The sequence below is a fragment of the Amblyraja radiata genome, chromosome 2 (genome assembly GCF_010909765.2).
Source record: "Amblyraja radiata isolate CabotCenter1 chromosome 2, sAmbRad1.1.pri, whole genome shotgun sequence".
Lineage (NCBI taxonomy): Eukaryota > Metazoa > Chordata > Chondrichthyes > Rajiformes > Rajidae > Amblyraja > Amblyraja radiata.
In genome coordinates, this window is record NC_045957.1 from 143606027 (window position 1) to 143678115 (window position 72089).

Below are 72089 nucleotides of genomic sequence, written 5' to 3' on the forward strand. Positions count from 1 at the left end.
GGCCTCCTCCATTGTCAGGGTGAAGCCACATGCAAACTGGAGGAACACACTTCATACTCCGCTTGGATAGCTCACAACTTCATGATATGAATATTGACTTTTCCAACGTTAGGTAACTAACCTACAAGCAACCCACCTCCCCCCCCCCCCCTCTTTTCACACTCTCTTCCCTGTGCTCACCTGGATTTGCACCCATTTCTCCTCTTTCTCCTCCCCCTGTCCACTTCCTCTGGATTCACAATTTGCATCCCTGCAATTCTGAATAGTTTAGATATTAACCAATTAATATTGGTTAGTTGAAACTTAGACATAAGATCAATTAAAATCATGTACATATATATATTTTACTGTTCCATTATTCTATGTTCGCTCTTCTGGGTGAGATGCTAACTGTATTTCGTTGTCTGTGTACTTGTACTCTGCACAATGACAATAAAGATTGAATCTGAATCTGAATCTGAATCTTAATCTGAATCAATTTATCTCACACTTTTTGTCATTTTATCTACGGCCTTTGTCCAGCCATCTGCTAATCAACTCCCTCTGCCCCCACACCCCCCCCCCCCCCACCTCCCCCACACCCCCACACCCCCCCCCCCCATCCCTGCAACAGTGAGACTCTTGGCCAAAACACAACAAAATGAACTGATGTCCTGATATAGGGTTTGTGCAAGTTACAATGCTCTATGTGTCTTCTGTGTGTCTTTTTAAATTTTAAATTTTTTTAATTTTTAATTTTAATTTTTAACTTAACTTGACTCTCTGAATAGCCGCACAAGAGTTCCTATGTGTGTAAGCACAAATGGCAAATAAAGTTTTTGACCTTTGACCATTGACCCCAACCCCAACCTGTATCACTTGCCAGACTTTGTTCTGCCTCCACGATAATCAGTGTGAAAATAGGTACCAACCGGATACTACCTATCCATAATGTCCTGAGATGCTGCCTGACCCCTGAGGTACTCCAACGCATTGTACCTTTTTTTTTGTGTAAACTAGCATCTGCAGTTCCTAGTGTCACCATCTTGTATTGGTTATTTCTTACAAGAATTGGTTGTCATGACCGTCTGCAGAAGTTGCTCATTCCTGTTAATATCTCAGTAGGTAAGCACGTTCAGGTAATTGCAGTTATTATTGACAATCGAAAGAGAACATGATGGAAATAATAATGGATGGGACTTATATAGCGCCTTTCTAATACTCAAGGCGCTTTACATCGCATTATTCATTCACTCCTCAGACACACTCGGTGGTGGTAAGCTACTTCTGTAGCCACAGCTGCCCTGGGGCAGACTGACGGAAGCGTGGCTGCCAATCTGCGCCTACGGCCCCTCCGACCACCACCAATCACTCACACACATTCACACACAGGCAAAGGTGGGTGAAGTGTCTTGCCCAAGGACACAACGACAGTATGCACTCCAAGCGGGATTCGAACCGGCTACCTTCCGGTCGCCAGCCGAACACTTAGCCCATTGTGCCATCTGTCGTCCTGACAGATATACTCAGATACTCAGCAGGTCTGTGAAAAAATAAATAGTTAACAATTTTGGATTTAAGGCGTTCGTCTAAAATTAGCGCAGTTAATATTTCAGTTTATTCACCACTAGAAAAGTCACCATCATTGACTTGAAAAGTTAACTGTGGTGAAGGCCCAGGGAACGGAAAGAGTCTGTTCAGCCCATCATATTCATATTGTCACTCAACAGCGAAATCCCATCGTTTCTATTCCCACTCACTTTACTTGGCTGTAGACCTGCAACTTTCTCTCTCATGCCATTCATCTTGCCTTTGATTCTTTTTATAAACTAACCCCTGCATTTGGGGGTTGGGAGAGCGACTCCATGCGGCAAGCGCGACCTAACGTGGTCGCTTGAGCCGTACGGCCTCGCGGGGCCGATCTCACTTCGATCGCCGGAGCCGTATGGAGTTGTGCGGAGCTGGTCCCGATATCGCGCGGGGCTCCGAAAAACTGACCGTGTTCAAAAATTCCGCGCGCCGGCCCACAGCCACCTCGACTCCGTACGCACCGCCCTGACGGGTATACGCAGCGTCTTGACGCCGTACGTCACACGCGAACTTCCCGTGGACTTCACTCGAACTTCACGTCACTCACTGGTTGCGCTCGCCGCATGCAGGCGCATGCTGGTGGGACCGGCCCTGTACGGGGATCACTCAACCTCCGCGCGGCCCCCACTTCCGGTTTGGTAGCGCTTGCCGCATGCAGGTCGCATGCTCGTGGGACAGGCCCTTTACAACGCCAGAGACCCGGGTTCTAACCTGACTACGGGTGCTTGTCTGTACAGAGTTTGTACGTTCTCCGCGTGACCTGTGTGGGTTTTCTCCGAAATCTTTGGTTTCCGCCCACACTCCAAAGATCTCCTGTGTGTGTGGGATAGTGGCAGTGTGTGGCGATCGCTGGTCAGTGCAGACTCGTTGGGCCGAAGGACCCGTTTCTGCGCTGTATCTCAAACCTAAACTAAACTAAACTAAACCCTACCAGGGGAACTTTGGTATATGGGAGGAAACTTCTTCTTCTTCGTGCGAATGACGTGCCAAGCCTAAAGTTGTAAGACAACTTGTTCTGTTTGATCTGTTTGTGCACGCCAGGTTGATTGTGTTCATCGAAACAGGGTGGACCACGTGAAGGGTGCAATCTCCCACCCCGGGGGGAACTGAAGCCCCAGCAGTAACATTTGTGCCCGGAGAGAAAATGTAAACTTCACACCAGGAGAACCCAAAGTCAGGGGGTGAATCTAGGTCCCTGGAGCAGTTAGCCAATAGCATTAATCATAGCATCGCCATGTTACTGCTGTACCTTTCATTAAATCTGCTGACATATCGGCTGCATTTATTGTTTATATTTCAAATCTCCTGCCTCTGCAGTACTTTGCTTTTGAGAGCTGCTGTAGGTCAGCATGCAGTGATGTAGCAACTGACAGGTATGAGGCATCAGCAGAGTTCTGCCTGTATTCCATAAGACCATAAGACTATCAGACATAGGAGCAGAATCAGGCAATTCGGCCCATTGAGTCTATTCTGCAAGGGCCAGGAAGCGAGCGGGTAAGATCATCTCTGACCCCTCTCACCCTGGCCACAAACTCTTTGGATCACTTCCCTCTGGAAGGCGACTCCGGACTGTCAAAGCTGCCACAGCCAGACATAAAAACAGTTTTTATCCACGAGTAGTTGCTCTACTCAAATCTGTAGCCACCCTTTGATCTGGTATTTTGTTGGTTCACATGCTTGATCAATGGTGTTTTATCATTAATGTTTTATTATTATTAATGTTTAGTATTTTCTGAGTCATTCGTAACTGTCACTGTATGTCATGTTGTTACTTGTGGGCGGAGCACCAAGGCAAATTCCTTGTATGTGAATACTTGGCCAATAAACTTAATTACTTACTTCTGCCATTCGATCATGGCTGATCTATTTTTCCCTGTCAACCCCATTCTTCCTTCTCCCCATAACCTTTGACACCCTTACTAATCAAAAACCTATCTCCACTTTAATAATACCCAACAAAAGCTTTTCACTGTACCTTGGTACACGGGACAATAAACTAAACTAAACTAAATTAAACTTAAACTAAACTAAACTTAAAACAATGACTTGGGCTCCATGGCTTCTTCTTATCGAGCCCACACACAAGATTAGAAGATGTTCAGCCAGAGCTGAACACACCTCTCGACATCTGCACAATGGCATCTGTGTTGTCGCTTCTTGTGCTTCTTGTCCGCGCTGGTGCAAAGATTGGTGGAAACAGGGCTGCGACGTGAACGCTCTTTCCTTGACCCCGGGCTCCCTAGCTGCCTGTGACAATGAATTCCACAGATTCTGGTTAAAGAAATTCCTCCTCATCTCCATTCTAAAGGTGCATCCTTTTATTCTGAGACAGTGCCCTCTAGTTCCAGGCACCTCAACCACAGGAGACAACCTTTCCACGTACACTCTGTCCAGGCCTCTCATTATTCAAGCTTACCGAAGGTAGTTGAGGCCAGTTCATTGGCTATATTTAAGAGGGAGTTAGATGTGGCCCTTGTTGCTAAGGGGATCAGGGGGTATGGAGAGAAGGCAGGTACAGGATACTGAGTTGGATGATTAGCCATGATCATATTGAATGGCGGTGCAGGCTCGAAGGGCCGAATGGCCTACTCCTGCACCTATTTTCTATGTTTCTATGTTTCTATGTTTCTATGCACAAGTTCTCTTCCCTTCCTCCTTTAGCAAAGCAGGCCAACCTTGCCCAGCGCCTCCTGACAAAGGTCTCAGACCTGAAACATTAGCTGTTACTCTTCATGTGGATGCTGCTTGAACTGCTGAGGGTTTCCAGATTCATTTATTTTTTACCTTACCTATACATTGAGTTACATTGAGTTAACCGCCTGTGGGCCAACATTCTAGTCTATTGTGTACTGCCTTTCATGTGCTGTTCATTTGACTGATTTGTTGCTTTTTTTAAGCTTGTGCAAACCCGAATAAAAAGCCAAGTCAGTTCTGTTTGCCCTTCTGATTTTCACTGAGCTATGTGCTCCGTATTAAATTAATTGTAAAATTGCTTATGGTGCCTTATTTTTGGCAATTTCATACAAACTAAAGATGGGTGGTTAACTTAAAAAAGCCAGACGATCGTTTCAATGCCATGTGTTAGTTGTTATAATGTAATATATCCAAAATATAATCGCGAGTTTTGATTCAAATCAGATGGAAGTATGAAGCAACAATTGCAAGGAAGGTATTTCTTTACTTTTGAATGCTTTAGCATAAATGTCCCATTTAGAATAATTATTCATGCTGTCATTGTAATTTTCTTGTTTTCTTTGAAAGAGGAATAACTGTAAAAGGCACTTTTCCAGACCTTTGGAACCTCCAGGGCACTAAAGGCTACAGACCCGTCACTTGATATTCAATGAATAATGAAAGGATACAGCACAGGAGAAGACCATGCAGCTTATTAGGCTTTTGCCAGGACTTTGAAGGGTATATTTCACTAGTCACATTTTCCCCCCTTATCTCCACAAGACTTCCTCTTTGAGTATTTATCCAATTTGCTTTTGAAATTTCCTATTCAAACTGCTTCCACCATCCCATCAACCAATGTATTCAGGATTATGTGGAAAACTAGTGCTTATCTTGCCCCTTGGACAAGAGTCAATTATCTTTAAAAAGCTGTGTCTGGCAGCATTCGTGGAGAGGGAGAAACAGAATTAACATTTCTAAATATTTTTTGAAAGAGTAGAAAAGGCCTTCAGACAGCATGGGTTGTCCAGCTGTCCAGACCAATCTTAAAAACATAGAAAATAGGTGCAGGAGTAGGCCATTCGGCCCTTCGAGCCAACACCGCCATTCAATATGATCATGGCTGATCATGCAAAATCAGTACCCCGTTCCTCCTTTCTCCCCATATCCCTTGATTCTGTTAACCCCAAGAGCTATATCTAACTCTCTCTTGAAAATATCCAGTGAATTGGCCTCCACTGCCTTTTGTGGCAGAGAATTCCACAGATTCACAACTCTCTTAGTGATCTTGCAGTATGATTGGACCACCAAGGCCACAAGAATGTTCGGAGCCCCTGGTCGCTATCCTATAACCCACAATCATCTGATGAGAGACAAACTCGTCACCACCAGGATTAACATAATCCTTCCCAATAATACACCTGTGATCTAACCAATAAGTATTTTTTTTCATGACTTAATCAGTGTCTGTACACTAGTTATCACCAATCCAACAGCCATCAGTGGACCATTGTGGGGACTATCTTTCCTTGATTATCATTGCTTTTTATATATTCTCCATTCATTTGTCCTATATAGAAACATAGAAACATAGAAAATAGGTGCAGGAGGAGGCCATTCGGCCCTTCGAGCCAGCACCGCCATTCATTGTGATCATGGCTGATCGGCCCCTCTCAATAACCAGTGCCTGCCTTCTCCCCATATCCCTTGACTCCACTAGCCCCGAGAGCTCTATCTAATTCTCTCTTAAATCCATCCAGTGAATTGGCCTCCACTGCCCTCTGTGGCAGGGAATTCCATAAATTCACAACTCTCTGGGTGAAAAAGATTTTTCTCGCTTCAGTCTTAAATGACCTCCCCTTTATTCTAAAACTGTGGCCCCTGGTTCTGGACTCGCCCAACATAGGGAACATGTTTCCTGCATCTACTTGTCCAGTCCTTTTATAATTTTATATGTTTCTATAAGATCTCCCCTCATCCTTCTAAACTCTAGTGAATACAAGCCTATCTCTCATCTCTTTTCCCCTGAGTCTGAAGAAGAGCCTTGACCCGAAACGTTACCTATTCCTTTTCTCCAGAGATGCTGCCTGACTCGCAGAGCTACTCCAGCTTTTTGTGTTTGGCCGGTTTAAATCAGCATCTGCAGCTCCTCCCTACACATACCATGACTTAATGCTCCTTGAGTCCTCCTACTTTCATGCGTGGGGAGGTTGGATTACGATACAATACGATAAACTTTATTCATCCATGGAGGGAAATTGTCACAACACACAAGGTACACTAAAACTTGAAATTAAAAGTGAAAACAAAAAGAAAATGACAAGCAACTGTTAGCTGGCTGCCATGTTAGACTATATTATTAATAATAATAATAATAATAAATACTTTATTGATCCCCTCAGGGAAATTCAGATGTCCAGAAGCTCCCAACCAACAAACCCACAGATTCAAAACAAACGCAGACAGAAAATACATAGAATACAATGTGGACACTACCTGAGAGCAATAAATACTTAAAAAGACCAATAATTAACAGTTAAAAATTAATAATTGCAAAATGCATCCCCCTACAGCCTAGCGGTCCGAATTATAAAATCTAATGGCTGCAGGGGTGAAGGATCTCCAGAACCGCACCGTTCTGCAGGGCAGGGAGAGGAGCCGGTTGTTGTTCCGAGTGCTCTTTTGACTCTCCAGAATTATATGGAGGGGATGCCCGGGGTTTTTCCGGATGACCTGCACCTTGTGCCTCATACGCCTCTCAAGCACCTCCATATTGCACTATATTTGTTATTTATTGAACTCTTTCCTTTTGTTCTCTTTCCCCATTATGTACTGAGTTTCCCCCATTATGTACTATATGTACATATTCTGTTGCTGCAGCAAGTAGGAATTTCATTATCCCATCCGGGACATATGACAATAAAACATTCTTGACTCTTGTGCACAGCACCTTCACCGGAACTAATGAACAAACAAACACACGCACAAACACAGCCTTATCCCCTGGGCAGAGGAAACTAGAGTGCCCCCCCTCCTCCCCCACGCCGGATCTCCCTTTGTTCTCCCACCGTCCCTCATGGCGATCCCCCCATGCTGGGTCCTCCATTGTTCTACACAGCGTCCCTCCATGCGGGGTCGCCATTGTTCTTCATCGCGGTTCCCCCCAAGCTGGGTCTCTATTTTCTTCCCCTCCCCCTCACACTCATTGACCGCGAGGCCCCACCGCCACCGCGGTTCCCTCCGTTCCCGAGGCCCACGTTGCTGCCGAGGCTCCCACTACCGCCGAGTCTCCCGCAGCTGCCACCGAGGCTCCCATCGCCGCCACCGCTGAGGCTCCTTCGGCCCAGATAGGCCTCACCGCCTGGCTTCACCGCTGTCCCCAAGGTGGCCTGTGGGGCGAGTCGGGCCTGCCGGGCGTGTTCTGGTCTACAGTCGTCGTCCTGGTCGTCTGCGGCGCGGTTGTTCGGCGGGTGGATCGGGCCCGCGCGCGACACTCCCGTCACGCGTACGGCTCCCCGGGACACTCCCGCCAATAGGACTCTTAGAATAATTTTGCCAAAAGTAAAAATAAGTACCAGAGGGCGTAAGGTTAAGGTGAGAGGGGCCAAGTTAAAGTAGATGTGTGGCACACTTTTTGTAGACAATAGACAATAGACAATAGGTGCAGGAGTAGGCCATTCGGCCCTTCGAGCCAGCACCGCCATTCAATGTGATCATGGCTGATCATCCCCAATCAGTACCCCGTTCCTGCCTTCTCCCCATATCCCCTGACTCCGCTATCTTTAAAAGCCCTATCTCGTTCTCTCTTTTTGAAACACAGAGGGTAGTGATTACATGGAACGCACTACCGGGGATGATGGTGGAGGCAGATACGAAAGTGGCATTTAGGAGACTTTTGGAAATGCATATGGAAATGTAGGAAATAGAGAGATATGGATAATGGGCAGGCAGATAAGGGTTGGTTTTAGCATCATATTAGGCACGGACATTGTGCTGTACTGTTCTATGTTCTAAGTTCTAAAGAATATTATTATATTATATTCCCAATGTTTCGAAACATTGACTGTAAATGAATCCAACTCTACAAGGCTGCATTTTTTTATTCCTTGTTTAAAAATGTCATATTTAACCTGAAAAATAAAGACAAATGCTCTTGCTTTATTCCCTTTATGTGTTGATTTAAAAAAAAAAGTTTATTTCTAACACATTTGTGCAATAAACAATTCAAATAGGCAATACTTAAGGCCATTGTGCATGTATCTCAAAGTTATCTTTCTTATGTACAATGCAGCAGTGACTAAAATCTTGGCCAAAAACATGGATTTTAAGGGATATCTTCAAGGTGAAACAATTAGTGTTTTGGGGAAGCAATTCCAGTTCTTAGAATTCAGGTAGCAGAAGCACAGCTGCCACTGAAAGGAAGTCTGGGCTGCTCAAGGAGAAGATATAACAGATCAGTCAAATTATTAGGAAATATGAGTGCCAAGCATATAGGAATCCAGGCCACACTATGACTTGCCTATCTCTCATCTCTTTTCCCCTGAGTCTGAAGAAGAGCCTTGACCCGAAACGTCACCTATTCCTTTTCTCCAGAGATGCTGCCTGACTCGCAGAGCTACTCCACACTATGACTTGCTCCTTGTTCCAACCAAACATGTGTGAGGTGCCGGAGAGAGTCACCTGTCCTAAAATCACATTTCTTTAACTTGGTTTAACATTTTGGCTGAAATTGTTCCTGTATTGAGCCTTGAGGTATTTTGCTCTGTTAGAAACACCATGTGCAAATATTCAAAATGATTTCAACTAGCATGGACATACTAAGGTTGCCACTTCTTATTGTTTAGGCAGGGGAGGATTCAGACATGACAGAGGGGTATGTAGAGAAGGAAGGGGAGTTACGCTGTTTAGTAGATAGAATGTAATGAGCGTAAGAGACGATATCCTGGATGGGATCATCCAATGAGGCCACTTGGGTAGAATTTCAGATTAAGAAAGTGGTGATCACTTTGCTGGGGCTTATGATAGGTCTCCCAATAATGGCCAGTGAAGTAAATCCTGAATTTAATGCTGCTTTTTAGTGAGCATTTGCAAATTGCCCACCGACTCCTCATGATGTCCATATTTGGAGCATAATTTTGCTGCAATTTGCCAACATTTCACTGAGGAATCTGCCTTCAGAACTTGTGCAAGATAAGATTTGGCACAGGAATAGATCCACTTCAATGGTGAGTTAAAAATACTTCTAGAGTTAAAAAAAATAATTATAGTTGGTAAAATGGTTTCATTGATTTGCTGTTAATATCTTTTGAACATTTCTGGAACCTGGATTACCTGCAGTGTTTCAAGGCACTAGAAACATACCTCTAATGCTGTCTGTAAAATCAGCCCAATTCACTGGAAGCCTCATGTTGCCTTCATCGATCGGGGCGTTGAGTATATGAGTCAAGCAGTCATGTTGCAGATTTGTAGCACTCTGGTTAAACAACGTTTTGAATATTGTGTGCAGTTCCAGTCGCCTCATTACAGAAAGGATGTGGATTCTTTGGAGAGGGCGCAGAATAGGTTTATCGGAATATTGCCTGTTTTGAGAGATGGGGGACATCCCCCCCAAGTTTTTGTAATCTCCGCTTTCCGCGAGACAGTGGGGGTGGGAATGATGATCGAGGGCGCCGATTGGACGAGAGAGACGTCGGTCAGCAGGCAATGGGGGCGGGACTTGATGATTCAGCGCGATGATTGGAGGAGGGAGGTGTGGGGGGGGGGCGAGGGTGGGACTGAGGATAGAGTGCGGTGATTGGAGGAGGGAGACGTGGAACAGACCTGCGCCTCATCCGCAACCAAGATCGATCCCGGCCGGGTCTCTGGTGCTGTCCCGTCCCCACCCGAGTGCCCCCCCTCCCCCTCACGGGTGGCCAGAGAGGACGGGAGTCAGACGGGAGCGGTACCCCCAGGCCCACAGCCAACGCAGAGAAGCAGCGCTAAACCCAGCTCAACTCTGCCTGTCCCGCCAGGTTAACCTGCCTGGGCTTACAGGAAATATGGCCAGCGCGGAGAAGCAGCGCTGGTGTCCCGGCAGTCCAGTCAGGGCTGTAGGTTAACCCGGCGAGACAGGCAGAGTTGAGCTGCATTTAGAGCTGGATTGAGCCTCCGAAGCCTCGAGCGTGTGTGTGTGTGTGTGTGCGCATGCGCGCGCGACCGCCAAAAAATTGTGTCCCCCCTGTCCCCTCCATATTTTGAGAGCGAGTTCCGTGCCTGGCCTGGACTAGGTGGTATCAGCAATAAGGAAAGTTTGGACAAACTTCTATTGTTTTCTCTCGAATATCGAAGGCTGAGGGGAGACCTGGTAGAAGTATATAAAATTCTGAGAAGCATAGAGTAGATAGTCAGAACTTTTAGCCTAGAGTGGAAATGTCAAAGACTAGCGGACATAAATTTAAGTTGAGAGGAGCAAAGTTTAAAGGAGAAGTTTTTTGACACAGAAAGTGGCTGCCTGGAATATGCTGCCAATGGTGTTGCTGGAGGCAGATATGATAGTGTCATTTTAGATGCTATTGGATTGGCAGACGGATCACATGCAAGCAAAGGCAATTAGTTCAACTTGGCTTCAGGTTCAGCGCAGACATTATTAGCTAAAGTGTCTGTTCCTATGTTCTATGAGGGATAAATGAACCTAAATCAATGTCCTCTCCCAGGCCAACATCTCTAGCATTAAGACCACAGTTACTATAAAAGGGGATATGAACATGCCATGTCTTTGTATTCCCAGCACCAGACTCCCAAAATAAATACAGCATTCCAATTCTGTTATGAGGGGAAATTGCCAGCTGGACAGATTTAAAAAAAAATCAAGGCTTCACTTACATCTTCCTTGAAATGCCACACTCCTGGGAACCTTTGGTCCATGGCCCCTCATAGTGGAGAAGGAGCATTTGGCATCGTATCCGTGAGGCATGCATTGGCAGTAAACAGACACACTGGGTAAGCAGGCCATCTAATAGAAGATAGACACAAAAAGCTGGAGTAACTCAGCGGGTCAGACAGAATCTTCAGAGGAAAGGAATAGGTGATGTTATAGGAGTAGAATTAGGCCATTCGGCCCATCGCGTCTACTCCACCAGTCAATCATCGTTGATCTCTGCCACCTAATCCCATTTTCCTGCCTTCTCCCCATAACCCTCAACACCCGTTCTAATCAAGAACTTGTCCATCTCTGTCTTAAAAATATCCACTGACTTGGCCTCCACATCCCTCTGTGGCAATGAGTTCCACAGATTAACTGCCCTCTGGCTAAAGAAGTTCCTCCTCACCTCCTTTTTAAAAAAGCGCTCTTTAATTCTGAGGCTGTGACCTCTGGTCCTAGACTCTCCCACCAGTGGAAACATCCTTTCCACATCCACTCTTTCTATGCTTTCATTATTCTGTAAGTTTCAATGAGGCCTTCCCTCTACTCCAGATAGTAGAAGCCCAGTGCTGTCAAACGCTCATCATCTGCTTACCCACTCATTCCTGGATCATTCGTGACATTTCGGTTTGAGACCCTTCTTCAGACTGTGCTGATTCTCCAGCTTCTTGTATCTATCTTCGGTTTAAGCCGGCATCTGCAGTTCCTTCCTACACATCTACTAAACTACCTACCTTTTATTTACACTGGTCATGAAAATTGCGATACATTGTATTTATGCAGAAATAGGAAGAACAATTGTACTGTTAAGTTAGAATCAATATTCTGTCGGACAGTGCAGAATTCATGTTTCTAAAATGTCCGATTTGTCTGAAGCATCGACGTAACTTGATTTTGTCTTGACAACAGCAGTAGGCAGAGGAAATGAACATGGAAGACCGAAACTGGGGAATAATATAGAAAATCTATATTACTAAAAGTCTGATCTTGACCGCTTTTGGCTCGCTGTGGTGTGATTTCCGAGAGAACGCCGCCACCTATGCCGTCATTTTTGGACACCTCGCTCAGAGCCCCCCTCCGCCCTCCGGGACCGGAGGATTTTTCCCATCGATGAAAAATCAGAGATATATTAATGTTTTTAAAATATTTGCCATTCTCTCTGCTGCCCCTGCTGGTGGGAGGGGGGAGGGACTATAAAACCCGGAAGTGGTGTGCCTCACTCAGTCTCTGCAAGATGGAGGAAGCCAGAGGGTCACGTCTCTCTGAGCTCTGAATAACACTAAACACATGTCTACTCAACTGTGAGTCCCCTTAATGTGGTTTGAAAATGAAAATATGGTTGGTTTGAAGTAACAAGGCACTGCCTGCAAATGGTTGTTTGGGTGCTTTGGGTTGAAGTTAAAAGGCACTACTGCAAATGGTGATTTGTGTGCTTTGGCTTGAAGTTAAAAGGCACTACTGCAAATGGTGGTTTGGGTGCTTTGGGTAACTTCCTGTTTGCACTGTATATTGATTTTAGATAAAATGCTACCACTTACGGATGTGATTTTTGGCCATCTTACTCAGTCCCCCTCCGCTCAGCAGGTGCAGAGGATTCTTCCCATCAATGAAAAATAAAAGTGTTATTAATGTTTAAAAAATGTTGAGAATCTCTCTCCTGTCAATCACGCAATGAAAGCCACACCTTTTCCGGTGGGAGGGGGAGGGGTTATAAAACCCGGAAGTGTGGGTGTGGCTCAGTTCTCTTCATGATGGGGGAGGGAGAGGTCACGACTCTGTCTGAGCTGTGAATCAACTGAACACACTGAATGTCTATTGAACTGTGAGTTTGGTCTTTTGTGTGGATTTATGGTGGTTTTATGGTGGTTTCACCGTGCATGAAATGGTATGAAGCTGCATTTGAATTTGGTGGCCTTGCACCCTGCTTGAAGTGGAATTAAACTGCACTTGAATTTGGTGGCCTTGCACCCTGCTTGAAATGGTAGGAAAATGGATTTGAATTTGGTGGCCTTGCACCCTGCTTGAAGTGGAATTAAACTGCACTTGAATTTGGTGGCCTTGCATCCTGCTTGAAGTGGTATGAAACTGCACTGAATTTGGTAGCCTTGCACCCTGCTGAAAGTGGTATGAAACTGCACTTGAATTTGGTGGCCTTGGATCCAGCTTGAAGTGGTATGAAACTGCACTTGAATTTGGTGGCCTTGCACCCTGCTTGAAATGGTAGGAAAATGGATTTGAATTTGGTGGCCTTGCACCCTGCTTGAAATGGAATTTCAAGGAATAGCCATGAGTTAGCTGCCAGCCCACCAGCCATGAGTGAGCTGCCAGCACATCAGGCCTGAGGGACTGAGCTGCCACCTCAAGAACCCATACCAGTGCTCCAGAAAGCCCCCCCACTGGCCACCAATATTGGAATTGGTGGAGAGGTGGAATATTGCGTCGGGGGACCAGCCCTCCCATGTGAGCATGGGACCCAACGGGTCCCACTTAGTCTAGTAAATTATATTTGTAATAAATACTTTAAATTAATATGTTAATTAATAAGAAAACTTTTATTCAGCAATGTGTTAGTCGGAGTCTTTTTATGGGACCGTGTGGGTGATGCAATTTAAAGATCTGGCAATACAGCTGGCTTTCATCTCACATTGCTCAGGCTCCCTGCCTTTAATAAAGTTAGGTTTTAATATGGCCAGCCTGGTTTTAATTTGTACATTCAGAAGGAACTCCAAAGTGGCTTTGTACCAAAAGGTTAGGTGTTTGAACTAATGAACTGAGAAACTGATTGCCAGTACTGTGAAGATAAGTAGATCACCAAGATGGACACGATAGAATTAAGATTCATACATCATCTGAAAGATCTTTAATATTCAGATTGAATTTGCTCCACCAAATGTCGCAGTCATTGCATTGGCCAGTTTATTGTAAGTATTCGAAAACAGCAACAATTTCAACATTGACTCAGTTCCCACCCCATGCAGGCTCCGTTTCTAATAGCTCCAAAATGAAGTGGTTTAGAGTCAACCAAATTGCATGGAATAATGCCAGATTAGGACATTAAAGGAGCAAATTCTTTTTTTTGGATTTTTCACCCCGAGAGTTGTAAATGTGTGGAATTCTCTGCCACAGAAGGCAGTGGAGGCCAATTCACTGGATGTTTTCAAGAGAGAGTTATGGCCCTGTCCCACTGTACGAGTTCATTCAAGTGCTCTCCCGAGTTAAAAAAAAAAATCAAACTCGTGGTAAGCAAGTAGAATGAACGTAGCGGGTACGTCGGAGCTCGGGGACGTCTCTTAGCAGCTTGTAACGCTAACGGCAGGTACTCGGGAAGACTCGCTAATGGCAGGTAAGCTCGGGAAGACTTGTGAAGATTTTTCAACATGTTTAAAAATGTCCACGAGAGCCCTGAATACTTATGAGCGGCCATTACCGTAAATCTCCGAGTTCGAATCAGGGCAAACTCGGGGAGAACTCTTGAATGAACTCGTACAGTGGGACAGGGCTTTTAGATTTAGCTCTTAGGGCTAAAGGAATCAAGGGATATGGGGGAAAAGCAGGAACGGGGTACTGATTTTAGATGATCAGCCATGAGCCTTTGCTGGCTCAAAGGGCTGAATGGCCTACTCCTGCACCTATTTTTCTATGTTTCTATGTTTTTACGATGCACCATCTCTGGATGAGTTCAATGCTTTTAATGCACTCTTGAAACAAAGAACATTGGCACACTTACAAGAGCTACCAATAGCCCTGTGATCACAGATTCTAAGGCCAATGTCAGAGTATCTTCCAAGAGGGTGAACCTATGCAAACCGTTCAGCCCAGGCAGCTTACCTGCCAAGTGCTAAAGACTGTATAGCCCAACTGGAGTATTCAAGGACATCTTCAGCCTTCTGTGGTCTGAGGTCATCACATGCTTTAAAAGGGCATCTATTGTATGGCTGCCCAAAATCAGTCTTGACTGCTTTCCAGTAGCACTTACATCCACCATAATGAAGTGCTTTGGAGGTTATTAACATATCAGATGATTTCAGGGTCCAATAATGAGTAAAGGTTGTGATATAAATTGTGGAACTGGTTCCAATGATTGAACATCTATTTTTATTCATGATCACCCATAGAATTGTAAAGACTGCAGAAAGATAGTTGCTGGGTAAGATTTAATTAGCCTGGCATCATCACATTGAAATGTTAGATTAGATTAGATTAGATTATTTAATGACCACACAGTCAAATTGGTGGAATTCAGGTTCAGTACAGGATGTTACAAGGTAGGCTGATTCCCGTCAAACATAACATAAAACACAACATCATACAATATACAGTACATGCATGGGGAGGATATGTGCTGCTATCATAGTGTGTTCAGAATTCGGATTGCGTGTGGGTAAGAACTGTTTTTAAATCGAGATGTCTTGGCGGGCGTTATCAGCAATAATGAATAATACCTCGATTTCAATCTATCCAGATGTGCTTTAGATGTTTTTTTACATTCCAGATCTAATTTATGCTTTACATCAGAAGAGATTTTGTTTGTGGGCTCATGTTTATCTACTGATTTTGAACCAAAAGAAAACTTCATACATTGGGGTGAAGTTCACATCTCTCGATATGATTTTCTAACCACAATTTAAAACAGTAAGAAATCCATTTATAGCTTACGTTTGGTAGGGATTGATCTTTGATGGGAAATGAATTCAATTAAAGCTGTAACCTTTATTTAACCCTGAATCAGTAAATCATGCCCCAGGATGGGTGACATCAACCTCATACAGTTTGGATTAAGGAGCAAGGAGTTCAATTCTACAACATCACCCACAGTGAGGCAGTATCATCGCATTTATTTTTGTGTGGACGTGTGAACGTTTTAAAACTTTTGTTGTCTAAACTAAAAAGATAAACATTTACGATTCCTGATATCTGTCCTGGGCCTCCTCCACAGCCAGAGTGAGGAACACCGGAAATTGGAGGAACAGCACCTCGTATTCCGCTTGGGGAGTCTGCATCCTGGGGGCATGAACATTGAATTCTCACAATTCTGTTAACCCTTGCAGGCTCCTCCCCTTCCTACCTCAGCCCTCGGGTTCCTCCTCCTCCTTTTTCCTTTCTTCTCCCCGCCCCCCCCCCCCCCCCATCAGTCTGAAGAAGGGTTTTGGCCCGAAACGTTGCCTATTTCCTTCGCTCCATAGATGCTGCTGCACCCGCTGAGTTTCTCCAGCACTTTTGTGTACCTACGATTCCTGATATATGTTCAAACAAAATCAAAGGGGGAAAATAAAATATTGTTTGTTATCCTAACCAGGAAATGATTCAGAGGTTCTTTTGAATGAGAAGGAATGACACAAACAAGTCTTCCGCATGAACACAATACAGAATAGTGGAAGCAGAAGGTGTATGAGAATTCCAGACACAAGAAATTCTCAAAGGATGCCCAATAGAATAGTAGAACATTCATGCCGCAAGCTCACCTTGATCTACAACAGACAACATGGGAGGATAAAATGCAGATTGGAGTAAACTGTGAAAAATACTGCAATATTTGCAAGTATATAAATATTATGGTTACCCATTACATCAAATGTCTGAAGAAGGGTTTTGGCCCGAAACGTTGCCTATCTCCTTTGCTCCATAGATGCTGCTGCACCCGCTGAGTTTCTCCAGCATTTTCCAGCATCTGCAGTTCCTTCTTAAACATCAAATGACAACACTACTTTTGCACTCATATTGGGGTTTTTAATTGTTTTTTTTTGTTTCTTATTTTATCCATGAATATCATGTTTTACAGGCCCTTTATGCTGCTGCAATGGCCTGTTCCCACATTGTATGACTGTATGACTCTAAGTAAACATAGAAAAATAGAAAATAGGTGCAGGAGTAGCCAGCACCGCCATTCAATATGATCATGGCTGATCATCCAAAATCAGTACCTTGTTCCTGCTTTCTCCCCATATCCCTTGATTCCGTTAGCCCCAAGAGTTATATCTTACTCTCTCTTTGTAGATTGGTTACTTCATACTAACCAATTGTAGTGCTCTATTAGTAGAAGCTCCGCCTACTACGCGGTTTATATTATCATAATTCAGTTCATACAGTTAGTCTGAGTAGCTGCTACGCTTGCTTTAACACCATGCTGAAGTATACTGTTAGTAGATTTTAATAAACATGTTGTAGCATGTTGTGCATGTGGCTGACGTTATTGCGCTCTTGAAAACATCCAGTGAATTAACCTCCACTGCCTTCTGTGGCAGAGAATTCCACAGGTTCACAACTCTCTGGGTGAAAATGTTTTTCCTCATCTAAGTCCTAAATGGCCTACCCCTTATTCTTAATCTGTTATCCCTGGTTCTGGACTCCCCAATATCGGGAACATTTTACCTGCATCTAGTCTGTCCAATCACTTTAGAATTTTATATGTTTCTATAAGAGCCCTCTCATCCTTCTAAATTCCAGCGAATATAAGCCCAGTTAATTCATTCAAGTAAGAATATTATTGGTTTGTTTACAATACCAATTAAACAATCTTGACTCTGACTCTAATTGCTCCATCTCATACTTCAGCTACTGGTCGCATGATTTGCCAGCATCATGACTCTTGATGAAAAGAGATGCTTCCGTGCCCTTTTTAGATGATTCTTGTTTGTCATTGAAAGTGATATTTTCTGCTTGCACCCGTGATATTTCTTCAAGGATACTGCAGGTGTTTCTGACAGAGAATGTTATGTTCACAGCAGTTTGACAATTGTCCCTGATGCTACTTGACATTTCAGGGATTCATAATTAGTCTGAAGTTAGAAACATGCAAATAAAGATTCATAGAATTAGGCCTTTGACCCACAGTGTCTATAGTGTCAGTGTCAATTAGTCAGTGTATAATTTAAACATAGAAACGTAGAAACATAGAAACATAGAAAATAGGTGCAGGAGGAGGCCATTCGGCCCTTCGAGCCAGCACCGCCATTCATTGTGATCATGGCTGATCGTCCCCTATCAATAACCCGTGCCTGCCTTCTCCCCATATCCCTTGAATCCATTAGCCCTTAGAGCTCTATCTTAAATCCATCCAGTGATTTGGCCTCCACTGCCCTCTGTGGCAGGGAATTCCATAAATTTACAACTCTCTGGGAGAAAAAGTTTTTTCACACCTCAGTCTTAAATGACCTCCCCTTTATTCTAAGACTGTGGCCCCTGGTTCTGGACTCGCCCAGCATAGGGAACATTTTTCCTGTATCTAGCTTATCCAATCCATTTATAATTTTATATGTTTCTATAAGATCCCTCCTCATCCTTCTAAACTCCAGTGAATACAAGCCTAGTCTTTTCAATCTTTCCTCATATGACAGTTCCGCCATCCCAGTGATCAATCTCGTGAACCTACGCTGCACTGCCTCAATCACAAGGATGTCCTTCCTCAAAACCTTTGTGAGGACCTTTTTGAACCTTTTCCCTCTCACGTTATGTTTTAGATAACCCTACCATGGAAACTGACTCTGGCTGTCTACCCTATCTATCCCTGTCATAATTTTTATATAGCTCTCCATGTTACCTCTTAGCCTCTTTTGCTCCAGGGAAAACAGACTGAGTCTACCTGATATTGACCAGCCTGAACAAGTCGATCAATATCACCTGATAACTCAAGTCCATAAATCCAAGCAATGTCCTTGAACTGGATACCATACTGCAAGCGCGGCATAGCCAACATTTTTGAAAAACTGTTACGTGATGTCCCAACTCTTGTACTCAATACCTTGGCCCATGAACCCGAGCACTCCATATGTCTTCTTCATCACATGTGGAGCAGTTTTCAGAAAACTATGCACTTGTACCTCAAAGTCTCCTTGTTCAACAACATTCCCCAGGGCACTGCCGTTCATGGTGGGGGTATGTTTTGCCCCGGTTTAACTTCCCCAAATGCTTCACTTTGCACTTGTTAAACTGTATCTGCCAATCTAATTCACAAAGAAAGCCCATCTACTTCTTTCGATGATTGAGGAGATTCCTCATGTCGATGAATACTCTCTTTGGCGGCAGCTTGGCATAGTTGGTAGAACTGCTGCCTCACACAGCCAGAGACCTGGGTTCAATCCTGACCTTCAGTGGTCAATAGCCATAAAGATGGTGATGGTGTTGTACTTGGCCACATAATCTTAGGTGTATAGGGAGTAGAGCAAGGGGCTGACCACACAGCGCTGAGGAGCACCAGTGCTGAGGGTCAGTGTGGAGGAAATGTTACGACTAATTCTAACTGACTGAGGTCCGTTAGTTAAGAAGTCCAGAAGCCAGTTGCAGATGTTGGCCCTAAATATATCTTTCAAGCAACAAGGGTCCCTGTGACCACAGGCCTCCAATTTGAAACACAATCCTCGATTATCACCCTCTGGTTCCTACCAACCCGATTTTGTATCCATTTGGCTAAACCACCCTGGATCCCATGTGTTCTAACCTTCAAGACCAGCCTGAAATTGAGACCATGATTAAACGTAGAAACATAGACAATAAGTGCAGGAGTAGGCCATTCGGCCCTTCGAGCCAGCACCGTCATTCAATGTGATCATGGCTGATCATCCAAAATCAGTACCCCATTCCTGCTTTTTCCCCATATATCTTGATTCCGTTAGCCCTAAGAGCTAAGTTCATGTAGGCAATATTTACAGCCTTGTCCTCATTAATCCCCCACCTCCATCACCTCTTCAAAAAACGAAATCAAGTTACAAACGCATAATTTTCCCTGCACAAAGCCATGCTGATTATCCCTGATCCGATATCTCTCATTTCCCTTTCCCCTGACTAGTCTGAAGAAGGGTCTCGACCCAAATTGTCACCCATTCCTTCTCTCCAGAGATGCTGCCTGTCCCGCTGAGTTACTCCAGCATTTTGTGTCTATCTTCGATTTAAACCAGCTCCTGCACATCCCCAACCAGTCCTTGCCTTTCCGAATGCAAATAAATCCCGTCCCTCAGAATCCCTTCCAATAACTCTTCCATTACTGATGTTAGGCTCACTGGCCTGTCATCTCCTGGTTTCTTAATTTAGTAAGTCTATTTGCAGCCTAAGTATGAGAACCAAGATGATTTAAGTAGATTGGGGAACCAGAATATGAAATTTCCATTTTTGAAAAAAAAAGGCAAACATTTATAGAACTGTTGTGTACTTATCAACAAATCTAAATTCCATTGAGAAATAACTCTCCATGAGAAAGATGATTCATCTATGGTGAATGGGAATAGTGTAGGAACAGTATAAATGGGTGTTTGGTTATCAGTGTGGCTTGGTGTTCCGAAGGGACTATTTCAGTGCTCTCTGACTCTATTGCAAAAACAGAAAAATATTATGATACCTAAAGAAATAAAAAGGCTGAGGATTGGGAGAATTTTGGAAATCAGCAGAGAATAACCAAAAATGTAATACTGAGAGAGAAAAAATGAATACTGGAACATTAGCAAGAAATATGCTATTTCTTGTGGTGAATCTGTGGAATTCAATGGATTGGAGATTAACGGACTCTTGATTAATAAGGGTGTCAGGGGTTGTGTGGCGAAGGCACGAGAATGGGTTTGAGATGGAAAGATAGATCAGCCATGATTGAATGGCGGAGTAGAATTGGCGAGCCGATTGGCCTAATTCTGCTCCTGGAACTTATGAACTTATGGATCTATGAATATGAAAATGACTTCGCATACATAGAAAAAGGAAGGAAACAGTGAAAGAAAATATGGATTCCTTAGAAGTTGAAACAGGAGAAAATATCAATGGAACTATGGAAAAACATGGCTAAGAGTTTGAATGATTATTATTCATGGTCGGAGATTCAAATAGCGTACTACCATTTTAAACATTGAATAGTACAGCTTAGGAATAGGCATTACAGGCCTATATATCTGTGCCAAATTAAACTCATACCTCCTGCATGTATGGATTGCATAACCCTCCATTCTGAACATACCCATATGCCAATCTAAAAGCCTCTTGATGCCACTCGTATTTTTGCTTCCACCAGGCACCAGCCTCTTGCTGTAAAAAACTTGCCCACACAACTCATTTAAACTTAGATTTTTCCACTCGGACCATCTACCCTATCTATGCCTCATTATCTTATAAATTGCTATCAGGTCTTATCTCAGCTTCCAGAAAAAAACAGAGAAAAAAGTTTGTCCAATCTCTCTGTATAAATTATATGTCTAATGTAGGCAGCATCTTGTTAAACCTCTACTGCAACCTCTCCAAATCCTCCACATCCTTCCTGTAATGGGGTGACCAGAACTGCACTCAATACTCCAAATGTGGCCTAACCAAAATCCTGTACAGTTGCAACATGACCTCCTGACTCTTATACTCAATGACCTGACCAATAAGAGAATGCAGGGTGACTTGGACAGGTTGGGGAGTGGGCAGATGCATGGCAGATGAAGTTTAATGTGGATAAATGTGAGGTTAATCACTTTGGTATAAAAAACAGGAAGGCAGATTACTACCTAAATGGCGTCAAGTTGGGAAAAGGGGAAGTACAATGGGATCTGGAGGTCCTTGTTCATCAGTCTATAAAAGTAAGCATGCAGGTACAGCAGGCAGTGAAGAAAGCGAATGGCATGTTGGCATTTATAACACGAGTAGTTGAGTATAGGAGCAAAGAGGTCCTTCTGCAGTTGTACAGGGCCTTAGTGAGACCACACCTGGAGTATTGTGTGCCGCTTTGGTCCCCTTGAGGAAGGACATTCTTGCTATTGAGGGAGTGTAGCGTAGGTTTACAATGTTAATTCCCGGGTTGGCGGGACTGTCAAATGCTGGGAGAATGGAGCGGCTGGGCTTGTACACTCAGGAGTTTAGAAGGATGAGAGGGTATCTTATTGAAACATAAGATTGTTAAGGGTTTGGACACGCTAGAGGCAGGAAACATGTTCCTGATGTTGGGGGAGTCCAGAACCAGGGGCCACAGTTTAAGAATAAGGAGTAAGCCATTTAGAACGGAGATGAGGAAACACTTTTTTTCACAGAGAATTGTGAGTCTGTGGAATTCTCTGCCTCAGAGGGCGGTGGAGGCCGGTTCTCTGGATACTTTCAAGAGAGAGCTAGATAGGGTTCTTAAAGATAGCTGAGTCAGGGGATATGGGGAGAAGGCAGGAACGGGGTACTGATTGGGGATGATCAACCATGATCACATTGAATGGCGGTGCTGGCTCGAAGGGCCGAATGGCCTACTCCTGCACCTGTCTATTGTATATAAAAGGCAAGCATACCATGTCGTCTTTTCCACTTTAATATTACCAATATTAATTGTTGCTATTTTCAAGGAGTTGAGATAAGTCAGTTGTGCCAGTTGATTATGGAGGCAAAGACAGAGTATGAGCGGATGCTTAGCAGACTGATTCAGTGCAGTTGTAGAGTTGTAGCTCTCGGGAAAAAGCTATTTCTCAGTCTGGAGGTGCGGGCGTAAATGGCCTTTTAATGTCTGCCAGATGGAAGAAGTTCAGACAGACGGTGGCATGGGTGTGTGGAGTCTTTACACATGCTGATGGCTTTTCTACAATTTCTACAAGACACACAAACAATTCAATTCACACAAACATCCATCACAGTGAATCTCCTCCTCACTGTGCTGGAAGGCAAAGTCTTTTCTCTCCCCTGTGTTCCATTTTTCTCCCGGTTAAAGCCCCAGGAGATGGTAAGTCCCGCGGCTGTTAAGGCCACGCCGGGCGATGTACGGCCCCGCACCAGGTCTTAATGTCTCAATTTGGTGTGCAGTGTGTATACATTATTCCATCCTATGGTAAGGTTATTGAAGAAGTGGGGAAGTGCAGAAACAAGATTAAAACTATGTTCCTAGAATCACAAAGAGATTATCAGGAAAGATTTCACATTTTAGGGATGTTTTTTTTGTAAAAAGAGAAAGATCGCGGTTTTTAATATTATGACAGAGCTGGATAATGAGGTTGTGGAATAAGGAGTTTTCACATCAATATTAAAATAGGCACCATGTAAATTTATGGGAATTGTTAGAGAATTTTTACAGAGAACGCTATGAATGTGAAATTTATACTACCCAGAGTGGTTAAAGTAAGTAAGTAAGTACGTAATTTTTTATTTATATAGCACTTTAAAGCAGATGACAATGAAGCATTTAAGAGGGGGTTATGCATAAAGGGAAAGATGAGAGGGATAGACAGGAAGGTGTCAAGAGTAATAGAGAGTAATAGAGAGTAATTTTTCACACAGAGTGGTGAATCTCTGGAATTCTCTGCAACAGAAGGTAGTTGAGGCCAGTTCATTGGCTATATTTAAGAGGGAGTTAGATGTGGCCCTTGTGGCTAAAGGGATCAGGGGGTATGGAGAGAAGGCAGGTACAGGATACTGAGTTGGATGATCAGCCATGATCATATTGAATGGCGGTGCAGGCTCGAAGGGCCAAATGGCCTACTTCTGCACCTATTTTCTATGTTTCTATGTCTCTATGTAATAACACTGGGAGAGAACCCATCATGATTGCACCTGTATTTTCCAGTTGGGATGTAGATTTTGAAGGAACAGAATCCATCACAGTAAACACCCAAACTCCAGCTCAGCTGTGGGGATAAATGTTTGTGCATTGCTTGTTCAATGGACCTTAGTTAACCGTGGAATCTCAAATCTGTTCTCATCTACATTATGGAAGTTCATCTCAAACTTTTTTCCCATTTGTTTACTAATTGATGGATTCATGTCACCCAGATTACATACAAACTGGGTGAGTGGAGTGGTGGAAGTGCATGGAAGTGGATACACTGTACGGGTGCTGCTGAAACTTAATTCAGTGCAAAGACTCAAATGTATCCTTTTCTAGTCATTGAACCGTTTCCTTATTATATGTAGATATGGTGCATGATTCCATTTGCACCATCTAACACCTCAAGCCACAGATTCATTGTCACAGCAGCAAAATTCTCCTTGCCAATGCTGTCAAAATAGGATTTCCTTGCTTATCTTCATCAATTGTATTTCAAGGAATGCCTCATTGAACTGGAATGAAACACTTGCCCTTTTTGGTTCCATCAGTAATTTTTTTTTGCCTTTCTGCAATGTATCTAATTCCTCCAACTCTCTCTTTGCTTTGATCTTCTGGATGCCAGTTAGCTCCATTAATAATGACCCTGCGATATTTGGCCTTTGGAGGAGATGGTGAAGGGTATGGGAAAGATAACGCGCTTCTCCTCACCACAGGTAGTTGACTGTGGATTAAACACAATATTCTTGGCGCATCCACCCTTTGTGTATGCAACCACATTCTTGCGAGTGAGTGATCCCAAAGCTATTAGGAAGTTGAAATGTGTCAGTAAAATGAAGCCAAAACTCCAGCAAAAGTTATGTCTCAAAAAGCAATTAGCGCAAATAATCTTTCTTTTTCCCCAAGGCTTACTGCACCCCTGTTGATCTTGATGATTAACTCACAGTGTTCCTTTTATCTCGGCTCTGGAAGGATGCGCTGGTGACGTAGGGATCAGTTCTCAAACAGAGCCATTATTTGAAGGTCTGAACAGCAGTCTTTGTGTAGAAGTTCGCTGGTTAACATGAAAGGCATCGGAGTTTGGCTGAGGTCAACAGCAATCACCTGCACTTGGATTGGAATAATGATGGTCTTTGTTTCAGGGATAATTGGCAGAGAATGGAAGGGACCTGACTGGTCAGGAAGAAACTTCATGCTGATATATCTGTTCAGGTCAACATTTAGCTGGAAAATTACATGTACATCTCAGTGAAAGGATTAGAAAATACAAACAGAGTATAGTAGCAGAAAACTCTTGCTAGTTTGAATACCAGAGATGGCAGGTATCTGATAGCTGTGCTATTCACCTCAAGGGTTCAAGTGAGTTTATTGTCATGTGTCCCTGATAGGACAATGAAATTCTTGCTTTGCTTCAGCACAACAGAACATAGTAGGCATTGACTACAAAACAGATCAGTGTGTCCATATACCATTATATAAATATATACACACATGAATAAATGCAAATAGCAGATATTGGGCTATTAATGTTCAGAGTTTTGTCCGAGCCAAGTTTAATAGCCTGATGGCTGTGGGGAAGTAGCTATTCCTGAACCTGGTCGTTGCAGCCTTCAGGCTCCTGCACCTGCGGGAATGAATTGAATCTGTCTGCATGAGACAACATTGGAACAAGATTCAGCCTCTTGAGCCTGTTCTGCAACTCAGTCAGATCATGACTGATCCATTTAACTACAATAATATTCCAAATCCATCACTGACTTTATATTAAAAACAACTGTATGTAGGGCTCGGTATAAAATGAGCATCCAGATGTAGATATGATGTATTCCATAAACAAAAATAATTTAGAAACTTTAGGTACTGTAATAATGGAAATTACAGTTCAGTTCTGTCACCAATTTTAAAATATCAACACTGCTCTGAATAGTCTCCCACCATTTCTGAATTCACCTCAAACAAAATTCAGCTGCCCATACTCAATCAAACACTGGGCACCAGCTTGTAGAACTATCTCCCCTTAAATCCCTTCACTCCCTATAACCCTAATCTTCTCCAGCCCTTCATGACTCAATAATAGCTGGCCCAACTCTCCATTCACCACAAACTGACCTTCTGTGCATCTCTCATGTCCCACCACTGCAACCAGCATCATACACATGCAAGATAGATACAATTTGCTGGAGTAGCTCAGCGGGGCAGGCAGCAACACCGGAGAGAAGGTACGGGTGATATTTTGGGTCGAGACCCTTCTTCAGATTTGGGAAGGAACTGCAGATGCTGGTTTACACCAAAGATAGACACAAATTGCCAGAGTAACTCAGCGGGACAGGCAGCATCTCTGGAGAGAAGGAATGGGTGAAGTTTCAGGTCGAGACCCTTCTTCAGACTAAAAGGAAGGAAGTGCAGATTTACACTGAAGATAGACACAAACCATTGCTGTAACTCCTTCAGTCTTTTGTGTAGGAAGGAAGGGTCTTGACCCGAAACATCACCCATTCCTTCTCTTCAGAGATTTTGCTGAGTTACTCCAGCATTTTCTATTTTCGGTGTAAAACATAGAAACATAGAAACATAGAAAATAGGTGCAGGAGTAGGCCATTCGGCACTTCGAGCCTGCACCGCCATTCAATATGATCATGGCTGATCATCCAACTCAGTATCCTGTACCTGCCTTCTCTCCATACCCCCCGATCCCTTTAGCCACAAGGGCCACATCTAACTCCCTCTTAAAATATAGCCAATGAACTGGCCTCAACTACCTTCTGTGGCAGAGAATTCCACAGATTCACCACTCTCTGTGTAAAAAATGATTTTCTCATCTCGGTCCTAAAAGACTTCCCTCTTATCCTTAAACTGTGACCCCTAGTTCTGGACTTCCCCAACATCGGGAATAATCTTCCTGCATCTAGCCTGTCCAACCCCTTAAGAATTTTGTAAGTTTCTATAAGATCCCCCCTCAATCTTCTAAATTCTAGCGTGTACAAGCCGAATCTATCCAGTCTTTCTTCATATGAAAGTCCTGCCATCCCAGGAATCAGTCTGGCGAACCTTCTCTGTACTCCCTCTATGGCAAGAATGTCTTTCCTCAGATTAGGAGACCAAAACTGTACGCAATACTCCAAGTGTGGTCTCACCAAGACCCTGTACAACTGCAGTAGAACCTCCCTGCTCTTATACTCAAATCCTTTTGCTATGAATGCTAACATACCATTTGCTTTCTTCACTGCCTGCTGCACCAGCATTCCTACTTTCAATGACTAGTGTACCATGACACCCAGGTCTCGTTGCATCTCCCCTTTTCCTAATCGGCCACCATTCAGATAATAGTCTACTTTCCTGTTTTTGCCACCAAAGTGGATAACCTCACATTTATCCAAATTATACTGCATCTGCCATGCATTTGCCCACTCACCCAACCTATCCAAGTCACCTTGCAGTCTCCTAGCATCCTCCTCACAGCTAACACTGCCCCCCAGCTTCGTGTCATCCGCAAACTTGGAGATGTTGCATTCAATTCCCTCATCCAGATAATTAATATATTGTAAATAGCTGGGGTCCCAGCACTGAGCCTTGCGGTACCCCACTAGTCACTGCCTGTCATTGTGAAAAGGACCCGTTTACTCCTACTCTTTGCTTCCTGTCTGCCAGCCAGTTCTCTATCCACATCAATACTGAACCCCCAATACCGTGTGCTTTAAGATTGTATACTAATCTCTTATGCGACAAGGTCCCACATATTGATCTGACTTCATGAGGCGACCGCCTCTTCTCCCCTCTGCCATCAGGCAAAAGATATAGAAGTGTGACACGCACACCTCCAGATTCAGGGACAGTTTCTTCCCAGCTGTTATCAGGCAACTGAATCATGCTACCATGACCAGAGAGCAGTGCTGAAATACTATCTGCCTCTTTGGCGACCCTCAGACTATCCTTTGCTGGGCTTTGCTGGGCTTTGCTGGCTTTGCCTTGCACTAAATTGTATTCCCTTATCATGTATTCAAAAGGGAACTGCAGATGCTGGAATATCGAAGGTACACAAAATTGCTGGAGGAACTCAGCGGGTGCAGCAGCATCTATGGAGCGAAGGAAATAGGCGACGTTTCGGGCCGAAACCCTTCTTCAGACTGATGGGGGGTGGGGAAAGAAAGAAGGAAAAAGGGAGGAGGAGGAGCCCGAGGGCGGGCGGATGGGAGGGTGGGAGGAGACAGCTAGAGGGTGAAGGAAGGGGAGGGGACAGCACAGGCTAGCCAAATTGGGGGAATTCAATGTTGATGCCATAAGGGCGCAAGGACCCCAGACGGAATATGAGGTGCTTTTCCTCCAATTTCCGCTGTTGCTCACTCTGGCAATGGAGGAGACCCAGGACAGAGAGGTCGGATTGGGAATGGGAGGGGGAGTTGAAGTGCTGAGCCACCGGGAGGTCATGTAGGTTAAGGCGGACTGAGCGGAGGTGTTCGGCGAAACGGTCGCCCAACCTACGCTTGGTCTCACCGATGTAAATTAGCTGACATCTAGAGCAGCGGATGCAGTAGATGAGGTTGGAGGAGATACAGGTGAACCTTTGTCGCACCTGGAACGACTGCTTGGGACCTTGAATGGAGTCGAGGGGGGAGGTGAAGGGACAGGTGTTGCATTTCTTGCGGTTGCAATGGAAAGTGCCCGGGGAGGGGGTGGTGCGGGAGGGAAGGGAAGAATTGACGAGGGAGTTGCGGAGGGAGCGGTCTTTGCGGAAGGCAGACATGGGGGGAGATGGGAAGATGTGGCGAGTGGTGGGGTCACGTTGGAGGTGGCGGAAATGGCGGAGGATTATGTGTTGTATTTGCCGGCTGGTGGGGTGAAAGGTGAGGACCAGAGGGACTCTGCCCTTGTTGCGTGTGCGGGGATGGGGAGAGAGAGCAGTGTTGCGGGGTATGGATGAGACCCTGGTGTGAGCCTCATCTATGGTGGCGGAGGGGAATCCCCGTTCCCTGAAGAACGAGGACATTTCCGATGCCCTGGTATGAAATGTCTCATCCTGTGAGAGTGAGCAACAGCGGAAATTGGAGGAACAGCACCTCATATTCCGTCTGGGGTCCTTGCGCCCTTATGGCATCAACATTGAATTCCCCCAATTTGGCTAGCCTGTGCTGTCCCCTCCCCTTCCTTCACCCTCTAGCTGTCTCCTCCCACCCTCCCATCCGCCCGCCCTCGGGCTCCTCCTCCTCCCTTTTTCCTTCTTTCTTTCCCCACCCCCCATCAGTCTGAAGAAGGGTTTCGGCCCGAAACGTCGCCTATTTCCTTCGCTCCATAGATGCTGCTGCACCCGCTGAGTTCCTCCAGCAATTTTGTGTACCTCCCTTATCATGTACCTATACACTGAATATGGCACGATTGTAATCATGTATTGTCTTTCTGATGACCAGATAGCCTGAACAAAAGCTTTTTACTGTACCTCTGTACACGTGACAATAAACTAAACTGAACTGAGAGCAAACTTGAGAGAAAATTGGAGCCACAATGAACTGCAGACGATGAAATCTAGAGCAAAACACAAAGTGCTGGAGGAACTCAACAGGTCTGGCAGCATCTGTGCAGGGAGTGGACATTGACATTTTGGGTAAGGACCCTTCTTCACAACATTCTGAGGAGCATTTAAAAAACATTTGTTTCACCTCTCTTTTGACTGATTTTTGTTTTTAGTTAAACATTAGCAATTGGCGGGGCGGGGTGGGGGGGGGGGGGTTAAAGGCTATTTAACTTGGCAAGCAGACCATACTTTGTGCATTAAAAAACAGAAAATGGTAAAAACACTCAGCAGGTCAGGCTTCATCTGCAGAAAAAGAAATATGGTTAATATTTTAGGTCAAAGCCCTTTTGTCAGAATTTTGTTTCTCTTCCCACAGATGTTGCCTGACCTGCTGAGTGTTTACAGTTTCTTGAGATCTTTTGATTGTGTTTAAAATGCTTTGCGGGTCAGTGTTTCAAACATTGTTCAGAGGATCCACATTATCCTGTTTACCTTTGCAGACCTCAAATTGTCATTGTTCATGCAATCTGCATCTTACTAGCAACAGGCAGTTGTTACTGATTAAGAAAAACTAAAATAATACTTTGTCTTGAAATTCGTGGGACCGGGACTCCAGGTCTTCCAGTTTTTGCCTCAATTTCTCCAGTTACCTCTGTATCACAGCTAAATAATAATAATAATAATAATAATAATAATAATAATAATAATAATAATAATAATAATAATAATAATAATAATAATAATAATAATAATAATAATAATAATAATAATAATAATAAACTTTATTACGGACTCGAGGTCCAGACAAGGGGCAACATTACATAAAAAATGCATTGCATATTAAATATCATAAAGTACATATAAAATCTTAGTATATCACATAAAAGCATCATAAATTATATTTAAAAAAAACACAATACATAAGTTAAAAATCCAGATTAAAAGAATGATCAATGTCCTGTATGAAATGTAATTCAGTGTTTGAACTTTTCAGAGATGATTTTACTTCGGAGTCACGTGAGTGACTGCGTGAAGAACCCGCTCAGTGCGCAGGCGCGGCATTACGCCAGCAGTGCAACAGCGGCTGCCACGGGAATTAGGCACTCCCGTTACAGGATGAACCGGACCGTCAGGTGAGTACCCTGAGGTCGGGTTTTCTTTTACAGGTGAGCCTTTTTCTGCTTGTGTTTTTTACAGGCAGAGAAAAAGGCTCTGGAACAAAACTGTCCCCCGTTTTCCCGTTGGGGAGGGGGGCAGCAACAGGCGGTAGGAGCGTTACCCGGTGTTCCGTAATTCCCCGACACCGTGCCGAGGCCAGCCCGCTAGTACCTGAAGCAGCGGGCTGGACGCATAGCCACTCGAGAGGCATCCGGCAGGTGTTCCCGATGTCGGACGGGACGTCTCTCCACCCGCACGGGGGGAGAGAGAGCCGCCTGAGCCGCTGGAGCGGCTCACGGAGCAGGTGCCTGCGAGACGCGCTGCTGGAGGGGCGCTCTCGCTACTACAAGGCACACAAGCTCCAGAAGAACCTGTCCCCCGCTCGACTCCAGCGGAGGAGCGTTCCATTGCAGGGGGGGCATCAACAGGCGGTAGGAACAATTACCGGTCGCTCTTCTATCCCCATCACCGCGCCGAGCCCAGTCCCACTAGTGCCTGAACTGCGGGCTGGATGTCTAGCCATCCGAACAGGCATCCGGCCGGTGGCGTCCGATTCGTCGGACGGGGACATGTCTCCACCTAAATGGAGGAGAGACAGCCGCCTGAGCTGCATCCAACAGCAATTGGAGCAGCTCCAGCAAGATGCGCAGAAAGAGCGCTCTCGCGAGGGAGGTCAGGCATCCCCTCCACAGTGCTTCATGCACTGCCCTCTGCTCCCTCATTACTGGAGGCTAGCATTGGTGACCAGGGCAGGGCTGGTCTGGAACAAGGGCAGGCGGACGAATTCGGGAGTATGCCAGGGGTGCAGGAACATGAAGAGCTGTTGGGTGTGATGGACCGCTTGTAGCAACCCCACGGGCTGGAGCACCGCTGGAACCAAGAATGGCGGCCAGCATCAACCATTACTGGAAAAGGTGCTCGCTGAGGTGCTGAAACAACACAGCACCAGAAAACGGTGAGGCCCTCAAAGTAAAAAGTGTCAACAGCCAAATCTGGGGGCATGTGGGTCACACATCCAGACCCAAGAACTCAAGCTACAGCGGATCCTAAGGCTCCTGACGTCAGCCATCACAGCCTTTGCTCGTTCCGTGGAGACCACGGAGATGGATACCTGCCAGCAGGATGTGCTGGCATTAATGTGTACCACACAATTTGAGATCAACAATCTCCGGAGGGAAACATAAGACCTGCCCTCAATCCCAAATTTGCTGGCTTGTGTAAAGCCCCAGATGCGGAGACGGACGCGCTGCTATTTGGGAAAGATTTCAATAAAAAACTGAAGGAGATGCAGGAAGCATAAAAAACCTTCGGCCTAATGAGGGCAAGCCCCGGGACGAGCAAACCAAGACCTCCGATACCCAAGCGGCAGCACCCCACAGCATCCACCAGTCGATGTCCGCAATATGGGACTGGTGAACGCTTGGGGTCCGCACATTATCCCCAAAGATCTTTTAGATCAGGGCCCGCAGCGGACCCTCTGGAAAATGCACCTCCCCCCAACATCGCCAGCACGTCAGAACAAAATCTTCAGGAAAATGAAGAAACAGAATCGCCAAGAACCATGGAGGTAGGTGGGTCTGGTCCCTACCAGCATATAGAGAATAAGGGTGCTTTATTAACAGGGGGGAGATTACACTTGTTTAAAGAAGCATGAGGTATGGTCACGAGTGACAAGTATATAGTCAACAACATTACAGGATATAAAATACAATTCATGTCAGAAAAAACGCCGCCAGTTCAACAATGGCCCCAAAGGGTATTTCTCCCTCCGTCAAAGAGAAACGTGAGGGACAAGCTGAACTGGCGAGACTTATCACAAAGGGGGTCATCGAAAAGACCAAACATGAACCTTTGGAATTTGTATCGAATATATTCACTAAAACCAAAAAAGATGGTGTCTGTCGCATCATCATTGACTTAACATCATTAAACACATTTGTTAAGTATATACATTTCAAAATGGAGACATATGTTACTGCCAAACAACTGAATTCCAAAGGACACTTCATGGCAAGCATTTATCTTAAATATGCTTACTATCTAGTACCCATATACAAGGATCATCGCAGATACCTAAAATTTATCTGGATGGTACAAAGCATTGCCCTATGGGCGAACTTCAGCCCAAGATTATTCACCAAAATATTGAACCCAGCCATGGCAATACTAAGAAAACAAAAACATATTGTCATGGCATATCTGGAGGATATTCTGATAGTAGGGAAAACGATGGAATTGGCTGTGGCAGCAGTATCAGCTACAAAACAGCTCCTCGAAACTCTGGGGTTCGTCCTACATCCAGATAAATCTAAGTTGAAGCCATCCACTATCATGGACTACCTGGGCTTCACAATTAACTCAGTCCATATGACTGTTACCTTGCCAAAGGCAAAAATGGTTGAATTAGCACAATCATGCAACAAATTAATGGTCAACGAGCGACCAACTATTCGACAAGTAGCAAGAGTAATTGGGGAAATGGTAGCAGCATTTCCGGCTACACAATTCGGACCTTTGCACTATCAAAAAATTTACAGAGAGCAAAGGTACGGGCAATAAAACGACATACAGGTCACTATGATCGTGTCATGAAATTACCCACTGAAGCAATATCAGAGCTACAGTGGTGGGCAGAAAACGTTTGGCATAGTTTCAGCCCCATCTTTATCACTAACCCTACTTTAGTTATTCAAACAGATGCCAGTGCTCAAGGCTGGGGAGCGACTAACTCCATATCCAGCACAAGTGGTAGATGGACTAAACTAGAGTCATCATTACTACTTACACTGGGCATTAACTATCTAGAGATGTTGGGCGCCTTTTATGGTTTAAAAGCATATGTATCTAATATGCAGCACTTGCATGTTCGGTTACAAATTGATAAATACTACGGTGATGGCTTATATTAACCATATGGGTGGCATAAAATCATTATCATGCGACAAATTGGTCAACATGATTTGGCAATAGTATGTCGAAAGACATATTTGAATATCAGCTACTTACCTACCAGGTAAGCTAAACATCCATGCCATGAGAAAATTAAACGCCTGGGTTGCAAGTTTGAACAGACCTTACCTGGAACTGGGCCAGGGGAGCAACTTAATTCTTTGTTGTTATTGTTTAAAAAATACCATTGTGTTTTTCTACAAATAGACTCATTGGTTCATTACGATAACACTTCCTCCCTCAAGAACTTCGGCAGTGAGTGAAATGAAACTGTTACACGGTTTGAAATCACAGAGCTTTGAAATCTTCACGTAGTCACTCACGTGACTCCGAATTAAAATAGTAAGATTAAACGAGAACTTACCAGTTTGAAGTTTGATCTGTATTTTATGAGGAGTTACGATGAGGGGTTACGTGCCCTCCGCTCCCACCCTCATTATATGGATCAAACTAATAAATTGATGTCTCCTTATCTTTACTATGTTTACTTCAAAATAACTGTGTCTATCTGTGATTCCACACCGCTGCTTGGAAGTATGCCACGCCTGCGCACTGAGCGGGTTCTTCACGTAACCCCTCATCGTAACTCCTCATAAAATACAGATCAAACTTCAAACTGGTAAGTTCTCGTTTAATCTTACTATTTTATTTTATTAGAAGTAACTGCAATAATGTGGTACCTTGTAGATACCTAACATACATTGACATGTTACATTTTATGTACAGCTTCTTATTTTTTTTTTAGCAGTAAAAGAAAGAAAAGAAAGCGAATAGTAGGAAAATAGAGAAGTGCGTGATACCGAACAGTGAGAAGAAGGAAAGGAGAAAAGAGAGAGAATAGAGAGATGGAGAAAGGAGAGATAGAAAACAGGGGATTGAAGAAGAAATAGCTATTTATTATTCTTGACCACCCTTCACCCGATCCTGAAACGGTTAATTTCTACGGATATGTTGCACCATATGCTTATAAGAAGTATGTTTGAACTTTTCAGAAACATTAAGTAAAAATATCCAAGATTTAGCCTGAGAAACAGACATGGGCCATTTGGCCTCGGTCAGTGCTAATACTTCTCACAAATTTACGGTTCAGTTAAGTTTAGTTTATTGTCACGTGTACCGAGGTACAGTGAAAAGCTTTTGTTGCGTGCTAACCTGTCAGCGGAAAGACAATACACAATTACAATGAAGACATTGGACAGATCTGAGAGGAGTTTAAGAAGATCATAGTTAAAGTATGAAATGTTGCTCTAGGAGTAGAGGTTTAAAAGTGTGGAACGATTGTAATATGTGATGGTAGATCTGCTTCCATGGCTGGAATGCAAATAGTTGCCTAGGTTGGGTGCCATTTTGGAAGCTTGGAGAACATGCCTCCCGTTTTCCTCCATGTAACTCTTTCGGCATTTCCTTCCAGTCATTTATCTTGAATCATTCTGGAAATCTGCTGGATTGTTAATGAAATCTAACTGATGTGTTTATGTCCCTAGTGAAAGAATTACAGTGGATTAAAAAGAAACCCCATCGGGGGTCTCTTCAGGGTAAATAGGTGTGCACAATAAACTGGCAATGATGCCCGTATCCAGAAAATGAATTAAAACCAGCTCAGACATGAATAACAGTTACACAGGCAAAGAAACAGATCTTGAGAATATCTCTATAAAATTGTAACAAAAAAAAATGCATTCAACAGAAGAAAAGATAAGTTACAAGGAAAGAGTTATCAATTCTGGTCCCTCAGCAAATTAAATTTCTCTATTTGACTGAACAAGTTGATAAACTGGTTTATAATTTTGAGTCAGAGGAATTATATTTGGCAAAACCCATGATTTCTTGAAACAAATAGTTAATACTTTAATTCCAAAACTGCAATAAATATAAAACAGATTCAAAAATATATGTTCTGTGTATGTTAGGAAACAAAAGTCTGTCTTTAGGAAATTTGGCTCAGTATTTGTAAGAATAGCCCAATACATTAGCATAGGACAATTATAATTAGGAAAGTGGGAGCACTTTTCTATAGCACATGTTATGGAAAATTAAATGAAAACTAGTAACAGCCTCAGGACATTTCCATTGCTCTAAAATCTAATTGCCTGTATAACCCATTCCAACTTTCTAACAATGAACAGCACGTAACATTTCCAGCATTCAGAACACAACAGCACCTTTTGTGTCTCCAATTTGAACACAAAGTCAAACTATTCAAATCCCTCAACTTCTTATTACTAAACATGTTAAGACCAAAAGATACCGACGTCTTTGTTTGTCATCTTACTGCTTCCTCTTCCAAGAGACTTGCACAAGCTGATTCTTTGAAGATCTTTACCATTTGAAAAGCTATGCAGTATTCATAAAAGAGTTCTTTATGAACGGAGTTTGAATGGTCAATGAAGGAAGGGAACAGTAATCACGAAGGAGGCAATAATTTTCCAGCAGCATTGCACATCCTCTGTGGAACAGAATCAAGTCCATTCAGCCCTTTGAGGATTTTGTACTATTCAATCAAATTACGGCCACTGATTCAAACCCCATAATAACTTTTACAAGCTAAAATTAATCAACTTCAGTTTTGCAAAAGAGTCCCAGATTTCCATTAATCATTGTGAAATAATTCCATTTGTAACCGAGGAAGAAAAGTGAGTGGATGATAAGAAACTGAACTTCCAACAATATATCCTTACCTAAAAACAGTAGAGCAGTGTCAAAGGTAGGTTGCACGATATGACATTAACCACAAACATAAAAAGCTGGAGTAACTTTTTGGTTACGACACCACTACTGAAAACTCAAACCCAAGGCCTTGTGCACTTCAGCATAGGTGAGGAAAATGCACGTTGGGACCAAGGCCAGTTTTGGAATGAGAGGACCCCCGTAGTCAAAGGGAGAGTTGAGTCAGCCGTCACTGATTAAGTTTGGGAGAGATGGGCATGAGCAGGTTTAGTCACCCATCAGAACAGAGGCGGTAATGGAGTGGTATTGGGATGTAGAAACCAGGAGATCAGGATCTCAATCAAGTGATTGTTTGACCAGAAACAATGGACCATGAGCAAATCTGGATATCAGAAGTGGGTTGATTGACGTCAGGAATGGGTGAATTAGCAACAGTAAGATCGATGTGGGCAAAAGAGTGGCTTGAAAAATAAGAGATAATTATGCAACTTCAAATTGTTGGATATTAGTCCAACACTGTGCTAAAAACACCATTGTCCCCACATAGACTTTACCGCTGCTAATTCATCCATTCCTGACTTCCTGCATTCTCAACCCCCTCCCGGCATCTACTGTAGATTTGCCAAATGATCAGTTTCTAGCTAAATGATCACATGATTGAGATTGGGATAAAGCGATCCACTTTCATCAGCAATATTCCTTAAAGAACTTTGCAAGGTGAGTGACATCACCTCGTGCAGAAATTGTATCTGCAGAATGTGCTTGATTCATGCAGTGAATCTTCACAACAAGGGAAAGATAGTGGTCTTTATCACATTTCATTCCATTCACTCACATCGTACTAAATTTTATTTAAAAAAGCATAATGTAGTAAGGAACTGCAGATGAAGGTTTAAACCAAATATAGCTACAAAATGCTGGGAGTGAAATAGTAACTGAAGAAGGGTCTCGACCTGAAACGTCACCCATTCCTTCTCTCTAGAGATGCTGCCTGTCCCGCTGAGTTACTCCAGCATTTTGTGTCTGTCTTAAAAAAAAGCATTATGTCATTGAATTTAGAAACATAGAAACATAGAAATTAGGTGCAGGAGTAGGCCATTCGGCCCTTCGAGCCTGCACCGCCATTCAATATGATCATGGCTGATCATCCAACTCAGTATCCCGTACCTGCCTTCTCTCCATACCCTCTGATCCCCTTAGCCACAAGGGCCACATCTAACTCCCTCTTAAATATAGCCAATGAACTGGCCTCGACTACTCTCTGTGGCAGGGAGTTCCAGAGATTCACCACTCTCTGTGTGAAAAAAGTTCTTCTCATCTCGGTTTTAAAGGATTTCCCCCTTATCCTTAAGCTGTGACCCCTTGTCCTGGACTTCCCCAACATCGGGAGCAATCTTCCTGCATCTAGCCTGTCCAACCCCTTAAGAATTTTGTAAGTTTCTATAAGATCCCCTCTCAATCTCCTAAATTCTAGAGAGTATAAACCAAGTCTATCCAGTCTTTCTTCATAAGACAGTCCTGACATCCCAGGAATCAGTCTGGTGAACCTTCTCTGCACTCCCTCTATGGCAATAATGTCCTTCCTCAGATTTGGAGACCAAAACTGTACGCAATACTCCAGGTGTGGTCTCACCAAGACCCTGTACAACTGCAGTAGAACCTCCCTGCTCCTATACTCAAATCCTTTTGCTATGAAAGCTAACATACCATTCGCTTTCTTCACTGCCAGCTGCACCTGCATGCCCACTTTCAATGACTGGTGTACCATGACACCCAGGTCTCGCTGCATCTCCCCTTTTCCTAGTCGGCCACCATTTAGATAATAGTCTGCTTTCCTGTTTTTGCCACTAAAATGGATAACCTCACATTTATCCACATTATACTGCATCTGCCAAACATTTGCCCACTCACCCAGCCTATCCAAGTCACCTTGCAGTCTCCTAGCATCCTCCTCACAGCTAACACTGCCCCCCAGCTTAGTGTCATCCGCAAACTTGGAGATATTGCCTTCAATTCCCTCATCCAGATCATTAATATATATTGTAAATAGCTGGGGTCCCAGCACTGAGCCTTGCGGTACCCCACTAGTCACTGCCTGCCATTGTGAAAAGGACCCGTTTACTCCTACTCTTTGCTTCCTGTTTGCCAGCCAGTTCTCTATCCACATCAATACTGAACCCCCAATGCCATGTGCTTTACGTTTGTAAACTAATCTCTTATGTGGGACCTTGTCGAAAGCCTTCTGGAAGTCCAGATACACCACATCCACTGGTTCTCCCCTATCCACACTACTAGTTACATCCTCGAAAAATTCTATAAGATTCGTCAGACATGATTTACCTTTTGTAAATCCATGCTGACTTTGTCCAATGATTTCACCACTTTCCAAATGTGCTGCTATCCCATCTTTAATAACTGACTCTAGCAGTTTCCCCACTACCGATGTTAGACTAACTGGTCTGTAATTCCCCGTTTTCTCTCTCCCTCCCTTCTTAAAAAGTGGGGTTACGTTTGCTACCCGCCAATCCTCAGGAACTACTCCAGAATCTAAAGAGTTTTGAAAGATTATTACTAATGCATCCACTATTTCTGGAGCTACTTCCTTAAGTACTCTGGGATGCAGCCTATCTGGCCCTGGGGATTTATCGGCCTTTAATCCATTTAATTTACCCAACACCACTTCCCGGCTAACCTGGATTTCACTCAATTCCTCCAACTCCTTTGACCCGCGGTCCCCTGCTATTTCCGGCAGATTATTTATGTCTTCCTTAGTGGGTGCACAAGTTTAAAACTTTACCAGTTGCATGTTAAAGATGAAAATCAGGAGAATAAAAGATGGCACTACACTAGCATAGCCTCAAAATGTCAAGTGTGTAGAATAATAATAATAATAATAATAATAATAATAATAATAATACATTTTATTTATGGGCGCCTTTCAAGAGTCTCAAGGACACCTTACAAAAATTTAGCAGGTAGAGGAAAAACATGTAAGGGGAATGAAATAAATAGTAGAGACATGACTAGTACACAAATTAAAGACAGAATTCAATTCAAAACACAATATGAGACAATTCATGCACAGATGAAAAGGGAGGGGGACGTGAGGCTAAGGATAGGCAGAGGTGAAGAGATGGGTCTTGAGGCGGGACTGGAAGATGGTTAGGGACACGGAATTGCGGATCAGTTGGGGGAGGGAGTTCCAGAGCCTGGGAGCTGCCCTGGAGAAGGCTCTGTCCCCAAAACTGCGGAGGTTGGACTTGTGGATGGAGAGGAGACCGGCTGATGTGGATCTGAGGGACCGTGAGGGTTGGTAGGGGGAGAGGAGGTCAGTGAGATATGGGGGGGGCCAGATGGTGGAGGGCTTTGTAGGTGAGGACCAGGATTTTGTAGGTGATCCGGTGGGTGATGGGAAGCCAGTGAAGTTGTTTGAGGACTGGAGTGATGTGATGCCAGGATTTGGTGGGGGTGATGAGTCGGGCGGCTGCGTTCTGGACCAGTTGGAGTCGGTTGATGTAGGTGGAGCTGATGCCAAGGAGAAGTGAGTTGCAATAGTCCAGTCGGGAGGAGATGAAGGCATGGATGAGTCTTTCAGCAGCGGGAGGTGTGAGAGAGGGTCTGAGAATAATCCCAAATGGTGAATGTACAGCACATGTTTTGATTTTGCAGTCCATTTTTACTCTCATGCAGAGGCATGATTTGAGTAATGTCTTTTGCTGGTAGTTTATTGAACATACAGTACAGAGTCAAAGACTCCCCATAACCCTCAGACAGACTTGAGCAATGAATACCAAGAAACCAACCCAACCAGATGCAACTACCTTATTCATATAAACTTAATGTCAGTAATGTAAGCGTGAACACGTTATTATCAGTAAATCGGGTTCTCCCTCCATGCATTATGGTATGGTATAGTGCATTATTTGTCACATATACCAAGGTACAGTGAAATTCTATTTTGTATACAGTTCAGTACAAGTAACACTATACATAAGTACTTAGATACATATTAAATAAGTATCTCAGATACAGTGCAAGTATATAGCAGTATTACACTGAGACAGAGTTGTCAGTTTGGAGCCATTTTCAAGTCCCAGTTGTTGTTTCAGCAGGTTGCCCTATTGGCTAAAATTACTTTTGAGACCCGATCTACACATTTGGAATAGAATCTCCAGGCTATGGCAGAACATGTGATGTTTCGGGTTGGGACTCGAGTAGAAGGGTCCCGACCAGAAACGCTACTTATCTACTGTATGTTCTCTAGAGATACTGCTTGATCCGTTGAGTTGCTCCAGAACTCAGTGTCCTTTTTTGTGTAAACCAGCATCTGCAGTTCCTTATTTCTAAATTGTGGCAGACATTGCCTGCTTAAAGAATAACCAGTGGGAAGGCAATGTAATAATTGGGGTTTAGTTATTGCAGCCATTGTAACCATTCAGAAAGAGAGAAAAAGAAAGCAAATAACAATTAAACAATCAAAGCAAGACTTCCCTTTTTTGGAATGTTCACAGCTCAGAGCTTTGATCAATATGACCCTGGTCAGTAATTGCCAGGCTTGGATACACTATTCGAAAAAGCTACCCTCTAGTAGCAATCTCTATAAGCTGTTGTTCATTGACTACAGCTCAGTATTCAACACCATAACCCCTTCAAATGTTATCAACAAACTCAGAGAACTGAGTCTCCACTCATCCCTTTGCAATTGGATCCTCGACTTCCTCATTGGCAGACCACAATCAGTATGATTTGTCATCAACGCTTCCTCCTTGATAGCCATCAACACAGGAGCTCTACCCTCTGTATATCCATGACAGTATAGCCAGATACAGCTCCAACACCATCCTTAAGTTTGCAGACGATACGATAAGTGTTGAACGAATAACTGGCAACAATGAGTTAACTAACGGGAGATCAATAATCTAATTGAATGATGCCAGAACAATAATCTTGCTCTCAACGTTAGCAAGGCCAAGGAGATGATTGTTGACTTCAGTACGAGAAAGCCATGGTCCTTGAACCTGTCTTCATCTACAAGATTGCGAAGGAGAGAGTCAATAGTTTTGTTTCCGGGCATCTATATCTCTGAAAATCTGTCCTGGACGCAGCACATTGATGCAATCACAAGCTTATCAACAATTCTACTTACTTGGAAGATTGAGAAGATTTGGTAAGTCACTGAATGCTCTATCCAACTTCTACAGTGTAGTTGGGAGCATTCTAACTGGTTGCATCATGGCCTTGTTTGGTAACTCGAATGCCCAGGAATAAAGGAGTCTTTAGCGAGTGATAGACATTGCATGGTCTATCTGGGTACTGACCTCCCCAATGTTGAAGGGATTTACTGGGGGTGCTTCCTCAAAAAGGCAGCTAATATCACCAAAGATCCACACCACCCTGGATACACTCTATCACCAACAGAAAGAAAGTCCAGGAGCTTGAAAACCGTGAACACCAGGTTCCTGAACAGATCTTTTCGCAGCAACTGTCAGGCTGTTGAACATTGCACAACACCAACCATAACCCTACCTCAGCAATGACCTACCATAGATTTTATTTGATTGCACTACGTTTTGTACTATTATGGTCTGATGACCCAGTATTACTGATTTTAATTTATTGCATTATTGATTATTGATATTTATTTCTGTGTTTTGCCTTAATGGGCCTGTAAAACTACAACAAGCAGAAACGATGAAAATGGATTTACGACAATTAACCACTCTTGACTGGTGATTCTGTAGTTCAATTTTAATCAAATTTCCATTTGGGAAGAATTATTTTCCCTGTTTCCAAACTGAATATCACAGGTTGCTAAATTGTCAAACAGGTTTATTTGGAGGAGAAGTTTGAGCCACAAATGCAGTTTTAGGACAATGAATGCCTTTTGTACTGTTTCCACTCTTCAGTTATAAAATTTTAGTTTGAAGTGATTGACGGGGATTTTCCAGTGGGCGTGGGATTCATATAAACACAAAACATTCACGGTCTCCACCACAGCTATCTTCGTCTGGCTGTGGTAAACCCATAACTTCAAAGAGTGTCTCTTTATTTTATGAGAGGGAATGCCAAATGCCAAGAGGAAGATTGCAGTCTAGATATCCACTGGAAGCTTTGCAAATCCACATCCAAAGATGTCTTTAGAAATTATAACTTTGGTTCTATTGGAAAGAAAGGAATGCTGCTCGATGTGCATCGGAAAATTGCTTTTGAAATAAAGTCATTGCTGTAAAACAGAAATCATATGTGCACAGTAAGGTATTTCAAAATAATGGTAAGCCATTTGGCCCCTCAAGTTGATTACTGCAATCAATGGCTGATCCACATCAACTCCATGAACTAGTGTACAGGAGAGAGATAGGACACCTGGATGAGTGATGCCTCAACAACAACCTCTCGTTCAATGCCAACAAAACCAAGGAACTAATAGTTGACTTCAGAAAGAGGAAGCCTGGAGATCATGTGCCTGTTTTCATTCTTGATTCGGCAGTGGAGAGAGAAAACAGAAAGTCCTCTTGTTCTGGATTTTCCCAGAGAGGAACTTACAGCAGGTAATCAGACCATTCGGCCCACCGAGCCCGTACCGACCAGCGATCCCCGCACATTAACACTATCTTATACACACTAGAGACAATTTTGCAGTTATACCAAAGCCAATTAACCTACAAACCTGTACATCTTTGGGGGTGGGAGGAAACCAAAGATCTCAGAGAAAACCCACGCGGTCACAGGGATAAGGTCCAAACTCCATACACACAGCTCCCGTAGTCTGGAAGAAACCCGGGTCCCTGCCGCTGTAAGCACTCTAAAGCTCTGTCCCACTTAGGAGACCTAAACAGCAACCTCTGGTGACCTTGCCCACCACCCAAAAAAAAAATCAAGGTCGAGGTGACCTGCAACCTCCTACCACCTCCCATGCACATGTTGAAAGCCTTCCTCGACTATGAAGAAAACCGGCTTCGACTAGACCTGCGACTAAAAAATTATCGATTTTTAAAATGGCAACCTATTTTGAGTCAAGGCCAGTTTTAATCATGATGAAAAAATAGCAGCAACCTGGATGAAGCCTCGACCATGTGGAAACCACTTTTGACCATTAGGGAGAGAGACCAAAACCTCCGGTAACCTCATGGAAACCTTGGGTGGTGGGCAAGGTCACCAGAGGTTGCTGTTTAGGTCTCCTAAGTGGGACAGGGGCTTAAGGCAGCAACTCCACCGCTGTGACACCGTGCGGCTGTTATCGCCATCATGAAAATTTTAATTAATCTAAACCCTAGGATAGAGTTTTGGGAAAGAAAATTCAAAACTTTCTAATGTTATTCCTATTGTCTAATTTTGCTATGTCCTCTTGTTCTGGGTTTACCCAGAGAGGACTCAAGCATCAAGAGTGTTTAATTATTATACTGTATGTACAGACAATGGAATAATGAAATTCTTACTTGCAGCACGATTTAACAGGCCAAAAACACAACACACATAGATATTTTATAATAAACAAAATGTCAATAAATGAATAACTGCAATACTACTGTGGGAATAAAACAAATGCAACCCAAGTCAATCACTAGAAGTTCACAGTTGAAGTTAGTGTTGTGGGGAGTTCAAGAGCCTGAAGGTTCATAAGTTCATATGTGATAGGAGAAGAATTAGGCCATTCGGCCCATCAAATCTACTTTGCCATCCAATCATTGCTTGTACATCGGCTTGTACTCGCTAGAATTTAGAAGATTGAGGGGGGGGTCTTATAGAAACGTACAAAATTCTTAAGGGGTTGGACAGGCTTGAAGGGTTGAATGGCCTACTCCTGCGCCTATTTTCTATGTTTCTATGTTTCTATGAGGTTACAGTATTTCTTAGTTGTCTGTAACCCACTATGATTTCTAAAGGGCTAGATTTTGGGCTGCTTGATATAAAGCATAATCCAGGTAGTTTATTTTTAACCTTCATATTCACGTTCAAATGGCAGCTCGATGGCCAAAAGCATTTTTATATCCCTCACTTCCACTCTGGCATTGCTTCTGATATGAAAAAAATATGGATGAATTAAATAATGCTGTAAGTCTTAATTTGTGATATATAATGCTCATGGCACATTAGAGCCGAGACAATCATAGAGTTATACGGTGTGGAAACAAGCCCTTTGGCCCAATCTGATCATAAATGGTACATTGGCAAAGTTTGGCCTTTTCCCCCTCACATAAATAATTCAATTTACATTTTATATTACCGCGTGGTTTGACAGCTGCCTTTAATTCACTGTGGAAAAGTATGGGCACTTAGAATACATGCATCAAATAGAACTTGCGCTAAAGTAACACACAAGTTATATGAAGTGATTTTAGCAGAGTTAGCAAAATAGTTCCGTGAAAACTGAAAATTGTCCCGCACCTGCACTATTTTGTGTCAGAGGTGTCAGGGGTTATGGGGAGAAGGCGGGAGAATGGAGTTAGGAGAGATTGAATGGCGGAGTAGACTTACATAGAAACATAGAAACATAGAAATTAGGTGCAGGAGTAGGCCATTCGGCCCTTCGAGCCTGCACCGCCATTCAATATGATCATGGCTGATCATCCAACTCAGTATCCCGTACCTGCCTTCTCTCCATACCCTCTGATCCCCTTAGCCACAAGGGCCACATCTAACTCCCTCTTAAATATAGCCAATGAACTGGCCTCGACTACCCTCTGTGGCAGAGAGTTCCAGAGATTCACCACTCTCTGTGTGAAAAAAGTTCTTCTCATCTCGGTTTTAAAGGATTTCCCCCTTGTCCTTAAGCTGTGACCCCTTGTCCTGGACTTCCCCAACATCGGGAGCAATCTTCCTGCATCTAGCCTGTCCAACCCCTTAAGAATTTTATAAGTTTCTATAAGATCCCCTCTCAATCTCCTAAATTCTAGAGAGTATAAACCAAGTCTATCCAGTCTTTCTTCATAAGACAGTCCTGACCTCCCAGGAATCAGTCTGGTGAACCTTGTCTGCACTCCCTCTATGGCAATAATGTCCTTCCTCAGATTTGATGGGCTGAATGGCCTAATGCTACTCCTATCACTTTTGATCTTATAATTTTGTTGCTGCATCCACTTGGTGCCAGCTCTGACACAGTGCTGCCACTTTACTCTCTCAGGCTGAACCCAGAAGGTTGACTGCAGATTTTAGGTTGGCAGTTCTTCACAGAGCAAATGCTACACTCTCATAGTTTCATTAGTAAATTCAGCATGATACAGTATATTAAACCAAAGGTCTGTCTGCTCTCTTAAGTGCAAATATAAGACTCGTGGCACTTTTTAAAAGACACACTGGGAATTTTAGGGATTATATATTTTTCATATAATATTCTCAGAGCCAATAGAAAAGATACAACTGCCTACCACCAACCATATCCATCAGATTCAAGAATAGCTACTTCCCAACTAGTACGGGTGTCAGCGGTTATGGGGAGAAGGCAGGAGAATGGGGTTAAGATGGAATGATAGATCAGCCATGAAAGAAACATAAAAACATAGAAAATAGGAGTAGACCATTCGGCCCTTCGAGCCTGCACAGCCATTCAATATGATCATGGCTGATCATCCAACTCAGTATCCTGTACCTGCCTTCTCTCCATACCCCCTCATCCCTTTAGCCACAAGGGCCACATCTAACTCCCTCTTAAATATAGCCAATGAACTGGCCTCAACTACATTCTGCGGCAGAGAATTCCACAGATTCACCACTCTGTGTGAAAAATGTTTTTCTCATCTCGGTCCTAAAAGATTTCCCCTTTATCCTTAAACTGTGACCCCTTGTCCTGGACTTCCCCAACATCAGGAACAATTTTCCTGCATCTAGCCTGTCCAACCCCTTAAGAATTTTGTAAGTTTCTATAAGATCCCCCCTCAATCTTCTAAATTCTAGCGTGTACAAGCCGAGTTTATCCAGTCTTTCTTCATATGAAAGTCCTGACATCCCAGTAATCAGTCTGGTGAACCTTCTCTGTACTCCCTCTATGGCAAGAATGTCTTTCCACAGATTAGGAGACCAAAACTGCAATACTCCAGGTGTGGTCTCACCAAGACCATGTACAACTGCAGTAGAACCTCCCTGCTCCTATACTCAAATCCTTTTGCTATGAATGCTAACATACCATTCGCTTTCTTCACTGCTTGCTGCACCTGCATGCCTACTTTCAATGACTGGTGTACCATGACACCCAGGTCACGTTGCATCTCCCCTTTTCCTAATCGGCCACCATTGACCGACACCTTATATTTCACCATTAAAAAGAAGACACAAAGTGCTGGATTAACTCAGTGGGTCAGGCAGCATACTTGGAGAACATGCATAGGTGTCGTTTCAGGTCGTCACCCTTCTTCAGACCCAACCCAAAACTTCACCTATCCATGTTCTCCAGGGATGTTACCTGACCCGCTGAGTTACTCCAGCACTTTGTATCTTTTTTTTTTTGCAAACCAGCATCTGCAGTTCCTTGATTGTATAGGTCACCATTGCTGTCACGCCAGGGACCAACTCCCATCAAAAAGGACAAGAGAAGGGTCTCGACCTGAAACGTCACCCATTCCTTCTCTCCAGAGATGATGCCTGTCCCGCTGAGTTGCTCCAGCATTTTGTGTCTACCTAGGACAAAAGGACCATCTACCTAGAACAATCCTCAAAATGAGGAGCCAAATTTGTAACATACAATAAATTGCTAATAGGTGCATCATTGCAAAAGGAACACACAATGCATGGAACAAACATAGAAACATAGAAAATAGGTGCAGGAGTAGGCCATTTGGCCCTTCGAGCCTGCACCGCCATTCAATATGATCATGGCTGATCATCCAACTCAGTATCCTGTACCTGCCTTCTCTCCATACCCCCTGATCCCTTTAGCCACAAGGGCCACATCTAACTCCCTCTTAAATATAGCCAATGAACTGACCTCAACTACATTCTGTGGCAGAGAGTTCCAGAGATTCACTGTGTGAAAAATGTTTTTCTCATCTCGGTCCTAAAAGATTTCCCCCTTATCCTTAAACTGTGACCCCTTGTTCTGGAAACAAAGCACTCATATACCTAGATTCAAGATTAAAGATTCAAGAGATTCAAGAGATTTTATTGTCATGTGTCTCAGATAGGACAATGAAATTCTTGCTTTGCTTCAGCACAACAGAATATAGTAGGCATAAATAAATACTCGGCAGAACAGATCAGTGTGACCATATACCAATGAATATATATATACACACATAAATAAACAGATAAGGTGCAATGGGCTATTAATGATCAGAGTTTTGTTTGAGCTGAGTTTAATAGCCTGATGGCTTTGGGGAAGTAGCTATTCCTGAACCTGGATGTTGCAGATTTCAGGCTCCTGTACCTTCTACCTGAAGGCAGCGGGGAGATTAGTGTGTGGCCAAGATGGTGTGGGTCTTTGATGCTGGCAGCCTTTTTGAGGCAGCGAGTGTGATAGATCCCCTCGATGGTAAGGAGGTCAGAGCCGATGATGGACTGGGCAGTGTTTACCACTTTTTGCAGTCTTTTCCGCTGCTGGGCGCTCAAGTTGCCGAACCAAGCCACGATGCAACCGGTCAGCATGCTCTCTACTGTGCACCTGTAGAAGTTCGAGAGAGTCCTCCTTGTCATACCGACTCTCCGTAATCTTCTCAGGAAGTAAAGTTCAGATCAAAGTTTTGCAGTCTTGCTATATCCACATGGTGATTGCGACCAGTTAAATAGAGACGAGGAGTCCATGAGCATCTCCACCTCAATTAATTAGCACATGAGTGCAAAAGGAAAATAATGAGATGTTTGCAACTCACCTCAGGCAGCTGTGCATTGTGGGTGATCTATCTCAACTTCCCCATGAGAACATGGGGACCAGGTAAAATCAGGCTACGGCCATTTCCATCCACTCCATGTGATATCAAAAGAGGGCATTTCTGAGAACCCTGGATGCAGCAAAATGCAAGGGACTCTAAAGTAACGCTAAAGACATTGTTCTCCAGAGGTAACCGCACTATTACACCAGAAATACAATGAGTGCTAATCTGGATGGACCATGTAGTCAAATGCTAAAGTGAGTCTAGAATGCAGAGCTGCTTGACCTGGAGTAGAGAACCATCAACCACACTCCAGTTTACAAGAGGCCATAAATAATCCAAGATGGAGCCCAAGCCAGGCGACTCTTTGTGTGCTGGTCACGGAAGTGGATCAACAATGACGCATTACAATTGCTCCACTCTTTTAAATCTCTCCACCATAGAAACATAGAAACATAGAAAAAAGGTGCAGGAGGAGGCCATTCAGCCCTTCGAGCTAGCACCACCATTCATTGTGATCATGGCTGATCGTCCCCAATCAATAACCTATGCCTGCCTTCTCCCCATATCCCTTGACTCCACTAGCCCCTAGAGCTCTATCTAACTCTCTCTTAAATCCATCCACTGATTTGTCCTCCACTGCCCTCTGTGGCAGTGAATTCCACCAATTCACAACTCTCTGGGTGAAAACGTTTTTTCTCACCTCGGTCTTAAATGGCCTCCCCTTTATTCTGAGACTGTGGCCCCTGGTTCTGGACTCGCCCAACATTGGGAACATTTTTCCTGCATTAGCTTGTCCAGTCCTTTTATAACACCAACAGCAGTATTTCTTACTTTCACTAAACGTTATTCTCGTTATCATAGAAACATAGAAAATAGATGCAGGAGGAGGCCATTCGGCCCTTCAAGCCAGCACCGCAGATCATGTATCTGCACACTGCGAATGGCCTGATTGTAATCTTTCCGCTGACAGGTTAGCACGCAACACAAGCTTTTTAATATACCTCGGTACACGTGACAATAAACTAAACTAAATTAAAACTAAAATGACATAAATTTGACAACGTGGACAGCTGCCTAGAGATGTTCACAAGAATCGATCAAACCCAATCAAAAGCAATTACTGCATCATCTTCTCACAATGAACAACAAAGTGCTGAAGGTTTCCGTAGGCAATGCTGTCAGTGGTACCTGCGTTACAGCCGTTCGGGTGACTGAAGTTTCCCATAACAGAATTCATAAATCACTATCCAAAGATTTGAGATAATGAATAACATTCACTCTCATGGAATTTATGTGAGGAAATAACTAAAACAACACAAAATGTTTTGTTTTCAACTTGCTTTACTCAATGTAAATAATGTGACTATGCCTGATGGAAAATCATGGTACGTGCCATTTTCTCGGAATGCAACCCCCCCCCACCCCACCCCCCCCCCCCCCCCACCCCATCCACACCCCGTAACACAGAGGTCGTCTGGCTATTCAAGTTCACTTTGGATTCTGCCAGACCACTTGACTCCTCACCTCATACAAATGTTGATTTGAACATGGATCAAAGAGATACATTCCAGAGATAAGGTAAGGTCAATTGCCCTGGACAGCAAGGTAGCTTTTGACTGACTGCAGCATCAAGGAGTCCTGGTCAACTGTAGTGAACGGATATCAAGATTTAAAACACGGATTTGGAGTCCTAACGTACAAAAGAAGATGGTGTGTTTTTTGGAGGCCTGTCATCTCTGCTCCAGGACATCACTGCATGAGATTTAGCGGTCAGCAATGAGGTGTTTGGTTCTTGCTTGCATGTTCTAAGACCTTGATTGCATTGCTTGCATATATCAACCAAAGTTAGAGTGTAATTCCATCTCAAGGCTTGTTAAACATCATGAATCTGAAAGCCACCATTGGGGAAGCATGGTACAGTAAGAGCCCGGCTCGGGTGGTTTCATTCCAATTTGCTGGTTTTATCTGAACAAGTTCTCAAGCAGAAAAGAGGAAACGTATTTTAACAAGTCATACCTTCTTTCCATTTGCACAACTTATTTGATATGGGCTTAATTTGGCATTGGATAATTCACTATCAAAAAACACATGCAGCAAATTGTATTGTGGGGGATGTTTTTTGGACATCAGAGAAACATTAATGATACTTGCACAACATGTCTTGTGCAGATAAAGGGTTATTGAAGTGCAGATGGATGTGTGGGAAAGCTGAGTACTAAATATGATTGAAGTGCACATTATAAAGAATGGGAACATGCTAGCGTGCCAGCATGAGGAGGAGGATGAAGAGCACATATCTTTGTTAAGAAACAAACAATGTACTGAAGTAGAATCCTCTCACAGTGTAAGAGTCAACTGATTTATCTTAAAGGGCCTGTCCCACGTGGGCGTCATTTACGCTACATAATTTACGCGTCACGACACACGACGCGCACATGTGATGCGTGCATGGTGCGCATTACGCGCGCGTGGTGCCGTAGGAAGTGATGCGCGGTCGTGCGCGGCGCCCCAGGATTTTGGGATGTACAAATTCTTCACGCGCCATCTGCGTGACACGCAAATGACGCCCAAGTGGGACAGGCCCTTCACACTGCTGGAAGCCGAGGGCAGATTGACCACTCTGTATCAGTTTGCCTCTTTTTGCTATACTGCCATTGGAATACTCGTAATGAATGGCTAGTTACAGGCCTCAAAATATCTAGCAGAACTTAGAGTTCACTTTTATTAAAGGATGCTTGATAACTAGCTTCAATTAAACAAATATATATAGCTAATCGAGAAATTGGAAGAATATCTTCCAATGGAATGAACAATGCAAATTTAACAGAAATGTACAAAGGTTTAGATACAGTAGTTAAATTACGAGGTTAAGTTGGATAAACTTGGCTTCTATCCCCTTGACTTTAAAAGACAGATGGGTCTATCAAAAATCTTACTTACAAAATTCTTAAGGAGTTGGATAGGTTAGATGCAGGAAGATTGTTCCCGATGTTGGGGAAGTCCAGAACAAGGGGTCACAGTTTAAGGATAAGGGGGAAGTCTTTTAGGACCGAGATGAGGAAAACATTTTTCACACAAAGAGTGGTGAATCTGTGGAATTCTCTGCCACAGAAGGTAGTTGAGGCCTGTTCATTGGCTATATTTAAGAGGGAGTTAGATGTGGCCCTTGTGGCTAAAGGGATCAGGGAATATGGAGAGAAGGCAGGTCCAGGATACTGAGTTGGATGATCAGCCATGATCATATTGAATGGCGGTGCAGGCTCGAAGGGCCGAATGGCCTACTCCTGCACCTATTTTCTATGTTTCTATGTTTCTATCTTGAAAATGTTAACATATGTAGAAACCATGTCCTCTAATATTGATCATATTGATCATATTGAATGGCGGTGCAGGCTCGAAGGGCCGAATGGCCTACTCCTGCACCTAATTTCTATGTTTCTATGTTTCTATCAAAAATCTTACTTACAAAATTCTTAAGGAGTTGGATAGGTTAGATGCAGGAAGATTGTTCCCGATGTTGGGGAAGTCCAGAACAAGGGGTCACAGTTTAAGGATAAGGGGGAAGTCTTTTAGGACCGAGATGAGGAAAACATTTTTCACACAAAGAGTGGTGAATCTGTGGAATTCTCTGCCACAGAAGGTAGTTGAGGCCAGTTCATTGGCTATATTTAAGAGGGAGTTAGATGTGGCCCTTGTGGCTAAAGGGATCAGGGAATATGGAGAGAAGGCAGGTCCAGGATACTGAGTTGGATGATCAGCCATGATCATATTGAATGGCGGTGCAGGCTCGAAGGGCCGAATGGCCTACTCCTGCACCTATTTTCTATGTTTCTATGTTTCTATGACTCAGAACTGCTGTAGATTGGGAGCAACAACAGCAGCAGGAGCTAAGCAAGAGATACGACTGATTGGCTCTAGCCCAAGTGGGAGGAGAGAAGTGAGTCAGTGCTGGGAAAACAGTTGAAAACTGAGGAATTTGGTTTGTAAATTGGTAAATCAGGCAATTTATCAGTCAATTTAAGCAAGACTGCTCTTAGCGAGCGGCAGTGAGTGAGCGGCCCTGTGAGAAAAGTGTGAGTCTTTGGCTCGAGAGTCTTCGGAGAGGAGGCTGAGGAGAGGAGACTACGCAAAACACTGCAGAGGTAGAGACGAAAGAAGGAGATGTCAGGCAAGCTGATTCAGTGCGATGCTTGCAGTATGTGGGAGGTCAAGGACACCGCTGGTGCCTGTGGCTGCTACAAATGCGAGAAGTGCATCCAGGTAGAGCTCCTGAAGGGCCGTGTTGGGGAACTTGAGAAGCAAGTGGATGACCTCCGGTTCGTCCGAGAAACAGAGTCATTCCTCGACAAGTCCTACAGTACGATTGTTACACCTAAGGTACTGGAAGAGAGAAGGTGGGAGACAGTGAGAACGGGAGGGAAGCATGGAATGCCAACGTCCCCGGGTGTTGTACCTCTTGTGAACAGGTTCACCCACTTAGAAGCTGTCGGGACAGAAGAGGTGTTTACACTGGGCGACGGACTGGCTTGTGATGCGAATAGGGCTGTTGAGCCAAAACCAAAAAGGCCTAAGGCAGGCAACGCCATTGTAGTGGGAGACTCCATTGTGAGAGGTACGGACAGGGGTTTCTGCGGCAACAGACGGGATGCGAGGATGGTGTGCTGCCTTCCTGGTGCCAGGATCCAGGATGTCACGGACAGAGTGCAGAAAATCCTCAAGGGCGAAGGTGAACATCCGGAAGTGGTAGTGCATGTCGGCACAAACGATGTCGGAAAGAAGGGGATGAATATTCTGCAGCGTGACTTTAGAGAGCTCGGAAAAATGCTGAAAAGCAGGACCTCCAGGGTTGTTATCTCCGGTTTGCTTCCAGTTCCTCGTGCTGGCGAGAGCAGGAACAGGGAGATACGGGACCTGAACGTGTGGCTGAGGAACTGGTGCACGGGGCAGGGATTTAGATTCTTAGATCACTGGGATCTGTTTTGGAGTAAGGGGGAACTGTACAAAAGGGACGGATTGCATCTTAACAGGTGTGGGACCAGCATTCTGGCAGGCAGGTTTGCCACTGCTACACGGGTGGTTTTAAACTGAATAAGGGGGGTGGGGTGTCGAATGGGATAGGGGAGGATGGAGTTAAAGGGTAAGGGTTTCTTAAATGTGTGAGCGTAGAGACAGAGGGGTGTAATATGAGGGTAGAAGCAATAGGTAGCAAGGTGAAAATTAAAAGTGGCAGGCAGACAAAACCAGGGCAAAAATCAGAAAGGGCCACTTTTCAACATAATTGTATAAGGGGTAAGAGTGTTGTAAAAACAAGCCTGAAGGCTTTGTGTCTCAATGCAAGGAGCATTCGTAATAAGGTGGATGAGTTGAATGTGCAGATAGCTATTAATGACTATGATATAGTTGGGATCACGGAGACATGGCTCCAGGGTGACCAAGGCTGGGAGCTGAACATCCAGGGATATTCAATATTCAGGAGGGATAGAGAGAAAGGAAAAGGAGGTGGGGTAGCGTTGCTGATTAGAGAGGAGATTAACGCAATGGAAAGGAAGGACATTAGTTTGGAGGATGTGGAATCGGTATGGGTAGAGCTGTGAAACACTAAAGGGCAGAAAACGCAGGTGGGTGTTGTGTACAGGCCACCTAACAGTAGTAGTGAAGTTGGAGATGGTATCAAACAGGAAATTAGAAATGCGTGCGACAAAGGCAAAACCGTTATAATGGGTGACTTCAATCTACATATAGATTGGGTGAATCAAATTGGCAGGGGTGCTGAGGAAGAGGATTTCTTGGAATGTATGCGGGATAGTTATCTAAATCAACATGTAGAGGAACCAACGAGAGAGCAGGCTATTTTAGACTGGGTATTGAGTAATGAGGAAGGGTTAGTTAGCAGTCTTGTTGTACGTGCCCCCTTGGGCAAGAGTGACCATAATATGGTTGAGTTCTTCATTAGGATGGAGAGTGACATTGTTAATTCAGAAACAATGGTTCTGAACTTAAAGAAAGGTAACTTTTAGGGTATGAGACGTGAATTGGCCAAGATTGACTGGCAATTAATTCTAAAAGGGTTGACGGTGGATATGCAATGGAAGACATTTAAAGACTGCATGGATGAACTACAAAAATTGTTCATCCCAGTTTGGCAAAAGAATAAATCAGGGAAGGTAGTGCATCCGTGGATACCAAGGGAAATCAGGGATAGTATCAAAGCGAAGGATGATGCGTACAAATTAGCCAGAAAAAGCAGCATACCGGAGGACTGGGAGAAATTCAGAGACCAGCAGAGGAGGACAAAGGGCTTAATTAGGAAAGGAAAAATAGATTATGAAAGAAAACTGGCAGGGAACATAAAAACTGACTGCAAAAGTTTTTATAGATATGTGAAAAGAAGAGATTAGTTAAAACAAATGTAGGTCCCTTGCAGTCAGAAACAGGTGAGTTGATCATGGGGAACAAGGATATGGCGGACCAATTGAATAACTACTTTGGTTCCGTCTTCACTAAGGAAGACATAAATAATCTGCCGGAAATAGCAGGGGACCGCGGGTCAAAGGAGTTGGAGGAATTGAGTGAAATCCAGGTTAGCCGAGAAGTGGTGTTGGGTAAATTGAATGGATTAAAGGCCGATAAATCCCCAGGGCCAGATAGGCTGCATCCCAGAGTACTTAAGGAAGTAGCTCCAGAAATAGTGGATGCATTAGTAATAATCTTTCAAAACTCTTTAGATTCTGGAGTAGTTCCTGAGGATCGGCGGGTAGCAAACGTAACCCCACTTTTTAAGAAGGGAGGGAGAGAGAAAACGGGGAATTACAGACCAGTTAGTCTAACATCGGTAGTGGGGAAACTGCTAGAGTCAGTTATTAAAGATGGGATAGCAGCACATTTGGAAAGTGGTGAAATCATTGGACAAAGTCAGCATTGATTTACAAAAGGTAAATCATGTCTGACGAATCTTATAGAATTTTTCGAGGATGTAACTAGTAGCGTGGATAGGGGAGAACCAGTGGATGTGGTGTATCTGGACTTCCAGAAGGCTTTCGACAAGGTCCCACATAAGAGATTAGTATACAAACTTAAAGCACACGGCATTGGGGGTTCAGTATTGATGTGGATAGAGAACTGGCTGGCAAACAGGAAGCAAAGAGTAGGAGTAAACGGGTCCTTTTCACAATGGCAGGCAGTGACTAGTGGGGTACCGCAAGGCTCAGTGCTGGGACCCCAGCTATTTACAATATATATTAATGATCTGGATGAGGGAATTGAAGGCAATATCTCCATGTTTGCGGATGACACTAAGCTGGGGGGCAGTGTTAGCTGTGAGGAGGATGCTAGGAGACTGCAAGGTGACTTGGATAGGCTGGGTGAGTGGGCAAATGTTTGGCAGATGCAGTATAATGTGGATAAATGTGAGGTTATCCATTTTGGTGGCAAAAACAGGAAAGCAGACTATTATCTAAATGGTGGCCGACTAGGAAAAGGGGAGATGCAGCGAGACCTGGGTGTCATGGTACACCAGTCATTGAAAGTAGGCATGCAGGTGCAGCAGGCAGTGAAGAAAGCGAATGGTATGTTAGCTTTCATAGCAAAATGATTTGAGTATAGGAGCAGGGAGGTTCTACTGCAGTTGTACAGGGTCTTGGTGAGACCACACCTGGAGTATTGCGTACAGTTTTGGTCTCCAAATCTGAGGAAGGACATTATTGCCATAGAGGGAGTGCAGAGAAGGTTCACCAGACTGATTCCTGGGATGTCAGGACTGTCTTATGAAGAAAGACTGGATAGACTTGGTTTATACTCTCTAGAATTTAGGAGATTGAGAGGGGATCTTATAGAAACGTACAAAATTCTTAAGGGGTTGGACAGGCTAGATGCAGGAAGATTGCTCCCGATGTTAGGGAAGTCCAGGACAAGGGGTCACAGCTTAACGATAAGGGGGAAATCCTTTAAAACCGAGATGAGAAGAACTTTTTTCACACAGAGAGTGGTGAATCTCTGGAACTCTCTGCCACAGAGGGTAGTCGAGGCCAGTTCATTGGCTATATTTAAGAGGGAGTTAGATGTGGCCCTTGTGGCTAAGGGGATCAGAGGGTATGGAGAGAAGGCAGGTACGGGATACTAAGTTGGATGATCAGCCATGATCATATTGAATAGCGGTGCAGGCTCGAAGGGCCGAATGGCCTACTCCTGCACCTAATTTCTATGTTTCTATGTTTCTATCAAAAATCTTACTTACAAAATTCTTAAGGAGTTGGATAGGTTAGATGCAGGAAGATTGTTCCCGATGTTGGGGAAGTCCAGAACAAGGGGTCACAGTTTAAGGATAAGGGGGAAGTCTTTTAGGACCGAGATGAGGAAAACATTTTTCACACAAAGAGTGGTGAATCTGTGGAATTCTCTGCCACAGAAGGTAGTTGAGGCCAGTTCATTGGCTATATTTAAGAGGGAGTTAGATGTGGCCCTTGTGGCTAAAGGGATCAGGGAATATGGAGAGAAGGCAGGTCCAGGATACTGAGTTGGATGATCAGCCATGATCATATTGAATGGCGGTGCAGGCTCGAAGGGCCAAATGGCCTACTCCTGCACCTATTTTCTATGTTTCTATGTTTCTATCTTGAAAATGTTAACATATGTAGAAACCATTTCCTCTAATATTGAGAAGAAGAGAAAATAATTGTAATATTAGAGTTTGTGTTTTTTAGGAGTCAAAGCAGAAAATACTTTCGCATCCAAAGAGTAGTGTAGTTCTGTTCCATAAATGGGTGTAGATGCACAGAACATTTGAAATTTGCACGACTGAGGTCCTATATACAGTACATTGATCACTTTCAAATCTGACTATTCCAGTATTCTCCACTGAATTGTCTTTCCTCTGCTTATGTAAACTTCACATCATATAATCCTAGCTAACAATAGGTGGCATAGTGCCAGTCAATTGTTTGTGTCCACTAGAGTGCCAACCTGTGAGGCACTCTTAAGACAGCTGATGTTTAGTTTTATGTGTCGACTGGACAAGTCAGAGAACCATATAATTGAAGCCCTAGTCAGCCCTCTGAAAAGCTGCTATAGATTCACTTCTAGGCTAAGACTGCATTGGTGCAATTGCTTGTATATTTTATAGGCTAATATGCAATATTTTAAATGTATTTTTGTATCTTCTTGTTTTTCTGTTTGATGTGTTATATGGACCTGTGTCTGTAATAAAGCTTTAATAATAATAATAAAACTTCCTTGTGCATTTTGGTTCCAATTCGCAAATCTTCGCTTTACCCCATCGATTGTCAGTAATCTGCATAGACATGCTACATGGGCTCAGGAACTCGTTATCTTTTTCTCATAAAAGCCAGTCTCTTTGACCGAACCCTCATTACATCTCCTTCGTGGACTCATTCATTCTAGTATCATTTTTTTTTTAAAGCCTCTGTGAAGTATTTTTGGGAAGCTGGTCCTAAGTCAAATCAAAGCATTGGCTTAGTATGTAATAATGACAACATTAAAACCTTGTAAACCTAGTGTCAAGTAGTAAAATAGTTGAGAAAATCTGTTTCCTCTTCCCTTTGATTTTCTTAATTGAGCTTGGCCCTAGGTTTTTTGAAAAAGCATTCCTAAAAAATAAATCTCCCCAGAATAAATAATTAAATATAAAAGAGAGAACAAAATATCTTCACAAAATCACACTGTTAATTATTTATTCCTCTCCTCCTAATCTAAGCTGCAGTTAAATGATTAGTTCGTGTTGGACCAACTCCAGCAGTAAGGCATGAATGATGAAGTCAATCCCCAGGTGGGAGTCATTGAGTTTTACAGAACATGTTTCCACAGAGTAATTGTGAGGCTGGAAGCAATTTGGATTTCAGTTCTGGAGCCAAGGACTGGAGGAACTGTGAGGAAACAATCAAGTAGAAAAGTTTACTGACGCAACTTAAAACCACTAGAGTTAATGAATAAGTGCCTTTTGGTTACAAGCTGCTGCAGCTATTATTCTTCAATGGAAAAACTTTAAGGGAGAAATACTTTAAACTCCGACATGAGACGATGCGCATAGTTTAGGCAAGAATCCCGATGCAATACTGAGAGGGTCAGCTATCTTTGGACAAGAGTGAGCCAGTCAGTTCCTTAGGACTGTATTATCATTCAATTGTTAGATCATAGGCGGATCTGTTTCTCAGCCAGCCACCCACCTTGGCTCCAGAACTCATAATATACTTGCCATTCAAAAATCCATCACAACCACCACTCTGTACACTGAACTTTGTTTTCTCGTTTATTATGTTGTTTACAGTGTACCATGTTTACATAGTCTGTTGTGCTGCTGCAAGTAAGAATTTCATTGTTCTATCTGGGACATATGACAATAACACACTCTTGACTCTTGACTGACTTACCTAATAATAATAATATAAAACTGGTCCCGTCACTCCTGTCAGATGGATGTAAAAGGCACTTTCAAAGTTTAGAAAAGATAGGAGCAGAATTAGGCCATTTGGTCCATCAAGCCTAGAGAAGTTAGAAGTCAATATTCATACAGCTGAGTTGTAAGCTGCCCACCCCAGCGGCATGAATATTGTCTTCTCTAACTTAAAATCGCCCTTGTTTTCCATCTCTCTCCATCCCTCCCCCTTCCCAGTTCTCCGATTGTTCCTCTGATTGCACTGTATCTCTGTTTGCCTTGTTGTCACCTTATCCTAGCTAACAATAGGTTATTCTACATTTTCCTTGAACTTCATCTCTTTTGATCTCTTAAGGGCCTGTCCCACTTGCATGCGATTGCGCGCGTTTGGCGCGACCAACCGGAAGCGGAGTTCACGCGAAGTTTGCGCTAAGTTCGCGCGTGACGTCATTTACGTCATGCTTACCAATCAGCTGGGTAGGAGGGGGGCCGACTGAATTTGGGCATCGCACGGCGTCGGGCGGTGACGTCATCACACAACACCGCGCCGGGCGGTGACGTCATCACGCAATGCCACGCGCTAGGCGCACGCCGTCAAGAAGCTGCGTACGACCGCAATGTGCCTGCATGCAGACAGGCCGTTGGCGCGCGAAGATTTTGGTCACTGCAAGAATTTCGGAGCCCCGCGCGATGTCGGGACCAGCCCCGCATAACTCCGCGCTTCTAAGTGGGACCGGCCCCGCGCGGTGCACGTATGCCTCAAGCGACCACGAGGTCGCGTAATTTGCGAGCCAAGGTCACGTAAGTGGGACAGGCCCTTTACACTTCCTTATCTCTGTAACTCCCTCTCCCCTGACGCTTAGTGTGAAGACGGGTCTCGACCCGAAACGTCACCCATTCTTTCTATCCAGAGATGCTGCCTGTCCCGCTAAGTTACTCCAGCATTTTGTGTCTATCTTCAGTGTAAACCAGCATCTGCAGTTCCTTCCTACAGGAAATGGAATGGAGTGGGAAGCTGGGATGTAGTTTATTTGATTAAACAAAAGGAAATGTGGCAAATCAGAAAGAGGGATTGAGAGCAGTGATTGTGAGAATTAGATGTTTCATTTTACTCTTTTAATCTCTATGATCTTTGATTTTATGCTGAATATGTGTGCTGTGTTTTTCCATATTTCCCCAAAGGAATGAATTAATCACTTAGAAACCAGGTTTTTGAAATAAGAATCAAACAGACATATCAAAAACATCTGAGCATTTGTTCTAAAACCACCATACTTTCAGAAAACTGCTTACAAATTGATTTCAGTTCTAAAAATACTTGCACCAGCAAGTCGGTGCAGAACCAAGTAATTTCCATGCCCTGGCATACATTCCCTTAAATCTGGAGTTCAAACATTGAGTAAAAGTTGATGTACTTATTAATTTACTTAGATGTGATTTTTATCCTTTCTTGACTGAAAGGACCAGAGTGGACACTAGGCTGTTGGGGTGGGTGACACCATTCCACTGCCCTTCTGTTCAAAATGAGTATAGAAAGCTCAGGGAGGTTGCTTTCAATTACTCTGTCTGACTTTGCTTGCAGTCCGTGATAGCATGCAAGCTTGCCACAATCAACGGGTTTCTGTGTGTTTAGTCTCCAGGCCGCGGATCCTGGGATTCGAGATCGCCAGAGTCGGAGCTCCAACCAGCGCGGCCTGAGGACATCGGATGCCGGCGGTCTCCGGGGAGGGAGCGGCCGCTCCAGACATTTCCAAGCCGCTGAGGAGTGTTCACCCGACGCCGGAGTTCCAGCTTCCCGGCAAGAGGGCCTAAAAACATCGGACTGGCTGCGGAGGCCACAAATAGGCCCCGACCTCGAATGATTCACAGAGGAAGAGGACTTAACTTTTTGATGTTTAAGAAGGAACTGCAGATGCTGGAAAATCGAAGGTACACAAAAATGCTGGAGAAACTCAGCGGGTGTAGCAGCATCTATGGAGCGAAGGAAATAGGCAACGATTCGGCCCGAAACGTTGCCTATTTCCTTCGCTCCATAGATGCTGGTGCACCCGCTGAGTTTCTCCAGCATTTTTGTGTACCATAACTTTTTGATGCTTTCCCTACAGTGGAAAATTTTGATTCTGTTCTGGGGAGAAGTTCATGTTGAATTCTATAATATGTTGTGTAATTTTTCTTTCTTTTAATTTTTCTATGGATGTATGGAAACGTAATTATTTATTTTATGTAAAGCACTTTGGTTCCAACGCGAGTTGATTTAAATGTGCTATATAAGTAAAATTGACTTACTTACTTACTTAGCCTGGGGCTTGAGCTTGGTCTGGAGTTGCCTCTTGGCACTCTTGATGGCTTATATCTAGATTGCACTTAGATAGATCAGAATCAACGGACATGAATGCCTCTGAAATGATTTTCACTCAGGAATAGATTTCGCAGTTCATCCATGGTTTCTGGTTGGGAAACACTTGGATTGACTTCTTTGGCACACAGTCGGCATTTGTACAAAGTGTGAATGTACTTGTACACACTTACTGACAAAGTTCGTGATGACAGAGGTGTATTAATTGAGTTTGGCTGCTGAGTCCTTGACTATGGACCAGTTCACCGACTCAAAGCAGTCACGTAGAAGCTGACCTGTTTCCACAGACCAGCACTGATGACTTGCTGTGCTGGATCTTCACGCTTCAGCTTGTGCTTGTAAGCTGGGAGTAGGAACACAGTCTGATGGCCAGATTTTCCAAAATGCAGGCGGAAATAGAGTAGGAGGCATCTTTGAGGGTTGTGCAGCCGTGGCCAAGAGCACTTGTGCCTCTGGTGGGTCAGGAGAAGTGTTGATAGTATTTAAGTTACACAGTCGGAATGCTGGCATGATTGAAGTCCCCAGCTATTATGAACAAGACGTTGTGGTACTTTGTTTCAAGGCTATTGGCAGTGGTGCTTAGTACATCCAGTGCAAGCTTCACATCCCCATGGAGCAGTAAGTAAACTGCAGTCAAATGAATTCCCATTGGCAAGCCTCAGCTTCCATGATTCCCAATGTTAGGAAGCTCAATGTATGTTGGCCTTTAAAGCAAGAGGATTTGTGTACAGGAATAAAAATGTTTTACTACAACCCAGACACAGCGTGGAAACAATCCCTTTGGCCCACGGAGGCTGTGCCAACCAGCGATCATTCTGTGCACTCGCACTATCATAGACACATAGACACATAGACACATAGACACATAGACACATAGACACATAGACACATAGAAACATAGACACATAGACACATAGAAACATAGACACATAGAAACATAGACACATAGAAACATAGAAAATAGGTGCAGGAGTAGGCCATTCGGCCCTACGAGCCAGCACCGCCATTCATTGTGATCATGGCTGATCGTCCCCTATCAATAACCCGTGCCTGCCTTCTCCCCATACCCCTTGACTCCTCTAGTTCCTAGAGCTCTATCTAACTCTCTCTTAAATCCATCCAGGATTTGGACTCCACTGCCCTCTGTGGCAGGGAATTCCATAAATTCACAACTCTCTGGGTGAAAAAGTTAAATGACCCCTCTCTTAAATGACCTCCCGTTTAATCTAAGACTGTGGCCCCTGGTTCTGGACTCACCCAACATTGGGAACATTTTTCCTGCATCTAGCTTGTCCAGTCCTTTTATAATTTTATATGTTTCTATAAGATCCCCCTTATCCTTCTAAATTCCAGTGAATACAAGCCTAGTCTTTTCAATCTTACACACTAGGGACAATCCTACACACTAGGGACAATTTAATATTTACCAAAGCCAATTAACCTTTTTTTTAGTATGGGGTGACACCAGAATACCCAGAGAAAACCCACACGGACATTGAGAGAACATAAAACTTCGTACAGACAGCGCCCATGATCAGGATCATACCCGGGTCTATGGCATTGTAAGGCAGTAACTCTACCTCTGCGCCACTGTGCCGCCCCTGGAGAGACTACTTTCCCAACTGATGTCTTTAGAGATACAGTGTTGAAACAAACTCTCTGGCTCATCAAGTCCCGGTGAGACCATGCCTGGAGCTTTGTGTGCTGTTTTGGACTCATACATCTCTGAAAGAATACAGTGAAGGTTCATCATACTAGTTTCTTCCTCGATGGTACCTCTGCAAATGAGGAAATTGAGTAGTACAAGTCAACTCAAAATATGATCCCCATTTGCCCATTGCCATTGAGCTAAACTTTATTGCGTAATTCAAAGATTAAATTAGATATTCCACATATAGGTTTTTAGTTACCTTCTCACAAAACTCAATCAGATTCATCTATCAAGTCCTGGCAATATCCTCGTAAATCTTCCCTGCACTTATTCCTGTTTAACAACATAATTCCTACCGCAGGGTGAACACAACACTGTAAACACGGCCCCACCAATTACGTTGTGGAATTGTAACGCAACATTCCAATATCTATGCTCAATACACTGACTGATGAAGGCCAATATACCAAATGCTTTCTTGATAATCTTATTTACCTATCCGAGGAACTGTGTACCTGCACTCCTAGATCCCTCTGTTCCACATTCCCCCAGGCTCTGCCACTCACTGGTGAGTCAGTAGTTAAGAAGTCGCAACCAAACATTCAAATTTGTGGTAATATTGGCTCCTACTAAATTAATTCCTTGTCTGAACTTGCAGTAATCAGCAAGAAACCTTGCTTAGCTGGTGGTGTAACCATATAACCATATAACCATATAACAATTACAGCACGGAAACAGGCCATCTCGGCCCTACAAGTCCGTGCCGAACAATTATTTTCCCTTAGTCCCACCTGCCTGCACTCATACCATAACCCTCCATTCCCTTCTCATCCATATGCCTATCCAATTTATTTGTAAATGATACCAACGAACCTGCCTCCACCACTTCCACTGGAAGCTCATTCCACACCGCTACCACTCTCTGAGTAAAGACGTTCCCCCTCATGTTACCCCTAAATTTCTGTCCCTTAATTCTGAAGTCATGTCCTCTTGTTTGAATCTTCCCTATTCTCAAAGGGAAAAGCTTGTCCACATCAACTCTGTCTATCCCTCTCATCATTTTAAAGACCTCTATCAAGTCCCCCCTTAACCTTCTGCGCTCCATAGAATAAAGACCTAACTTATTCAACCTTTCTCTGTAACTTAGTTGTTGAAACCCAGGCAACATTCTAGTAAATCTCCTCTGTACTCTCGCTATTTTGTTGACATCCTTCCTATAATTGGGCGACCAAAATTGTACACCATACTCCAGAATTGGTCTCACCAATGCCTTGTACAATTTTAACATTACATCCCAGCTTCTATACTCAATGCTCTGATTTATAAAGGCTAGCATACCAAAAGCTTTCTTTACCACCCTGTCTATATGAGATTCCACCTTCAAGGAACTATGCACAGTTATTCCCAGATCCCTCTGTTCAACTGTAAATATGGATTATAATTTAAAGATTTATTCCAAGCTTTCTAAGATTTGTTCTAAGCTTTAAATAGTTATTACAGCATTTAAGCAGATAAATGCAAACAATCTCCATGGGGTGGGCACTTTCCTTCGAGATTTCAACCTCAACATAATGTTGGGCTAAGATTTGAAGGTTCAAATCCCACAAAAGCCAAATATCGCCCACTTTAAAAAAATGAAATGTTTACAACCTTGCTTAACATAGAAAAGGCATTCCAGAACATTTACTTCATTAATTCTGAAAGCTATTTTAGTTTATATTTAACCTCTGGTGAGCCTTTCATTATGATGAATGAGGAAAATTGCAGTAGAAAAATCATATCATTAAATAGCAGTCTCAGTTCAGACTTCTAACATTTCAGGTCTTGTAAGGCAGGTCACATGCAAGCGAGGAGTGTGGATAATACTGCTGAATTTTGAGAACAAATTTCGAGCTTCAGAGGAGGAAATCAGTGGGGTTGTGAGGGAGTCTGGCTCCTGAATGTTCGAGAAGAAAAGGAGTCAAATGCTGTTCCTAATTATTTGTTGATATACGTAAAACCTCAGAGATCAGAGAGACGGCATCCGAAACATGTCAGTATAAAATATGATATGGATGACGGCAAGAGTGAAACATGCCGTTTATTTTCTTTTAATTGTTTGTTGCTATTGAAAAGCAGGAAATCAAATCCAAGCTGAGCCAAGTCAAATCAATATATAACACAAAGTTCTTGGGCCCAAAAGAGGGTTATGCATTTCCAGTTTTAAGAAAGTGGAAACCACTACTCCACATTGTAAGACTAGGAAATATCGCAGAGTGGCTGCTGATCCGTAAATTGGGCTTTTGGCTAAACTCCTGGTGAAGTAATGTTGGTGGGCTGGGAACAGTTGGGAGGAATTATTCTGGCCTAAATATATATATTCTCCATCAACATTCACACCAACTGACATGGTTCAGATTTGCCGAGCTCCATTTGAATTTCCTGCGTTGACACATCCCTGCCTCCAGCACCTTCTCAACCTGGTTGTAGTCTAAAGAAGGGTCTCCACATGAAATGTCACCCATTCCTTCTCTCCAGAAATGCTGCCTGTCCTGCTGAGTTACTCCAGCTTTTTGTCTCTATCTTAAAAACTTATTGTAGTAATAATCCTGGATTGTAGGGTGGCATGGTGGCGCAGCGGTAGAAACATAGAAACATAGAAAATAGGTGCAGGAGGAGGCCATTCGGCCCTTCGAGTCAGCACCGCCATTCATTGTGATCATGGCTGATCGTCCCCTATCAATAACCCGTGCCTGCCTTCTCCCCATATCCCTTGATTCCACTAACCCCTAGAGCTCTATCTAACTCGCTCTTAAATCCATCCAGTGATTTGGCCTCCACTGCCATCTGTGGCAGGGAATTCCACAAATTCACAACTCTCTGGGTGAAAACTTTTTTTCTCACCTCAATGGCCTCCCCTTTATTCTAAGACTGTGGCCCTTGGTTCTAGACTCCCCCAACATTGGGAACATTTTTCCTGCATCTAGCTTGTCCAGTCCTTTTATAATTTTATATGTTTCTATAAGATAGCCCCTCATCCTTCTAAACTCCAGTGAATACAAGCCTAGTCTTTTCAATCTTTCCCCATATGACAGTCCCGCCATCCCAGGGATCAATCTCGTGAACCTACGCTACACTGCCTCAATCACAAGGATGTCCTTCCTCAAATTAGGAGACCAAAACTGTGCACAATACTCCAGATGTGGTCTTGCCAGAGCCCTATACAACTGCAGAAGAACCTCTTTACTCCTATACTGAAATCCTCTTGTTGTGAAGGCCAACATTCCATTAGCTTTCTTCACTGCCTGCTGTATCTGTAAGCCAACTTTCAGTGACCGGTGTACAAGGACGCCCAGGTCTCGCTGCACCTCCCCCTTACCTAACCTAACCCCATTGAGATAATAATCTGCCCTCTTGTTTTTGCCGCCAAAGTGGATAACCTCACATTTATCTATATTATACTGCATCTGTCATGCATCTGCCCACACAGCCAACCTGTCCAGGTCACCCTGGTAGAGCAGCTGCCTTACAGCGCCAGAGACCCGGGATCAATCCTGACTGCGGGTGCTTGTCTTTACGGAGTTTGTCTGCGGGTGCTGTCTGTACGGAGTTTGTACCTTCTCCCCGTGACCTGCGTGGGTTTTCTCCAAGATCTTTGGTTTCCTCCCACACTCCAAAGTCGTACAGGTTTGCAGGTTAATTGGCTTGGTGTAAAGTAAAAAGTAAAATTGGCCCTAGTGTGTGTAAGGTAGTGTTAATGTGCGGGGATCGCTGGTCGGTGCGAACTCGGTGGGCTGTAGAGTCTGTTTCAGCTCTGTATCTCTAAACTAAACTAAACTAATTCAAGAAGACGGCTCACTTTCAACTTATTCGATGGCAAATAAGGTCAGTCAGTACATGTCAGGAAAGTCTACATCTACACGGTGTCACAAACATCAATGCCTTGTATCACTAATTTAAATTCTCCTGCCACATGTGTTTCCTGGGATTACACAGAACTGCATAAACTAGAGAGAGGATAATCATTTTCTTTACATTGGGACATCCATTCCACTAGAAGAGACAATAACCTATTAGCGGTATCCAATCGATAATTGGTTTCAATGATCATTATCAAAAGAACCTCCTCACCCAGCAACAAATATGTAGAGCATTATTTTAACTCTGTATCACTGTGTGTTACAGCCACAGTTTGCTTTGATGAACTCTTCAGAAGTAGCACAGCTCCATGATGGTAAAGCAGCTGGCCCAACAATCCAGAGCCTCAACATGACGACCCCCGGTTAGGCATCGCCCGCTCCGTGATGGTAATTCAGCGCTGCGCCGCTGATGAAGCTCTGGCCGGTCTCCGGCAGGAAAGGCCGCACCAATCCAGTTGGTAGACCGCGAGGGGAGGGGGGGGGGGGGGGGCGAAGATGCGACTTGGAGAAAAGATGCATCCTCCACCAGGTACTGACTGAGAAACAGTTTCCCCCTTCCCCTCCCCACCTCCCCCACATAAAAAAGATTAAGAAACTTCCAAAAACATACTTTTAAACAGACTAAAAAATAAGAAAAAGGGTGAAAGGACAGACAGACTGCTGGCGAGGCAGCTGCACGCAGCACCACCCGATGACAAGGTTGGGCCAATAGGAAGTATTAGCTACAAGCAAAGGTTGGACAGACAAATTGGTTTCTCTGGAATGCTGGTGGTTTAGGGGTCGACTTGATAGAAGTATATTACTTTATGGGAGGCATAGATAGACGGTCAGAACCTTCATCCCAGGGGGGGTTTGTCAAAAACAAAAGGGCATGAGAGCGGCAAATTTTAAAGGAGATGTGCGGGGCATGTTTTCTTTTACACGGAGACTGCAACACGCTGCCACGGGTGGTGGTGGTGGATGCAGATATTATAGTGCCATTTAAGAAGCTTTTAAATAGGTACATGGATATGCAGGGAACGGAGGGATATGGGTCACATGCAGGCAGGGGTAATAAGTTTAACCTGGCATCGTGTTCAACATGGACATTATGGGCCAAACATCTTATTCCTGTACTGTACTGTTCTATGTTTTATTTCATTTTATCCACCCTTTTCCCCTCCTCTGACCCCTTCGACCCATATCCTTCCCATCACACAACTCATTCCTCCTTTCCAAACACTGACCCGAGTGCCACCTCTTTTTTGTAGCTTTCTCCCCCCTACACCAATACGTACCCCAAACGTTGTCCATTCTGTCCATTCCCTCCACAGATGCTGCCTGACCTGCTGAGTTACTCCAGCACTTTGTTCCATCATCTGCAGTTTCCTGCGTTTCCTTTACTGAGCCAAGAATGTTTATTTAGCTGACATGTGAAGAGACATTTTTATTACCACTCTCAATGTGCCTTTTACATGTTTTGTGCAATCAGCTCGCGAAATGATACCAGCCCGAGGTATACAATTAACTGTACTGTTCATGTAATTGTACTGAGTGAAACCTGCTTAAATTGGAATACCATGTAGAATTTTTTTGCCTATTTTTTTTTGCTGGGCCTGTTAACTGTCTAATTTTCTATTTAGATTGCAATATAGCGTTTTTGACTGGGATATTTGGTTGATTTATTAAGACAACAATGATGAGATAAACTGCATGAGATAATAAGCCTGCTGCTCATGGTGGATACAATAAACAGTTTCTCATTGTCCCCTGAAAGTCATTGAGAACACAATGCAAAGATCATAGGATCATGTCACTTCAAAGTCTGAGCAGCATGATCTTTTGAGCCCGCTATAAAAAAAGAAAAAGAGAAATGAAGATCCTGCTGGCTGCCAGCCTTGAGAGAGGAAACAACGTTTGATCTCCGCTATTCAAAGGCCTGTTCCTGGAAGACGCTGCCACAAGTGACACAAAGCAGAACAGCTATGTACAGTGCCTCATTACAAAGTTGAATTTTAGTCTCTGCTCATGCTAAACTTGCTAGGGACGCCTCTAATTGGAAAACATCTGAGGAGTCTTTTTTAAGTCTTACATTTAGCTTGTTGGCACTGTGGATTCTGCATGTTTGATGTGCAAGTTCATAGAGTATCGGAGAAAATTAATGCAATTATAAATAAGTTATTGGGCCACCGCTCCGTAAAGTTCAATGTGATCCTATTTAGAATTATGAGCTTCCCATTTTTCCCGGTGGATCCAGTAACTCTTAAATTTATGCAATAGCATTTTACAGTTAAAATATTAAATGGGCAGCACAGTGACACTGCTGCCTTAAGGGCCTGTCCCACTTTCCCGAGTTATTCACAAATTCTCCCGAGTTTTCAAACTCGCAGAATGTTCGTAACGAGTCCGTAGGTGTCCGTGGATATATCGTAGCGGCTCGTTATGCCAGCCGTAGGTACTCGGGGCTATTTTTTTACTTGTGGACATTTTTCATCATGCTGGAGAAAACGTCCCGACTTACCTGAGGCCCCGAGTACCTACGGCTGGTATAACGAGCCGCTACGACAGCTTCGCCTGCTGGAATCGCGGGGTTGAAAGGTCACGGAGCGTGGCCTAACATCGCCCGGTGCGGGTTAGTGGCCACGGGGACTTACTATCGTCACCGGGGGCTCTAACATCGGAGCCCCAGTTCGCCTAGATGCTGCAGTTGGACTGCTGGACCGCTGGTTGGTCTGCTTGATCCGAGGGGTTTAAAGGATACGGAGCTGGGGCCTAACATCACCCGGTGTGGCTAAATGGCCACAGGACTTACCATCCTACCAAGCGGGAGGGCTTTAACATCGGAGCCCCAGTTCGCCTAGACGCTGCAGTTGGACCGCGGGAGAAGAACAAAGGGAAGAGATAAGACTTTGCCATCCATTACAGTGAGGAGGTGTTGGAGACTCACTGTGATGGATGTTTATGTAAACTGTGTTAATTGTGGGTCTTGGGTTTTTTTGTAATGTAAAAAACTGTAGTAAATGTAATTACGTTCAAACCTAGGTTTGAATGACAATAAATAGCATTCCATTCCATTCCATTCCATATCCACGTACCCCTACGGCCTCTACGGACTCGTTACAAACATTCTGCGAGTTTGAAAACTCAGGAGAATTCGTGAATAACTCAGGAAAGTGGGACAGGCCCTTTACAGTGCCAGTGACCCAGGTTCGATCCTGACTACAGTTCAAGTTCAAGTTCAAGTGAGTTTATTGTCATGTGTCCCTGTGTAGGACAATGAAATTCTTGCTTTGCTTCAGCACACAGAACATAGTAGGCATTGACTACAAAACAGATCAGTGTGTCCATATACCATGATATAAATATATACACACATGAATAAATAAACTGATAAAGTGCAAATAACAGAAAATGGGTTATTAATAATCAGAGTTTTGTCCGAGCCAGGTTTAATAGCCTGATGGCTGTGGGGAAGTAGCTATTCCTGAACCTGGTCGTTGCAGTCTTCAGGCTCCTGTACCTTCTACCTGAAGGTAGCAGGGAGATGAGTGTGTGGCCAGGATGGTGTGGGTCTTTGATGATACTGCCAGCCTTTTTGAGGCAGCGACTGCGATAAATCCCCTCGATGGAAGGAAGGTCAGAGCCGATGATGGAGGTGCTGTCTGTATGGAGTTTGTACGTTCTACCTGTGACCGCATAGGTTTTCTGTGGGTTCTTCGGTTTCCTTCCATGTTCCAAAGACGTGCAGGTTTTTGTTGGTTATTTGACTTCTGTAAATTATCCCTAGCATGTAGGATAGAACTAGTGTATGGGGATTGCTGGTCAGCGTGGATTCGGTGAGCTGAAGGGCCTGTTACCAAGCTGTATTTCTAAACTAAACTAAATTCCATTGTGCCATTTCAAAGCACAATGTTCGATTGAATAATCCAGTACACATCCAATACACTATCAAACTGCTCATATATCAAAAACAATTTAAATAATAAAGCAATCAATATGGACATTTACAATATTTAATATGCAATCTTTTCATAGAGTTAAAAAGGTGAAATTTATTAAAATTAAAAATAGGCAAAAATATGGTCAATAAAATTAGTTTTTGACACTGTGGTTCTTAGTTCCACCCAGTGGAAATGTTACATGTGTAGAATAAATTAAAAACTGGCAAGCTCGAGTTTTACTACACTAACATTAACATTGCCTCCCAGATAAAGTTGATACAGTTCTGACGAAAGTCTTGGCTAACAGCTCATCAAAGCCTCTTCAAGGTCAAATCTTGCACTATTATCAAAATACACAACATTTTTTATATTGTTACTGAGTTTATTTCATTGTCACGGGTACCGAGGTACAGTGAAAAGCTTTTTTATTTGCGTGCTATCCAGTCAGCAGAAAGACTACAACCACAGTGTATAGATAGAGAATAAAGGGAATAATGTTTAGTGCAAGATAAAGTCCAGTTATGTCCAATTAAAGATAGTCCAAGATAGTTCAATTAAGTAGATGGTAGGTCAGGACCGCTCTCTAGTTGGTGGTAGGATGGTTCAGTTGCCTGATAACCATCATGGGATTTGCAATTTAGAAACATAGAAACATAGAAAATAGGTGCAGGAGTAGGCCATTCGGCCCTTCGAGCCTGCACCGCCATTCAATATGATCAAGGCTGATCATCCAACTCAGTATCCTGTACCTGCCTTCTCACCATACCCCCTGATCCCTTTAGCCACAAGGGCCACATCTAACTCCTTCTTAAATATAGCCAATGAACTGGCCTCAACTACCTTCTGTGGCAGAAAATTCCAGAGATTCACCACTCGCTGTGTGAAAAAACAAATTCTCATCTCGGTCCTAAAAGATTTCCCCTTTATCCTTAACTGTGACCCCTTGTCCTGGACTTCCCCAACATCGGGAACAATCTTCCTGCATCTAGCCTGTCCAACCCCTTAAGAATTTTGTAAGTTTCTATAAGAACCCCCCTCAATCTTCTAAATTCTAGCGAGTACAAGCCGAGTCTATCCAGTCTTTCTTCATATGAAAGTCCTGACATCCCAGGAATCAGTCTGGTGAACCTTCTCTGTACTCCCTCTATGGCAAGAATGTATTTCCTCAGATTTGGAGACCAAAACTGTACGCAATACTCCAGGTGTGGTCTCACCAAGACCCTGTACAACTGCAGTAGAACCTCCCTGCTCCTATACTCAAATCCTTTTGCTATGAATGCCAACATACCATTCGCTTTCTTCACTTCCTGCTGCACCTGCACCAGGTGAAGATGTCAGCCAAGAAGATTTAAATTACCGGCCATTCTGTGCATGCACTCAAACCCTGACTTTCAGCTTAAAACATGCTGGCTGGATATTTTTTGCTATTTTTCCCCTCTCTTTCCTCAAAGAACGATATGCACTGATGTTAAGCCATGGGTATCAGGTATCAAGACATAGCATGCAAATAAAAAAGCTGGAAGGACCAAAAGGAAACAGAAAGACTCGCCATCTACCATAAGCAAAAAACAAAGTGCTGGAGGAACTCAACAGTCAGGCAGCACTGTTGCAAAATGTCATTCTAAAATAAAGAAATTGTACAGCGATGAAATGGGCCCTTGCAACCATCTTGTTCATGCTGACCATGATGTCTGCATTAATCCTATTTGCTTGCATTTGCCTATATCATTCTATGTCTTTTTCTCTGAAAATAGCAGTAGTGGCCCCTCCCGGTCATGACTGACCATGGGTGATGCATCCTGGTCGGATGCAAGCCTGGGCGATGTCATATGGAGGACAGGCTGTTGCCCATGCAGCACGTCCCCCTCTCCACGTCCCTGATCAATCCAAAGGAACAGCAGGGCCGTTACAGTTTGGCACCAGCGCCGTCGCAGGAGCTGCCAGAGCGAGGTTGTAGACAACGACGAACTGCCTTAGGGGCTCCGACTCTGGATTTTCTTGAGGTTTACTCCTGGAGCCTTTTCCATGACTGGATATGGCCACAAGGCAGTGGAGGTTTTAAAACAGAGTTTCCCCTCTCCTAGATGGACTGCCTTCCCAGGCTGACGAGCCCCATCTGCCCGATAAAAATAATGGTATTAGTTTAGAGAAGTGCAGAGGAGATTCACCAGGATGTGTCCTGTATT